We start from the raw sequence: 70,587 nt of genomic DNA, 5'->3' as shown, positions 1-70,587 counted from the left end.
GCCAGTCAGAAGTAAGAACATTATGCATCATTTAATCGAAATATGAAAAAATTGCATCCTATATTGAAATAGTGAAGTCATTTCATGTGAGGCAGAAAGAGAGAGACACATATGGTGTCAGGTATACTACCCCAACAACCCCGGTATGACCCGATTCATGCGCTTGTGGGGTTAGTATGGACCTATAGGACTAATCAGGCAAGAGGCCTAGATATCCGTCATTTAAAAAAAAAAAAAAAAAAGTTATAATACCTAAGAGGTTAGAGAACACATTTTCCATCCATGTTTTACTTAGGAAGGCTGGACTGGCCAAGGCCCTAACCGACCTGCCTCTATACACGGGAGTAGGGGTGTCAAAACCTAGCCCAAACCGATAAAACTGATAGAAACAGACCGATAAAATCGGAATGGAACCAAACCGATCCTTACTGGATTGGTTTTGGACTAAGGTATGTTGGGATTGGCTGGAAACCGACCTAAACCGAAACCAAACCAAATGAAACAAATAAAAAAATAAATTATTATGAGACTAGAAATTGGTGAATTGACTATCCATTTGTGATTTCAATATTAGTTATCTTCTTAGTAATTTGTTATTGATGGTTTCAATATTAGTTATCTTTCCCCTACAACGATAAATTATGGTTTAATCATAAATTTAAAGTAATTTTTTTCGTCAAATCTTTTCACTATAAGTTATGAATGTAAAATTTTATTATGGTTCAAGCCCAATAATAAATCGATCTAAATCGATATTAATTTGATATTAAAAAATCAAAATAAACTAAAACCAAATCTGAAAAAACTAAAGTTCATTAACAGATTAGTTTTGATTTCTCTCATTCCTAGGTTGAAACTGATTCAATCGGGCGAAAACCGAAACAAACCAACCGATTGACATTCCTACCGGAAAAGCCTTGGCCTGATCATCGTGATCGGATTCCCCGCCAGTATGAGCCCAGAGCTTAATAAGTCCCTTACCGTTGATGCGTCGCGTTTATAAAAGGCAACGAATACCCAACGAAACACGTGGCAATTTAGCATTGGATGCCATGTGTCTCTGTGCGGCTCTTGCTCGGACCCAAGAGTTATGAAAGCTAAAATCTGAGTGTCCAGTGGTTTATGAAATTATGTTCCGTTCTTCATTTGGCGGAGAGAGAGAGAGAGAGAGAGAGAGAGAATGTCTTCGTCATCTGTAACTTGGATCGCTCCTCTTATTATTTCTTCAACTCGGAGCTAATGTAGGTGCACTCTACGGGCCCTCATCTCCTGTGGTTCAACTTAATCCATCGAACTTCAAGTCCAAGGTAATCTCGATCTATCGTTTCCATTTTAAATCTTATTTGTTTTCAGATACTCCGTCAATTTTCACAATTAAAAACGCTTTCAATCCCTCGAAATCACCAATAAATACTGCCCATTGGATCGATTGCTTTGCTAGTTTGTTTACCAAATGTGTAGAGTGGGCGTCGAGATCTATCAGTTAACTGATTTCAAGCAACGAGCTTTCTTTGGTAAGATTCTAAATCTGGGTTGTGGTTTAAACTGCAAATCTTCACCTCACTCGACTTTTGTGGCTATATTGAGAAATTGGAAGTTCAATATCCTCTGGTCCCCGCCAAAACCGTTCAAAAATGAAAATGTCAATTCCTGTCGGATCATTTAGCAAATTCCATGTTTTAATAAGATCATTCAGGTTTACAGTAGGTTTAGTATTAATAATGCACCCAAGAACATTAACGAGGCTATCTTGTGGGGTTGATTAGTTGTTCACTCGATCTGGTTACAGATTTCTGTTAGTTTCAGAAAATTATAAAAGTTATCTGAGAAAAATTTAAATTACATATATAGGTACACTTTCGAGTTTCTTATCTAAAACTGCTTGTCTAGAACATTGTGACTGGTTTAATTGTGGGAATGATTCCAATTTCTTCATTCGTAGGTTGCCTTCTAATAGTGTTTGGGAATTTTCTCAGGTTTTAAATTCAAATGGACTTGTACTTGTTGAGTTCTTTGCGCCATGGTGTGGTCATTGTCAAGCTCTGACGCCTATATGGGAGAAGACAGCCACTGTGTTGAAGGGTGTTGCTACTGTGGTAGCTCTTGATGCTGATACACACAAGTCTCTTGCTCAGGTGTAATACATTGATCATTATCTTGACTTCTGTTGACTGCAAAATTTTACTTAGAAACTTCAATTTGTGATGATTCTTTCTCTTATTTGTTAAATGAGATTCTGAACTCGCTGATAATGATGGAATAACAGAGAAAAATGTTTATATGTTTCCTCCTTTTCAAATTTTATATACAAATACTTGCATAGCCCATAGTATATTGTCATTGACTTGAGTGTAATCCCTTTAGTCGAAGTGTTAGGGTGTCTTATAAGTAGGAAAAGATCTGGGAAAAAAAATAGTAGCTTATAGAGCTCATAATATATTTTTAATAATATAAGCAGGAAAAATGGGAAAAAGAATAGCAGCTTACAGAGTTCATATTATCTTTTCAACCAAAAAGCCCTGTGCACATGAGGTGGACATGTGCCACAGTGCTTGACTTGGCAACTCTGAAACCTTCAGACTAAAAAATGTCTGTATCTGTATAATAAGCATCTTTTCCTTGTAGACAATTGCTTAGTTATTACTCTAGTTAATATGCATTTGTTCTGCAGAAAATCTTGCCCTCCTCCCTCCTTCTGATGGAGGGGCTTAGGGAAGAAAGGGAAAATCAGAATAGCAGAGGGGGGGGGGGGGAGGGGAAGCACAGAAAGCACAAAGCACAAAGCACAAAGCACAAAGCACAAAGCACAAAGCACAAAGCGCAAATTGTAACAAATTCTCATTCAAATTATTTCATTCTAAGTCTTTCATTGGTTACAGCCAATTTATAGAAACGTAAAGACATGAAATTAGAAACTCTACTAACATAGTATCTAGCCTAAACTAGGAAGCAACTATAAAAGGAAACTAATGCAAGGAAATAAATCCTAAATCCTACATTCAAATCTGGAAATAAAAGGCAAAATAAGCTACTAGTTATTTCCAATCCTTGTTGAACCAAAACCTTGGATTGGACTTGTTCTTCTTGACCCTTGGTTTCCAAAGCCGGTCATGCTGGTCCAACCAGGTAAATGCAGATGTATAGTGTGCTAATGGTAGAAAAGAAGTGCGTTAGTAGAATGATCTCTTGAGGTTATGACATTGTTTGTTGTTAGGAAGTGTCATTTGTACTAGTATAACTGTACATAATGTAAACATGTTTTCTGTGTAACTTGTATTTTGGTTTTGTTGCCTTGTTTTCTAACCTTTTGTGCTCTCTCACTCTGATAGCCCATTCTTAGAAGATTTTGTATGCATGATTTATCACCTTTAGTGCTTTGTCTTTTGTTTTATGTAGGAGTATGGAATTAGAGGGTTTCCAACCATAAAGGTGTTTGCACCTGGAAAGCCTCCAGCAGATTACCAAGGAGCGAGGGATGTCAAACCCATAGCAGAATTTGCACTCCAGCAGGTTCGTTGTAGTGTATTGAAATTCAGACATTCTTGCTGAGGTGTTCTTTTTGTCTTATTCCCCCCTCTCCCATTTTTTAACCATTGGATCCTTTGCTTACTTCCAGCTATATTAGCTCCCCTTTTTGTGCATTAAAATAAAATGGTGTAAAAAATGAGAAGCATCCCTTTTTTTCTTCTATGGTGACAAATATGATGAGTAAAGAACAAAGAACTAAATGCAAATTAAACATTAGAGAAAAGGTCATTATGAAGGAGGGTCCACCATTTTAAGCCACGTGGCAGGTTCATAGGTCAAACTCACCATTGGGTCAACCATGTATTGAACTATTACCCTTGTATGTTCAATCATTAAATACGTTGCCAAAGTTGTAGCCATTTTCCAAAGCTTTATATGTTGCCATGTGAAAAATGAGTTCAGGCTAAACTTACCAGATAGATTTTGAATTAGTGATCTGGACACTTTTGCACCGACTTTCAGCAGCGATTAAGCTGCCACAGGAAGATCTATGGCAGTGAGGGGGCCTTTCTTAACAGAATATCAAGCAAAAGAATTAACCCCCAAATATTATTACAAACTAAAATTTGTATTTTTCATGTGAATCTTTACACCTTAGACTTCTACTTTTGGTATGATTCCTCTTATTGCAATAAAATTCTCAAGTCCTGAATAAAAAAGCAGTTTGTTACTGTACGGCAGTGATTGGATCTGGCTGAATTTTCAGATCCAGTGTGGATCTGCATGAATCCCAGTTTCATGCACGTGGATCCATATCCGGTGCATAATCATTATGGATCCACATATATCTGGTGCATAATCAATATGGATCCTACTTATAGATCATCTGGGGTCATTTTTATATTTATGCTTAATTTGAGCTCTGTGTGCCCCAATTTTTTTTAGTAAAGCAGGAAGGCTGTGGACTCTTTCAGTAGTGAAGGGAAGAAGGGAGGCCTAACATGGCAGATGCCGTACAATCTGCCATACACTTGACTGGCAAAGGAAAGTGAGACCTTACCTCTTTTTTCAGGCCCTTTTGGACATACTATTCCCGCGGAAGATCAAGTTGGTGAGCCGTGTGATGCGAAACTTTCCCACACCATTCAGAGAGCACTGAATTAGAATGAGAGGTTCGCTATTGTGCTCAGCAACCAGATTACTGCGCGTTAGCGTCCATGCATCCAAGCAACAGCTGAGCTATTTGAATATGATATGTTCCGACTACCTGTGCAAATCACCTTGGCAGCACCTTTGGGGCCACTCACAACAGGATTAATTTGGCTTTCCGGTTAATCCTGCTATTGACCCGGTCCAGTGATTGTGGGATTGATTGGACCCGGGGTAATTGGCCTGGAAACCCTCATTAGCACCCCCCCCCCCCAAAAAAAAAAAAAGAAAAAAGAAAAAATAATATGATATATCTGACTTTAAATATACTTGTATGTGGTAGTTATCTCCTGTTGCCTTCATAAACAAATATTTGGACCATTTCAAAAGTCCTTTTTCTTGGATCTACTAACTTTCCATTTGGGAAGTAGTTTGTGTCTTCTTTCTTGGTTGTCTATATCTCTACTTATGCATAGCCTTTTCCCTCTTAAGCTCACTATGTGCATCATCACTAAGAGGCTTTAATTGCTTGCAGATTAAGGGTCTTTTGAAAGATTAAATGGAAAGGCAGCAGGAGGATCAAGTGAGAAATCTGAACCTAGTGCATCAGTAGAACTGACTTCTCGTAATTTTGATGAAATGGTACTTAAAAGTAAAGATCTTTGGATCGTTGAGTTCTTTGCACCGTGGTAAGTGGTTATCATTGATAGTGACTTCATGTGGTTTCTCTGGGTAATAAATCTTGGGATTGCATCACGATCTGTACACTAAGGTCATTTTTGGATTTGTCTTCTCTTATACATTTCAAACATTGCATATTACGTAATAACTTCTTTGGTGCATGTAAGGTGAGAACTACTGAGCTATATCAGATTGTTGCATATTAATAACTAGCCTACAACCCACCTTTTGGCACCTTTGGGGGTGGGGAGAAAAATAAAAACTGTACAATAGAAAGTTGAATATAACCAGACTATAAACTAACCTTCAAAAAAAAAAAAAAAAAAAACCTGGTATATAGGCATGATCAAACCCTTCTACCTGATTGGTTTCTGTACCTCACTCAAGCTGCAAAGCTCACCGTATAATTGGTTTTGGGGGATTTGAACTTTCCAATAAATAAATGAATAAAGGACTGTCTTTAGGTCATACAAACCAAAGAAGAGCGTTTTTTTTTTTTCCTGCCACCTTGCAAAGTGCTTTCCAACTCAAACTTACCATATAAGTAGAAGGGAGTGTCTGTCCTTCAAAATGCACTCAAGCTATATATAATGACAGGAGATTTCAGGTGGTGGTGGACCCATTGTGTTGTGAAATATGACAGACAAAAAGAAGATCGTCTCCAAAAGGAAAGAAAGTGACTTGCATAATCATGTGATAATCAAATAGATAGAAGCACTTTGATTGTTAATGAGCTGCAAAATTAAGTAGTTCTTGTATGAGAAACACGATTGGTGTGCAAGTCTTTTAGAGGTTGAAGGGTACACCATAAAATGAAAATTTATCCAAAATGTTTTCTAGAAAGGTTCAACTTTTGATTACATGCCATCCCTGCTCTTAGATTTCTGTGGAGATGAGATGTACTGCACACTGTTCAATAGAATTCAACCATAAAACTGAAAACCATTGTTGGTATAAGTTGAAAACAGGTACAACTGTGTTTTGAGGTGCTTGTACATCCAGAGAGAACTTGGTAGAGAGCAGAAGTTAAAAATTGTTCAATATTAGACTGTAAAAGAGTTACTTATGGAGTAGACTGTAAAAGAGTTACTTATGGAGAAGGATTAAAATTAATTTTCAACTAACATTCTTTAATGTTCTATCAAAATTTTTTTTGTTCCGTCTTATTTTCTTTAACATATCACACAACTGCTTTTGGATTTGAATTTTGTTTGTAAATTTTGAAATTTTTTGTTGAGATTTTAATTCTATTGGCTTTAATTCCCCCACCCTTTCATTACCCCCACAAGGTGTGGACACTGTAAGATGCTGGCACCAGAGTTGAAGAAAGCTGCAAACAACTTGAAGGGGAAGGTGAAGCTGGGTCACGTGGATTGTGATTCAGAAAAGGTAACTTTGAGACTTAGGTGTTCATTGGGTTCTGTTTCAAGATCCCCTCCCTTGCCACCCATCCCCTCCCCCCTCCCCCTAACCCCAAACAAGGGTGTGAACTTTTAATTGGGCATGGGTTTTAGCTCTAGCTTGGAACTTGTGAAGTTATGACCTATCTGAAATTTAGCTTTATGCTTCTCTATGAAGCTGGCAAGCCTAACTGTCTATGTTGATGAGTATTAAAGTTATACTGTTGTAGTTGGTCTCATTTCTGATCATTTTACTTTCTTGGGTCTTCTGACTCGTGGAATGGTCCTGTTGGGTTGGTCCCCCTTAGATGTTGTTTAGATGCGAGTCAGCATGATTACGTCAATGTCATTGTGATCACACAGTTTTACTGTTTCTGAGAGGTGATTTAAAAAAGAAAGGAAAAAGAGAGAGAAAGTAAAGCTGCAATAAAAACCAGATGATTTGGAATTGTATGATCTTACTGATTTTTTTGCCTTCTGGATCCCGAGGTTGGACTTCATTAAGGGCAATCCTGATCCTTGGAGCATGAGGAAAGCATCATGTTATGCATGTCCCCAACCTGTTCAACTGTTCTTATGAATATTTTAGCAAGGAGGTCTATATCATTAGATGTAATGGTATGCACTATTGAGCCCAATATTAGCAAATTAGCAAGATGAAATGGGGGAAAAAATTACTGGAAAATACTAGTCTAAAAATTTATGGGATTGATGCCAGTTGCTTGTTGCGGGTGACCTTGTGGCTTATTCAGTCGTACTTGCTTTCCTTACAAGTGATTAATAAAGAGTTGTTATGTATTGTGGGGGGGGGGGGGGGGGGGGGGGGGGGACCAAGTTTAACATAATTTGGTTTGCAAAATAGATTCTAATGATCTAGTCAAAAACTGAAATGTTAACTATACTTTGCAAGCTCTCCTCTGTGTGTCTGGGCCTTGTTTCTGTGCATGTGTGAAAGCTCATAAGAGTAGTTGTTTATCGGGAGGGGAGGGAACCAAGTCTAACATATTTTGGTTTGAAAAATAGATTTTAATGATCAAGTGAAAAACTGAAATGTTAACTATGCTTTGCAAACTCTCCTCTCTCTGTCTGGGACTTATTTGTGTGCATCTGTGAAAGCTCATAAGAGTAGTTGTTAGAGGTCAAGATGAATCTCGCGTACCTGCTCATTATATGGTAGTGTATCTAATGGGGTGGCTTGCCAGTCTCTGATGAGCAGGTTTAATGTAGAAGGATTCCCCCCCATCATGGTTTTTGGGGCTGACAAAGACAGCCCCTTCCCGTATGAAGGTGCACGAGCTGCGTCAGCTATTGAAACATTTGCATTAGAACAGCTAGAGACGAATGTAGCACCTCCTGAAGTGACTGAGCTGACTGGCCCTCTAAGAAATGCTCTTTGCCACCAACGTTTATGGTAATCATGGAGTTTATGCGTTTGATGGAAGTAACACGTCCTGGTGTTGTGTAGGATGTGATGGAAGAGAGATGCAGCTCAGCTGCCATCTGTTTTGTTGCTTTTGTTCCTGACATTTTGGACTCCAAGGCAGAGGGGAGGAACAAGTACCTTGAGCTCTTGTTATCAGTTGCAGAGAAATTCAAAAGAAGTCCTTACAGGCAAGTTTCAGTGATGTTCAGATCACTTTAGTTCAAGGCCCTCTGAATCAAGTCGAGGTTTCATAACATGTCTGTCAGATACTAAAATCATGACCTGCATCAAATTCTTAAATATTTCCAGTTTATTTCCAGGAAACATGAGATATCTATAGCTTCATTGTCGGCCAGCATTTTTCTGAATTAGCTTTAACTAACTAATACTGTGTATCTTTTGCAGCTTTGTTTGGGCAGCTGCTGGTAAGCAACCAGATCTAGAGAAGCAAGTAGGTGTTGGTGGCTATGGTTTCCCAACTTTGGTAGCTCTTAATGTGAAGAAACGCGCTTTTGCCCCTCTCAGGAGTGCTTTTCAGCTTGACCAAATAACGTAATTTCACTTCACTTTATACTTTCATGTTGAATGTGGAAACTTTGTGAGAAAGAATGAAAGTAAACATAATTGGTTTGTTTTGCAGGGAGTTTGTAAGGGAAGCTGGGCATGGTGGTAAGGGAACTCTACCTCTTGAGAATGCCCCTGTGGTCGCAACGACTGAAGCTTGGGATGGTAAAGATGGTGAAATACTTGAAGAAGATGAGTTTTCACTTGAGGAGCTCATGGGGGAGGACAACGATGAAGATATGTGAACTGTACAGAGAAGATAAGGGAATGAGAGGGAAAACATGGAGAAAAAGAAAGATGTAGGCTATGTTTGATTGTACGGGAAATTAAAGTAAAGGGAAGGGAAGGGAAGGGAAGTGAAATTTTCGTACTTAAAAAAGAAATATATGTAATCATTTACCCATGTGACTTTAACATTAACTTCAAATCATTCCATATTTGGTTATAAAATTTCACTTTACTTTGCATCCAAATCCCTTTGCTATAATATGTAAAATAAAAATTACATGTAAAATATATCATTACTAAATATGGTTAAAAAAATTAAATAGTTCATACAATAATATGGGGTAATGATTATAAACCCTTCTTTTTTAAGTATAAAAATTTCACTTCACTTCCCTTTAAATTTCCATTGCAACCAAACAGAGCCATAGGAGTTACAACGGGAGCAGAGTGCAAGAGCATTTTTGGTGTTGTTGAGAGTGATGAGGCTTGTAGCATGATTCAATATCTATTAATTTAAGTAGTGCACTAATGGAGATGATTGATGTTTGTCTAGAATAATTTTCATCATGAATCAATATTTGTTATTGTAACAATGCACTAATAGAGATGATTAACGTTTGTGTAGAATAATTTGAGTGTTTCAGTGTTGGGCACAATGCAATCTCCATGTTTACGGTTTCCCTAATCAATTTAACGTCTGTGATATTCATTTTTGTCTGCAATAGATAAAACAGGAGAGAGACACAAAACCCTCACCGGTACAGTGATGAGAGGATCTTAATTCATAAATATGTGGGTCTCATATGAATGATACCTTTTTCAAGACAGCCATTCGTGTGGCGTGCAGATTCTTTCCCACATTGGCAGCGTGAAAAACCCTCTCATAAATCATAATGTATTCATGATGACACGACAACCAAATACAGAATAATAATATATAAACAAATCAAGCTGATTATAAAAGAAAACACCAATATTTTTTGTGAAAACCATTCTCAATGTGAAAGGGAAAAACCATACATACTCCTTCAAGTAGAAGCTTCAAGGACTGTTTTCTCTGTGGGGATACACAACCTCCACTAGCATCATCCATAATCTATCTCTCTCCTTTCCCCATATAGGTCATTTCACATCAGATAGAAGAGAGAGAGAATACTATTAATAAATAATAGAAATATAAAATCTTCTATCTTCAACACTCTCTTAACCGTCGCAACATGTGGGCAATGTCTCCAATGGAAGACCTGTGCAAAGAGACTGAGAGAACACTATCCAACAATGAGTACACCTTACAATTTGTATTGACTTACAACAGAAATAGTGTCACCTGCAAAGGTGCGAACGAGCAGTGGTATTTAGCAAAGGGACTCAATAAGGTTACCGGGTTAATAAATAAATAAATAAATAAAAGACATATCCAATACATGCCCATATGTGCTAGGTCTAAGGGATGAGAACTATGAAAAATTGTTTCATTTGTTTCACCAGTTGCAACATCAATGCCTTATTTGGACCAAACATACCCTTACACAGTAATTAATAATGTGCATTAACTATCTTCTAACTGTGTAAGAGCAGGTGTGCTGTGTTCATCTGTGTATGTGCGGCAGAAAATAATTGGCTCCAGTGACACTGGAGAAGAAAAAGGGAGATCCACACTTTCCACCCGTATGGCTAGAGAGAGAGAGAGAGAGAGAGAGAGGATCTCATCTTCTTCTTCTTGTGGTGGGTTAATTGGGTCTGAAACCTTAAAGATCATCTGGACAGGTTGGACTCTGAATAAAACGACAAAAATATATAATTAGATGAAGAAAGAATAGATCTGACCTATTAGGTTTCAACACACAATACCTCTGGTTGACCTCAACGTATTTTGAGAAGACAAAACAGTTACATATGATTGCATCTTTACTTGCATAACACTATTATTTTAAGCTTTGATTAGAGAGAGGGGGAAGAGAGAGACAGAAATTCAATTTCCAGAGAGAGAAAGTATGAAGGCACGTTAGGGAATAATACCCAAACCCATGTCGAGTCCCCCTGTCGCGAAGTGCCAGTTGGTTCCGACGCCGTAACCGGCGCTTCGACCTTACACGTAATTGACAAACACCTCAAGTTTAAGTCCCCAGTCCCCACCACTACCACCACCGCACTCTTGTCAGAAAAAAAAAAAAAAAAAAAAAAACACCGCCACCACACCCAACCTGCAAGGCTGTGACTAAATAACCCAAGCCATAAGACTTGCCTCCCTCTACTATTCTCTCAATCTCACTCTAGTTTTTTGCATAAGAAAAAATCTCATTAATTTTCATTTCCCCTCTAATTTTTCTAAATTTATATCAAGGGTAAGTGTTTTTTGTTACCGAGAAATCCATTGTCTATCTCAAAAAATAAAATGGAGAGAATTCAATGTGTAACTAACTATTGGGGCTCTATCGGGGTGCGTACCCATGTAGTCAGGTGTGTCATGTGTGTTTGGATGCTCTTATTCATTGAATGTGTGTTGGACACACCCTCATTTGGGAGAAGATCTAAATCTCTTAAGTATTTTACCTAGGTTGCGTTTGGTAGTCATTCAAAAAAATATTTTCTGTTTTATGAAAAAAAATGGAATAAAGCATTTGGTGTCAATTTGATGTTTTTTGTTTTTTTTTATAGAATGACAAAACATTATTCCATCATCTCAGTTTCGTTCCAAATACAAAAAAAAAGTGAACAACTAAAGTAATCGTTTCTGAAACAGGTTCACTAAACACCATTTTTTTGTTATAAATTAGTATTTTGACACAAAAACTGAAAATCCTATTTTTGGCACGAAATTTCGTTTCTGAAACTGAATGACTACCAAACGCAGCCCTAGTAATTCAAACGAAACCTAAATTGTGTGCATTAACTATATCTCTAGTTAATAAATTAAAAATTGAATCATCAATCTGGATCAAATTGATCCCAACTAATATGATATCTACAGGCTAATTCTAGGGTTCTTAAACCCTCTCTCAATGTCCTTTGTTAACATGTAAAGTTTCAACTCAATCAGACTTTTATCGAGTGACAAAATAATGTTTTAAAATCTTTTGAAGTTAAGCCTTATATGAACATGCATGGGAGAATATTGGATAGAATTAAATCATCAAAATATTGGTACATGATCAATCCACATAATTTTATAAATATCCAAAGGATATAATTGTCATATAACATTTTCACAGGGATTCTTTTCAAGCGGATTGCTTAGTTGATTATATTCCCATTTATTAATTAAAGAATTAAAGAATCAGTTGGTCGGCTGTGGGCCTTCACCTTCGACACCGTATCCCTTTTTATAAGAGGTAAAGCTTTACTCATCTCTGTTTCTAGGACACTGGTCATCATTCCTTCTTATTTATATATTTCTCTCTCATGGTTAGTGCATAAATCACGCTTCTCTCTCTCTCTCTCTCTCTCTCTCTCTCATAAGCTTGAGCTAATGACATACATACAATGGATCATTCCAGATTAACAAACTATTGGTATCTCAAGCTGTTTCTTAGTTGTTACCATACACATGGAGGGGCACATGTTGTCATTCCACATCACCCTAGGCCCACATTTTAGTTTTTGTGGATTGCCCAGTTAATTGGTGCCATGTGGAGTTTTGATTTTGACTATTCAGACATTTGGGTGGACAGAGAAGCCTGTGATTTAGCAACCGCATCTCATGATATTGTGGGTGACCAAACCCAATATACGAGTGTTAAACTATCTATAGATAATGTCTCCCTAAATATGATGTCTAGAGGCTTATTTTCTTCCTCCTTCACTAGATCCAGCTTTTTTTCCGCTAAAAAAATATATGATTTTATCTAAATCAAAAATTTCCCAAGCTCCTTTTGAGCCAAATCAGATATGCAAGCTTCTAAGTTCATGATTCACAGTTATTTTATTTATTTTGGAAAAAAAAAAATTCAACTAAAGCGCTAGGATTGAGGTCAGCTACGAAGGGTACTGATTCAATTGGTGAGGATATATCCAACAACTCAAGACCATAATAGAATCAAGGTTATTAAATTTCGAATTCGAAGCAAGATTGGTCTAACCAATTTTGATTAGATTCCATTCGAAATTAGCTAGAATCGGTCACAGGTCGTTTCAACCCTAGAAATTGAGTATGAATTGGTCGATTTGACCTACATACAGGAGTATGATTTGAACACAAAAGATTCCAATTTGATCCCTTCCGCTGCGCTATTGAATTTCTACTAGTAGGTAGATTAACTTAATTAGCTTAAATAAAAATTTACTCATACCCAAATTTTCTTTTTAAATTCAATCAAATTTGACCAATTTTGAATTTTTAACACATCTTGTTCCTTAGGACCTTAGATTCATCATAGAAGTAAAAGAAGAAAGATCCTCATAATCAATCAATACAAATATATTCCAATTATGAATGGCCACCTTTTTGTAACTTATTAAAGGCAGTAATGGAGAATTGAAAACCCTTTAGCTCGAAGAAAAGGATTTCCATTTCCTAGTCACTCCTTGTGCCAGGACCACATCAGGGCCATTCAGGTCATTCGAATACCCCGGGTTCCTCATATATATAGTCCCCTTATACTTTCTTGTCCAGAAGGAAGCTCTCTGCTTTGATCTGTCTCTGTCTCAGTCAGAGATTGAAAGAAATAGCAATCAAAATCAGTCACAGTTGCAGATTCACAGATTCGTGATGGGGGATGAAAGAGAAACCCTGATACCAAAATCTGACAACAAGGGCTTCAATCGATGTATTTCTCACGCAGGAGATGAGTTATGCAGCTTTAGGTTGTGCCTTAAATGGATGTGTGTGGATCAGTCTAGTATATGGAGAGCTAGTCTGTCCTGGTCTCTCTTCCTCCTTCTATCGATCGTCGTTCCTCTCTTGTCTTACTTCGTCCTCGCTTGCTCAGACTGCGACGCCGAACATCACCGCCCTTATGACAGTGTTGTCCAATTGTCCCTCACCATTGTCTCTGCCGTCTCCTTCTTCTGTCTCTCCCGCTTTGTCCGTAAGTATGGTCTTCGCCGATTCCTCTTTCTTGATAAGCTTCGTGAGGAAAGCGAACAGGTTGGATTTGGATATATAGAGCAACTCAATGTGAGTTCCTTCTTCTGCTATTTTCTGATTCTGATTTTCTTTTCAAATGTTTTTTGTCCTTTGGGTTTCTTCAATTCAATTGTAGTTCAATGGGTGGGAGATCTTTCACTCAAAAGAGGGATTTTTTTTTTTTTTTTTTTTTTTAAATCATCTCTTTCTCCTCTTCTTCTGGAATTTTACTTGGATTTCCAATTTGACTGAAGCTCTGTTTACTTCGAAAAAGAAATGATTTTGGAATCTGGGTTCCTTCCGTGTTGCCTGTTGAGTTTTTGATTAAAATGTTTTACCATCAAACGTTTGATGATTATGGGTCTGCGTAATATTCAAAGACAGATAGAGTTCCCGAAATCCCATCAAATGCAGAGCCCTCTATGGCTCTATCCCAGTTAAATTGAATAGGGGTTGAACTCCCACCTGTAATCCAAGATTTCATTTGGTCAGATGGGCTCAAATAGTGAATAAACGGTAGTTTTCCGTTCTTTTATGAACACTGAGACGAGAATGGCTAACATTGTGATTGCAGAGATCATGGAAGCTACTCCTAGTGTTCGTCCTTCCTTGCTTCATTGCAGAGTGTGCCTACAAGATATGGTGGTACAGTTCAGGGGCAAGTGGGATTCCTTTCCTGGGAAACCAAATTTTGAGCGATGCTGTGGCATGTACGTTGGAGCTGTGTTCATGGTTATACAGGACTTCCATCTTCTTCTTGGTGTGCGTTTTGTTCCGGTTGCTCTGTTCTCTGCAAATTCTCCGTCTGCAAGACTTTGCCTTAGTTTTCCAAATTGAATGTGATGTATCGTCGGTGTTGAAAGAGCACTTGAGGATAAGGAGACATCTTCGGATCATAAGCCACCGGTACAGAGCATTTATATTGTTTTCTCTGTTGTTCATCACTGCGAGTCAGTTCGCTTCGTTGCTTATGACCACCCGCTCCACCGCAGTCGTCGATGTCTTCACTGCTGGTGAATTAGCTGTAAGCACTCCCTCCCCATCAATCCCCAACCCCAAGAGTGATTATTGTTAGCCGCGGGTGCTGCGGTGCGGCGAGCATCAGACGGCCGAGACGATATCGGCACACGCCCCGATGTCATTCCGGTCATCGGATGCTCGCCGCACCTGCACCGAGGATGTTTTCACACCCTCCAAGTGACAATACCGGTATCGGATGGAGGGTATGGGCCGATCCATATCGGGCATACTTGCCCGATACTATATCAGTGAAATGATTCTTATTAGAACATATCTGTCCAAAAAACAAAATTTTATTGAAAATCGTATGATACGGCTCAATACAGTTGGTATTAGTATCGATATTGGCAGAGACCGATACTAATATCGAGGGTGCTATGATGAATGTGTGGCAAGAGAGAGAGAGAGAGAGAGAGTAATGAATGATTGGATTAGAGTTGTTTTGGGGGTTACCTTGATCTATGGGTGTCAACGGGTTAGTCCGGATCAGTTTTTGTGTGGGAAGGCTGAAACCGAATCAATAAGGAAATTTCGATTTTGGTTTGGTTTCGATTTTGATGCGGTTTGGTTTCGGTTTGTTTTCGATTTCTTAAATCGATTTGTAATCAGGTTGGTTTCGATTTTTGGTCTAGGTTGGATTCGACTTTCCATACAAATGTATACAAAACTATGCAAAATTTGGTTCTTTTAATGAATTTTGGAGTGTTTCGGTTTCTTACCGGTTTGATTTTGGTTCGGGTTATGAGCCGATTTCAATTTGGTTTTGGGTTCATCTGGTTTTCGGTGTGGTTCGGTTTGATTTTGGGATTGCAATACTCCAAACCTAAACCGAACCAATAAGACTTCGGTTGGTTTGGTCCGAGCTATTATCGATTGGGTTTGGCCAATTTTAACGGTTCGACACCCCTACCTTGATCCAAGACATGCTTTAAGAATGTTGCTTAAGGTCATTTAGCCATGTCTAAAGGAGGCTTTAGGATGCCTCGATAAAAAGTGATTAGATTTAAATGGAAGGAACTAGAGGTGCTAGGGGCTAGGGGTAAGGGGCAGGCTAAAAATGACCAGGAGTGAGATTATTAGGAAAGACATGTACACTTTAGGTCTCTGACTTTGAAATGAACTCAAACAAAACTGTTTAGAGGGATAAGATCCATGCAGCCGATCCATTTTAGATGGGATATCATTGAGGTGTTGCTTTGCTTTGTTACAATTGACACCCTTCAAATTTGATGTTACTAATTGTTGAAGTTTTGTTGATTGGTGACAGTTATGCTCTATCACACTGGTGACGGGGCTATTAATCTGCCTACGAAGCGCCACGAAGATCACACACAAGGCACAGTCAGTGACATGTCTTGCGGCCAAGTGGCATGTGTGTGCCACCATTGATTCTTTCGATGGCACAGATAGTGAGACACCGGTGGCACATCCGCCGGCCCGACCACACGTACGTGATTTTCCTATCAATGCCAATGGAGAGTGGGAAGATGATGAGACTGCAGATGGTGATGATGAGTTGGACAACACCAATATGTTGATGCCTATTTATGCCCGCACCATCTCTTTTCACAAGAGACAGGCACTAGGTGAGCACCACCCAACCCTCCTCCTTGTTTGAAAATTGGTATCAAAATCCAACCTGAACCGGAATAGACCAAACAAAAGTGGTTCAAACCGAACGAATCCTTATTGGGCTGTTTTCGATTAGAGATTGGTAAAAGACCGAACCAGACCAGAACCAGTATCAGAACTATAATGATCCGACAAGGGAAAATTGATGAAAACCCTGGCCCAACTAGACCAAATCTGAAATAATTGAAACCAAAATTCAGCTTGACGGTTTGATTTTGGTTTGGTGTGTAGTCAATCAGTTATTGGTTTATAATCTGGCTGATGATAATCAGGTTATAAATAGCATTTAAACGGGCTATAAATGAGCGACAATCAAGCTAAATGGGCATTAGCAAATGGTTAGTAATCAGGTCGGGCCAGGCCAGACCTTGGGCAGTTTACCAACCGATAGGTCTGTTGTCGGGCTTTAATCGGTTAGGCCTATAGGTGCAGGCCAGCATTTGTCACACCTTACTAGTAATTTTTCTTTCCCAAGAGAATATAAAAAAGCTCTTGCTACTCAGGAAGAACTAAAGAAACTTTTGCTTTAAAATTTGATTAGGTTATTAAGTTATTAAAACTAAAATGAAGAGGGATAGATATGCCGCCAATATCAAGTATACTAGCGGATAGCACCAATAGGATCTCATGATGGAATATCATTCATGAAGGATGTGAGGGTCATTTCAAAAAAAGGGAAAAGAGAGAGAAACACAATGGGTGCTAGCATACTTGATATCAGCGGCATACCCAACCTTTTCCCTAAAATATATAAGATCTACTTTTAATGACTAATTGTTTAATACTAATATGTATTTTTGGGGTTTATGGTGGTGGTGGTGGTGGTGGGCAGTGACTTATTTTGAGAACAACAGAGCAGGCGTTACGGTATTTGGGTTCATGCTGGACAGGTCTACACTCAATATGATTTTTGGAGTGGAGATGTCTTTCGTCCTCTGGTTGCTTGGCAAGACCATAGCTATTTCTTAATTATTTTCTCTTTTATGAAAATTTCTTCCTCCATAAATTTTCCCACGTAAGAGAGAGAGAGAGATCACTATCGTTTGTGTGTGATTTTTGTTTTTTTTGTTCTTTTGTTTTTTTTTTTGTTTTTTTTTTTTGGGTTGGGTTTATTCTTTTATTGTAGATTCTTTCGACTTTCCTCCTTCGTTGTAAGAAAATGGAAGTATTGAGATAAAACTATGAGTGCAGATTTAGGCCTTTGGCCACCCAGGAAGCATCTAAAGGGATACTATTTCTTCCATCAATTCCATGAAGTTGCCTCTTCACCAGCGTTTTTAGGCATTAGTATTGTATCAACTATATATAGATTGGTACCGGTGGAGACTGATATAGATATGGATATTGATACAGATTAGTTGTATTACAGAAATGGTTTTTTCTTTATCAAAAAGTGACTTTTGATCTCAAATCAGCCTGAAACAGCGGATCTGTACCGATATTGTTAGGATCCATAATCCAAGTTGAGGATTAGAAATCTTGTTTTCACAGTGGAAACTCATTATTAAAATGGGTGTCTATATGTCACCATGACTTCTTGATTTCAAATCATGATGGCCGAGGAAATGCTATAGGTTTAGAAAATCCTTTTCCACTATGTAATGTGGGCCAGTGAGTGCAACTTGGTCCACTAGAAGCTTACAAGAAAGCATTAAAAGATATGTTATTATCATTTTCCATTTCATTGGGACAAGTCAGTTATTGCCCCCATGTGTATAGGCACAAGGACCACAGTCCCTTCACATACCATTTTGTAATTGAAGTTAGTAAAACAGTTTTTGCTAAAACTAGAGCAATTTTGAAAAATTCATCTCGGATATGGAACTTTGAGTAATCTTGAGCTAGATCCACCCATGAAAACAAAAAAAATTATTTTTCCCAATTCACCGAGATGCACCATCCTAAAATCCAAAATTTATATTTCCATCTGTATTAATTCTTTCCTTGTAACAGTAATTGCTTGACGCTGTTGGCGTTGGAGTGTGCTAAGCCCACACTCACCTAAGAGGTTTCGAGTTCGAATCTCCTGACTATTACTTTCCCCCTCCCCCCTCCCCCCTCTATGGTGCACACATCCAGAAAAAAACTTTCATTGCAGACATACATGATCAAATTTTTATTGCATGAGAGAGAGAGAGAGAGAGAGAGAGAGAGAGAGAGAGAGAGAGAAGCTTGAACCTGAAACCTCAAAATATTCTTGTATTCACACATATTTAGAAAACACAAACTGACAGAAACTTAGTTTACCCAAAAAAAAAAAAAAATACACTCAACAGTACCTTTTTTAAGTTGGCATATAGTGAAGTCCCAACACTGTACCCTTAGAACCTAATAGATGAAGCCATTGACAACATAAAATAATATCAAATTATCATAGCAGCCCACTGCATGCCATCCATTCCTTATTCATTATACTAAAGGAGAAGCTCAAGTCTACTCTCTGCACCATCCAAATCATACACTGCAACAGAAAACAAAATGAAGAAATTTGTCAGATTTTGCTTCAAACGAAGCCTAAGTAGCCATACGAGAGAGAGAGAGAGAGAGAGAGATTGTAATTACTTTTTGCAGTTGGTATTTTGGTTAATGGCTAAGTTAAGCTTGAGCTTGCAGAGCGAGGGGAGTTGCTTAACTCTTGCAGGTTTCACCCCAAAAGAAGGCCCAGAAGACTTAAAGCACTCGCACACAGCAACACGGCTTGCATGAGTGGAAGCCATCTTATTGAGTGCCTGTGCACTTGAGCAACACTGATCACTGGGCTTGGGAGGTCCCTCTCCCATCAAGAATGATCCACAAGGGATCAAAGCAGACACTGCATCCCCACACGATATGCAATTCACCTCTTGGCTCACCATCATAAACGCCACAACCAAAAGGCTCAAAACCCACACAGAACCTCCACCTCCACCACTACCACCCATCTTCCTCCTTCAAACTAGCTCAACAAACTCTTATGAGAGACTGAAACTAAGTTGGATTGAAAATTGATCAAGAAGGTCTTCTTAAATAGATGAAAAACTAAGGCTTAGAGCCTGTTTGATAACATTTCAAGAAAAGTGTTTCTATGTCTAGAAACGGTAGAAACGGAACAATAAGCGTTTGATAAAACCATTTCATTTCACTTGTTTTCAGAAATAGAAATTGAAATTTCTACCTATTTATGGATCAAGAAACGACCCTCTTGTTTCGTCGTTTCTGAAAACGACTCGTGGCCATTCTTTCGCTGGTTACTATCAACTTCCAGAAACATGACTTATCAAACACCTTCAATTTTGTTTCTATTTATAAAAAAGGAAATTTATGTTTCTGCCGTTTCTTGAAACAGAAACGATAGAATCGTTATCAAACAGGCCCTTAGTGACTGCAACATTGGTGTTGCTTCTTAAATGTTTCCTCCTCCTAGGGTCCCATTCATGAACCCCCATTATCATGTATTCATATTTAACAAAGTGGAAGAGAAACCAAGGGTTAGAAATACTAAAAATATATATAGGGATCTCATTTAGCTAAATGGCAGTAGATATGAATGAATTAATGAAATTTTGGGTTTGGTGCCAATTAATGCCCTATTACTTATAGTGGCCAAGATCTTAGGTAGAAATTTAATTTCCTTGGTACTGCTACTTACGTGGCTGCATGCTCATATTAATGAGTGCGGCATTGGCATTTCTTTCCCATTTTATATTGAGAAGTGTTAGATTTTAATATAAAAGCTGGAACTATTAAATGGAGGGGCTCAACAAGTATATAGAGGTACTTAAAATCCCAAAACTTAAATTAATATAGGATTATTCTTAGTACTCTTTCTCACATGTCGCTAGACTGAGTGTACACATGAATGTAATGTTTTCATTATGTATGAGTTCACCATCCAATCATTGTATACGTATGAATTAGTGAAAAAGGTATTGATTGATGGACTTGATTGGATAGAGTCCAATACCAGAGGTGATGTCTTTAATGGGTAATAGGTTTTTTTTCTAATTAACTACCTTCAAATGTTAAGATGCATCAATTGTTCTGTATAATAGGGTTGATCTATGCTCTCAAAGTCTCAATCTATAAATTGGTAACAATGCTCATTAATTGCAACCCCTAACTACTATTAACAATAGAACAGACAAGATCTACAGAAAGATAAGATTAAAGCTTTTACAGAGGAACATCTTCTTCAAATGTAATGGATCCAAGTATGAGTGTAGGTGGAATGATTATACACGTGGAAAAATACATGATGCTTTGATATCATAGACATTCAAATCTCTTATTAAAAAAAAAAAAAAAAAAATCAAACTATTAATTAAGAGTTGGTTGGGGGGCAGGGGTATTACCCCTAAAAAAAAGTGGTTGGAATGAACGTACAGTGGAAAGTCAAAATATCTATATATATATATATATATATATAATATAATATACACATACGTATAGGTACAAGTACAAGTACATGTTTGTTGGGTTCCTCTATTTAATGGGTTTGCTACCCTAGCCTCAAATAGCATAACCTTTTCTCATCAACCATTCCACAATGGGTTTAAGTATAAGAACCATCTGTTTGGTAAATTGGCAAATTTAGCCTTATTAATTTAATTTCTTGGACCCGGACGAGACATGATCACATGAATAGAAGAAGGCCAAGAGGCCCAGTGTATCCATATGTCACTAATTAATTTGGTAGATCAAACCTCTCACTTTAGCAGTTGAAATTAAAGAGGATATATGCATAATAGAAAGAGTGGATACCAATCCCATCACATACATTTCTGGTTCATAGCTGTTTTTAGGGTCCATTTGGCTAAAAGAAGTGATATATGAATAAAAGAAAATGGAGGCTCAGAAAACAATTCCAACCAAATATGGTAATGTTCGAATTTCTATTCATTAGTGTTAATGAGGAACATCGTGGTGGGCAAGCTAGCTGAGCTGCCCATAAAAATGTGGAATATCTGCATTGATGGCCTTGTGTTTAAAGTTTAAATGCTAACCAAACAGGTAATATCTGGTTATTATGGACACTCTGCATTGCCATTAGTGTGGGGTGAAAGATTTCTCTTATATAGGCAACGAGGGGAAACTCTCTCTTTTTTATACTTCTAGATTGAGAGGAGGGAGTGGGTTTGTTGGAATTTAAATTATTATAAGATTCAAATCATCTTTTGGTTTCGTGTTTTTTCATTTCATTTGACCATCTTTCTATCTTATTGTATGATCTCTCATATGTTTATCTCTATGTATTCTTAATGACCTTTTATATATTTACAAATAACACTTAATATGGTCTCTTTATTTTTAGGACTTTGTCTCTTCATTTTTGCGACTTTTTTACAACACTTTGTGAGAGTTTTTGTCTCTTCAATTTAAGAGACCTTATCTTTTCCTTTTTTTTTGTGAGAGATTTGAGTCTTTTATCTCTTCATTTTGAGGAACTTTACCTCTTCTTCTTCTTGAGAGACTTTGTCTCTTCATGTATTTTCTTGAAGTCTATTTTTTTTATAAATAGAGGGGATTTCTAGGCATTGTGACACACCAATGACCAATCACAAAGTTCACTCAAATTATGATGTGTTGTGAGGATTAAGATCTTGTTTTACTTTCATTTTGAGTGTCTTTACTTAAATTTCTTTTGAGTGTTTTATCTTTAGTTTGAGCATAACGTTGGAGTACTCGAAGGGGTCTAGCAGTTGAGTGCACAACTACTAGGGGTACCATTGGGCTATTTCATCTTGGAAGTCGATTTGTATCTCACCCGATTGCACCATTGGAGGCGTCTGCGATCTTAAGGAGTGTTAAATGACATGACTTAGCTCGTCTATTTTGCTAACGTATTTTGTTACAGGATTCCTAAGAGTTCGTAATTTGAAGATCTCTTAAAAGCTCAACAACTAAAGATAAGTGTGCTCTTTCAATATTTTGCCACTACTTTTTTCTATAAGGTTAGATATCGTGGTCAACTTATACAATATCTTTCATGTATGGTATTAGGATGACCTAATCGTCGTCAATCTCCCATTGTGGAACCCTGAACTTATGGGAGATATTGAAAATAAAGTTAGGGAAAAGGTTCTTTGAGATGACACTAGCACCATCTCTCTCTATCTCTCTTCTCCTCACATTAAACGACCTTGTTGCAATCTATCGAATGATATTGGTGTGCTTTTTTAGGCCACTTGTTCTTTTTATTTTTTTATGCCGCTTTTTCAAATAACCATTTCCCATGAAATTACGTTTGGTTCTATTAGGGTTAAAGCAATTAATTTGCTATGCTACCACGGTGTTATCACATGTGAAAGGGTGATTGAGGAGACTCAAACCTTTAAATGGCTTGGCTGAGCTGAAAGATTACGAGCTCCAACCCCTTCCCTCAACACCCCCACCCCCACCCAACAACCCCCCACCCCCCCAAAAAAAAAAAAAAAAAAAGAAGAAAGAAAGAAAGAAAAAGAAGAAGATACTATTAAGTTATCAACATTGTACCAGTTGTGCCAGCCAAAAAAAAAAACATTCTTTGATGGATCTAAGACCTATTCCATTTACTTGAACTTGTGTTTAAAGAAGAGAAGAAATTTAACAAGAGAAAAAAAGGTGCATGAGGCACGAATTAATTATATCAAAAGTTAAGAAGTATTCCATGTCATCTAGGGATACCATCTCAACCATTTAAAAAATCTATAATTAAAATGTCTAGAAATTGTCCAAAATAAAGAAATTAATTATAAGGGTATATCATATATCTATGACTTATAACACTTCTCTCTTGATTTACAAAATTTTATCGATTTTTTTTTTTTTTTTTGTCACATTGTAGAATAATGTGACGAGTTTGACACTTGAACATGGGGTATTTATTCAGTTGTTAAATTTTATACTCAAGTCACATTTATATTCTACCATATTATTTATTTTATTTTTAGGATATGTAATTAATAGTTTCATTAATAAAAAAAGTTACAATTGAGAATACATACAATCGTTAGAATCAAAATTTTAAATATAAAAAAACTCATGTGAAAAATTAGAAGGATAAATAAATGATGATCTCCACATTTCCAAAAGGTATAGAGGCAATGTGATTCGTTGGTTGAGCTCCTCAAATATTGGATTGAACATGGGTCATTCACATATATGGTCCCTCATGTATTAGCATGCATTTTTAATGTATGTTAATGCACATTTCTAATATTTCAACCATTGCCATGCACTCTACCATAGTCGTAAATTCTTAGAGCTCTATTTTACCACTTGGCAAGCTCAAACATTATGATCAATGGGACTATCTATCCACAAAAGTTGAGTCCAACCGACATGTCATGTGCCAGATTCTTGGCCTGACAAGATAACCAACTGAACTCTTTATCATTTTGAAACTAAAATGATTGAAACAGACCAATAAGATTGACTAATAATAGGCTAATAAGGGACCACTAAAAGGAACCAATAACGGAGCTTAGCTGGCTTGACTTTTGTATATCGATCACCTTTACTGATTCGGTTTCGACCTGACCTGACTAGCCTGGTGGTTTGGCCCGGCTCGGCCCAGCCCGATATATATATATATATATATATATAAGAAAAGGGTTGGGTTCGGATCACCCACCCAATTATTATTCTGGGAAAATTACTTGATTACTCATTTTTGAGTTTCTTTTTATAAAATTACCCATACAAAAGTTTAGTTAACAAAAATACCCAAAATTAGGTTTCCCTTTACGAAATTATCCACCTAAAGTTTAAGTTAACAAAAATATCCAAAATTGAGTTTGAGTTTACAAAACTACCCACTCAAAGTTTTAATAATAAAAAAAATATAAGATTATATGTGGAAGATAAACAATCACTATTTTGGGTAGTTTTATAAACTCAAATCTGATTTTGGGTATTTTTGTTAACTGAAACTTTGAGTGGGTAGTTTTGTAAATCTAAACCTAATTTTGTGTATTTTTGTTAACCAAAACTTTTTGTGGGTAATTTTTTAAAGGAAAACCAAAAAGTGGATAATCATGTAATTTTTCGTATTATTTTTGTAGGTGATCTGTGCTCCAGTTGAAGAATCAACACCCAGGATCCGAGAGTGCTAAAAAAGTCCATGGGCCATGAGCGGATCTACCGATGGGCCCCCCTTTGTAACTCACGGGAAGGCGTTTCTCAGGTTGCTTCTAAAAGGGAAAGCATTCCATAGAATTTCAGGGAGAAAATATCCTGTCATGCACTTGACCACCAAGTTCTATACTCTTTTGTGTGCCTTAACCTTAATCATCTTATCCTGGCCATGGGCCCTTATTACAAAAGCCTGATCTTGACAGAACCGTCCCCCTGAGAAGATCGGGCGGCTGTAAATATGTTACACCATAGTTCGGTGAGTTTACTGGACAAGATATCATCGGCCTTGCCCCTCACAGACGCGCGAATACTCTTAAAAACGTCATCCCTCGAATATCCCTCTTTTTCTTTTTCCCTCTTCGAACTTCGAAGTTCGAATCAAATTTCTTGATTTCTAAATTTCAAAATCTAAGATAGAATTGCTTAGCTTAGATTATCAGTTCTTCTTCTTATGGAAATTCTTGCGAGTCCGATCGAATTTTGTTCAAAGGAGAATCAAAAGATATATCAAGAATGGTTTAATTTCGTGGACTCAGGTCTGTCCTCTCATTTCTATATTTTCCAACTTTCCTCTAATATTTCTGTAATTAATGAATCTCTTTTTTTCTCTTAGATCAAAAAATTATTAATTTCAATCTATTTTTTGTTCATTTCCTCTGCAGATAACGATGGACGCATCACGGGGAACGATGTCACCAAGTTCTTCGCCATGTCCAATTTATCTCGACCAGAACTCAAGCAGGTTTTTTTTCTTCATTTTTTAACTTATTAACTTACTCATTTTCTTCATCGAGAGGTTTCATGATTCGAAAAACTTATGAAACTCTAGATTGTAATGCTGTGGAGTATGGACCAAAAGGGTGTATTGCATTATCATATTTCCTGGGTTTATCCCTCTGAAACCCCTGAACTAACTTGGTTTTACATAACAACTATGAGTTACATTTTGTGTTACCTATGCCTCAAGGGCCATTCTTTTTCTATATTACAATTCACTAATTTATTTTCCCAGAAGTTGTAGAGTCAGTCCACATGCTTACTTATATTTAGGGAAGGGACTGGATAATAATTTACTTCATATTAACTAGCCAAATGATCTTGTTGCATTACTGCGTCTCTTTACACGTGCCTGTTTGTGTGTTAATTAATTTCTATTTAGGTGCCTAGGATGTTTATTATTTGTTTTCTGTCTAACTCATAGGGAAGTATATGATGGATTTTTTTCCTGTGGTTACCATGTCTGTCAATAATTTGGTTTTGATTGCCTTATAATTAGCTGATATTTCTTGTTTAATTACTTCATAGGTGTGGGCAATTGCTGATTCCAAACGTCAAGGATTCCTTGGGTTTAATGAATTTATTGTCGCAATGCAGGTTATGACATACTAAACTCTTTATATTTTAGCATTTTTGACAGAAGCTATTGCTTACTAACTTCCTGTTATGAACAGCTAGTTGCATTAGCACAAGCAGGGCATGAAGTTACACAAGATATTATTCGCAAAGAAGGTAAACAGAGGAGCACATTTTAGCTTTGTCCTTTTTAACAGATATTTAGCATTAAATTATCAAAAGAGGGGAAAAAGTGGATATTGGGCATTAGTGTTTGATTTGAATTGTAGACTGTTTATGAGAATGTTTTTGTGTATTCATAATAATTTCTATTTATCTTTTTAACTTGGGATTTTCTTTAAATCTTTGTTTATTACTCGGACATGGCTTATTTCATTCTTCTTCTTTTACAGTTGAACCTGAGAATATAAAACCTCCGGTTATGGAAGGGTTGGATGTTTTACTAGCTGTATGTTTGCAGTTTTATATGTTCAGAGCTTATGCCCAGTTAGGTGTTTGATTGAGCTTTCTAACTTATTTTCTCATTTTTTTCTGCCCCCAGAAAAGTAAGCGTTCACCCAAAAAAACAGAGCTTGAAGTAAATGGTAAGAAGCTTTCTTATGTTTCATAAATATAAGGGGTATTGAATTTTCAATCTTTGGTTCTAATTTTGCAAGCTGGTACTGATGCAGCAGCTCTTTCACCCCAAGCATCACAGACGGCTCAATGGTTTAATTCGAAATATTCTAAAAAGGTAAGGTTTCATTATGTCATCAATGGTCTTGATGGGGTCATTTTCCAGATTTCTCATTTTTTATTTTCTCTTTTCCCTTATTATATTCTTTAGATATCTTTCCTTGCAGTTCCTGTACTTAATTGTAGACACCCCCCCCCCCAAAAAAAAATAAAAATAAAAATAAAAATAAAAAACAGTTCCTCTCTAATTTTCTCTTAGTAGGAATTTTGAAAATCTTCTTGGATGATGCTAACTTCATGCCATTTCTTAGGGAATGTAGAGAATGTCAAAACTGGTTTCATCAGCTAACAAGAATATGCTTGATTAAAGAGTTAAATATTCTATGTGAATTGATTAATTAAATGGATCCTCATTTTAACCTGAGAGACGATAACATTTTGCTGAAATGAAAAGGGGTATGTAACCTTTCATAAACTCTTTATGATGATCAAGTTATCAACTTCAAGTATATATTTTACTGATAAGCAGTAAAATTCTTTACTCTCCTCCATGGCTCTACGCAAGTAATTTTGGTGGATTAACTGGAAAAAAAAAATTTCCCTTGAGCACCTTCATCATAAATTCATGTCATTCTCCCAATATTGTTCTATTTAACCATTTAAATAACCCAGATTCTTGGATTCCCTGCCAAATAGTGATCTATGAATCTGAGATACAGATTCCTTTTTTCAGTTGACTGACCTGTAAGCCAAGAAGAATGTCAACTCACCCACCATTGACAATTCAAACTCAGTCTTCATATTTTTTGGCAGACTTCATCTCTATAGCCACCAAAAATGATGTCGTCAGCATACACAAGCTGACTATCATCCTCTATCGTCACGTACAAGTTGTCTACAATTCCTTTGATAAAGCCTATCTTCTGAAGAGATGTGTTCAACCTAGAATACAACGCTCTTGGACCGTGTTTCAACCCATAAAGTGCTTTCTTTAATATGCACAGCATATCTGGGTTATCTCCAAGATGGAAACCATCCGGCTACTCAATATAGACCTCCTTCTCAAGAATATCGTTAAAAAATGTTGACATCAAACCCATCTGGTAAACCTTGAAACCTCTGTAGACTGCCAATGCCAGAAACATGTGAATAGATTCAAGTCTAGCCACTGATGCGAAAGTCTCATCAAAATCAATGCCTTTGACTTGAGCATAAACCTTGCATACCAGTTGTTGGAAACATCTTGGTCTTTTTAGAAGCAATATATACTCACAAATGTGTATGGCATGGCTTAGGGAGTTGGCATGATGAGATGGACAAGGGCTGGAAAGGAGGCAAAGGTTGAAGGTGTAGTGCGGTGATTGGTAGGGATATTTGCAAGGTGCTGAACCTTCATGAGAGTTTTGAGTTGTCTTCGATGCAAAATCAGTTGAAGCTTAAAACTAAAAGACTCTGGCCTTACGATTACACTTTACAATGCCTCAAGAATTGGTAAATCTGAGTTCGGATGAGGAAGTTATAATCTCGAATGAAGATGTAGCATATTGTGTCCACAATTCTGTTTATGCACATGCTATGACTTCATGAGATTTTTCAGTTGTGTTACTTGCAGATTTGTAAAACCTCGAAACATGAAAGTTGTAGATCTTTGAGTCCACTTTCCAACGGCGCCAAAATTAGATCATTCCAACATATGATATATACTCTTTGGATGTCTTTTGAGATGAAAAACTCCTAGTTTGAGCCAGAAATGGGAGAGAGACTTTGAGAGAGGAGAAAAGAGAGACCATTCCATGCTACAAGAGTGATTGATTGAAGCCAATGTCTCTCTGAGAAGTTTGGAAAGAGCGATATTTCACCATCTGATGCTGCAAGAATGGGAATCTGAGAGGAGAACAAGCACTGCAAGTTCTTTTCAGTTTGGGTTACCTCAAGAGAGGTAACTTGTGATTTTGCAAAGATCACGGCACACATTTTTTTTTGGGGGGGGGGGGTTTGAATTAGTGACCTTTAAAAAATCCTGCAATCACACTACTTGCAGTAAAACAGATTGGTTGGCGCTGACCTTTTTAAACAATCACACACAGTTGTATACAACACCTTTGACTCTCAAGTCTCAACTACATGTATTCACAAACATGTAGCAAGGTCTGGCCAGTGTGCGCAAATATCCAGCATTGAACACACTTCAAATATATTCATACAGTCACACCACATGAGATAGGATATTTACATGGTTCGGCAATGTGCCTACATCCACAGAGCAATGCCCTAAAAGGGCTTCTGTATTGCACAATATACTACCACTATTTTGATCCCTACAACGACCCTGAAGCACCTACCCTTTTTACAATCTTTTGCACCTACAGAAGAAAAGGACTACAACCCTAAAAACAACCAAGCACCTAATTGATAGTGATTACAAGAATAATCAAAGTAATAAAGAAAACCCCAATCCTCAATACCTTCAATGAACTAGGAATATTTAATCACCTATCCTTGAACAAAATAAGAAGGGTTTGTAATGTTATAAGTTACCTCCATTGAAGTAACCCTAACTGAAAAGAACTTGCAGGCCTTGTTCTCCTCTCAGATTCAGCTTCTTGCAGCATCAAATGGTGAAATCTCAGTCTCTCCGAACTTCTCAGAGAGACGGGCTTTAATCAATCACTCTTGCAGTATAAAATGGCATTTCTCTCTCTTTTCTCCTCTCTCAAGCTCTCTCTCACATTTCTGGCTCAAAATATAGGAGTTCTTCATCTCATAAGATATCCAAAGAGTTTATATAATAGGTCAAAAGGCAGTTAAAAAGGAGGATCCAATGAGATCCGTCAATTTGGAATCTTCTCTGTTTGGCCTTCTATTGCTTTGCGCATCGATTGGAAAATTTTCATCTCTCACTCTCTCGATGTTGGATTGATTTGATTCTGATGCCATTGGAAAGAGGTCTGAAAGATCTACAGCTTTTATGATTTGGGCTTCTACAAATTATACAAGTAAGACAGCTCAAAAATCTCATAAAGTCACTACATGTGCTGAAACGGAATTCTGTGCACCATGCACGTCATCTGCGTTCGAGATCATAACTTCCTCATCTGAACTCAGATTGGCCCAATTCTTGAGGCATTGTAAAGCTTACTTAAGGCTAGAGTCTTGTAATTTTGAGCTTTAACTAATTTTGTATCGAAGATAACTCAAAACTCTCATGAAGGTTCTTCACAATCACCGCACTTCGCCCTTAAGCTTTGCCTCCTTTCCAGTCTCTGTCCACCTCATATTCTTGGATTATGTAAAGGTTTCTGTTTGCATAGTAGCTGGTATAATCTGGAGGTTTATACACCTCTGGCATTTATCTACCAGAACTGAGTCTTGTCATGATTACCTGCCATAAATTGAACTTATCTCAACTGTACTAATGCCTAAATTTAATTGATTACCTGCCATAAATTGAACTTATCTCAACTGAATTAATGCCTAAATTTAATTCAGCTACTGTGCCTTCATCACTCCTTTCCTTACGGCATGACCTCAGACTTGGAAAATTACCAAAAGACTGAATTTTCTTGATGAATATGAAGTCTGGGGACTCCTAATTGTTGTAGGATTACAGTTAGAAACTCCCCAATTTCAAAACAGAACAATTTAAGATCAAATGGTTTTGCTAAGCATATAAAAGAGAAACCATAGGTTAGCCATATGCCAGTACAGTCAAGTGGTCAAACAAATCCAACATCCTCAGACTCCCAAAATAGAAGTCTGAGAGATACTTAAATTTCGCTAATTTGACTTGGCTAGCTAATTTGCATCAAGATGGAACGAGCAAGATTGATAAACACTATCGATCATGTCAGAGTCTAGGAGACTGGAACTTGGTGTAATATCTTTGTGAACAGAGGCAAATGGTTTGTGAGTCCTTACCGTAAAGGTGTAAATAGGATGGAAACCTTCCCTAGGACTATGGTATATCCCATTACTTCTGAGAAAATGAACAGAAAGTGGATCAAGCTATCAGATTTTTACAAATATGTGATTCCAAATACTCCTAATTGCTGGCTTTTGATAAATTTTGTTTATCCACTTGCGTAATAGAAAAGATTTGATTTGTTTTATCTTATATGGTTTTCCTATTCTTGGTAAGGGTGTCAATTTCAAACCTAAACTGAATTGATTCGTTTAAACCAGAACCACTAAACTGATTATTATTCGATTTGGTTTTGGTTTTTACGTATTGTAAGAGATAAACCGAATAACCAAACTGTTGAACCGAATAAAACAAACAAAACTATAGCCAAACTGATTACCATAACAGAAAAGCAGCAACAAACTGAAACAAACCATTGATAAACTGTATAATTGGAACCAGTTACAAACCAATTAACCGGAATCGGTTAATAACGGTTTCAGTTTGATAACTTGAAACCGATTAATAACTGGTTTGGTTTCAATCAAATACAACATGAACCAAATAGAACTGATCCATTTAAACCAGAACCAAACTGATCATCACCCTAAGTTCTTGGTTATTTTGAATGGTTTATGGAATTCTTCAATACCAAGGATTATCTAGGATGTGGTAACCTTACCAACATGTGTACCTGCATTAAAAAAAAAGGGGGGGGGGGCGTACTCAGTGCCCGAGGCTCCTGCCACTGTGGGGTCTGGGGAGGGTCATAATGTACGCAGCCTTACCTGCATTAAATGACCAATTTTTGTGTTATATTTTTTTGGGACCTGATTGTGGAGTGCTTTACACTAATCTATCCCTTTGAATGCACTTTGTCACTTCCCCTGTACAATGGCAATCACACACTTGACTGTAACAGTAGTCTGTCATGTAAGGAATAACCTTTGCTTTTGCAGCTGGTTGTTGACTTTATTTACATTTAGCAAACTATGTTTCCTTTATTCTTCATTCATAGCTTATGATTGGTTTTTGCCTCTAAATTGCTCATTTTTCCTATTTTTATTCTAATTGTAGTGAATTTTTCTTTCCTCTTCTCATTACCCTTATGCATGCTTAGGTTCCTTTAAGTGCAGTTACATCAATAACTGATGGCTTGAAGCGGTTGTATGTTGAAAAGCTGAAGCCAGTGGAGGTTACATATCGGTTTACTGATTTTGTATCTCCTTTGTTGGTGAGTGGACCATTATTCTTACTTTTGTTTCATAGGAAATGCTAGCCCAAGCATGTGATATTATGATGGCATGGATTGCAGCCTTACTATGGGCGCATCCCATTATTGGCACGGGACCCACTGCATGGCTGCAATCTATGCCATTGCCATTTTGCGGGCGCATTAGGATCGTGTTATCCTTGTTTTAGTTAGATGTTAGTAAATGTCCAATTTCAGTATGTTTTTATCTTTCTTTCAGGGAAGAGGTAGATGATGTTTTTCTTGCTGAGATATATATTTTATATTTTGAAGCTTTGATAAATGATAGGTATTGCTTTTGATTATCCAACTTGCAGACAAATAGTGATTTTGACGCTAAGCCCATGGTTATGCTTTTGGGTCAATATTCAACTGGGAAAACCACATTTATAAAGCATTTGCTTAAAAGTAGTTATCCAGGTGAGTTAAAACTATTCCTTTTTCCTTATTTTCTTCTTCTTACTTTTTAGTTTTTCTGTTCTTTACTTGACATTTCCTTAATTCTCACAGGAGCTCACATTGGACCTGAGCCTACAACCGACAGATTTGTTGTTGTTATGGTATCTTCAAATTTACTTCTTTATTGCTTTTATCCCTAACCTACCAAGTTTAAATTGGAGGAATCTTATTAATTTATGTTTCATTACGATTAAAAATTCACCTTATTTATTTATTTTTCTCTCTGTGTGTGATTGAGTGGGTAGCTTCCTCTAACGGAATTGAAGAGGATGCTGTTAATAAACTTAGAGCAGGGTGATTTGTGAAGTGTCATTTGCATGATCTATACTATTAAAACTAGAAGGAATTTTTGTGAGACAGCTATAATCAGATAGTAACGTTTATGGATCAGATAGTAACGTTTATGGACCTGAATGTTGGTAATAAAGGAAAAAGAGGAAAAAAAATTACAAGAATTGCTCAACTAGGGTTTTGAGCTGTTGCGTTGAAAGAAATAAGGAATGTTAAGATGGGTAATGGCAGGAATAGGAAGAATAAAATTTGAATGAAATACATTCAAGGAAACTTACAGATAATATCTATTGGTGAGAAGATGAGAGACAGCGCAAAGTAGTGAAATGGTGCAAATACATGGGAAAGGGACAAAGGCAGGGGGTAAAAATGGCATAGGTTGAAATGGTAAGAAAGACATCAGAATTTTTTAGCTAACAACAAATTGGGTGTAAATAGAGACGAATTGTGATAATTCATGCTGCCAACTCTATTTAGTTGGGGAAAGGCTTAGTGGGTTTACTTGAGAGTGAGAGTAGATTCCTCAGGGATGTGGGACTGTGAAGGGATTTATTAATAAATCATGCAGAAAAGAGTGATAATCATTAATTCTCGAAGAGTTTCTCTTCCAATGTGGTCTCCTTTAACGTCTTAGCTTATGGGGTGCAATCTCTTGGTGCAAATATGTTTGTTAGACTTGCAAAATTAATGAGTACAATTTCTGGTTTGAGTTAGAAATTTGAAATGGTGTTCAGATTTTCAATAGCCAATGTCGTAGATTTCTATTTTTTTTTTCCCCCTTTTATATATACGCCAAATTTGCTCATATCTTCATTGTTCACTAGCTTATTCTATTTGTAAACATAGTCAGGTCCTGATGAAAGAAGTATCCCGGGTAACACTGTTGCTGTTCAAGCAGATATGCCATTTAGTGGTCTCACAACATTTGGAACCACATTCTTATCAAAATTTCAATGTTCCCAAATGCCACATCCAGTGAGTAATTAATGTTATTAACTTATCATTACTTGATTATTTTCTTTATGTCGTGTTAAGAACTTACATTTCTTTTATATGTTACAAGCTACTAGATCACATTACATTTGTGGATACTCCGGGAGTTTTGTCTGGAGAAAAGCAACGAACACAACGCAGCTATGATTTTACTGGTGTTACATCATGGTTTGCTGCAAAGTGTGACCTTATTCTTCTTTTGTTTGATCCTCATAAGCTTGACATCAGTGATGAGTTCAAGCGTGTAATTGGATCTCTACGTGGCCATGATGACAAGATACGTGTGGTTCTAAACAAGGCAGATCAAGTTGATACTCAACAAGTAAGGCATCTTAGCTGTTTAGTCTCCTGTCTGTCAATCTTTTTCATATTGACCAATAGACAGTTACTTTCCGATAGTGGTCCTTGTAGAAACATTCTAACGTTATTACTGGATTGTATCATGGTACTATGTTGTAGCTGATGAGAGTTTATGGTGCGTTGATGTGGTCACTTGGTAAAGTTTTGAATACTCCTGAGGTCATGCGTGTTTATATAGGGTATGCTTTTAATCTCTCTTTAAGATTATTTTATGTTTAATAGATTCTGTAAATCTTTGTTTTACAAACCTACATCTATGTGGACATTCCCAGCTTTAGGGAAAGTATAGTTGGCTCTTGTTACAATCTATAGAGCTCTAGGATGAAGTAGGAAGAACCTGCTTAATGGGTGACACCTAACTAATTCATGGAGTCTATGCTTGACTATTTGAGAATTTGTTTCCCTTTATAGTTAATTACTAGGGGTACTTGTTTTATTATCTTATGTTTCTGTTGAAGGACCTCGATTTTATAGTTCTTAAGATCTCCTTCAAAGGATTTGGAGTTTGGTGTGAATCTATCGCTGATTACTTCTGAAATACTAACTGAAACTTCTACTAGTCTATTACCCACTTCGAATATGAGGTGTCCACCTAAACGTTGGTTTAGGAAATATTCTTTCTGGTTCACCTTAACCTGAATATTATCTAACAAAGTTATGCAAAGGTTAATTTTAGCAACTACTTCCATTGACAGCTCATTCAATGACAAACCAATTAATGAGGCAGTTGCTGGTCCAACTGGTAAGGAACTTTTCGAGAAAGAACAGGATGACCTTCTCACGGACTTGAAAGATATTCCGAAGAAGGCTTGTGATCGCCGGGTATGTTCTCTTTTTTCTTATTTTGATGTGGTTTCACCTCTAAAATGGAAGAAGCATATGATTGTTTCTTGTCACTTTGCTACATGACAATCAAACTGTGTAGTGACATCAATTAAATTTCAGATCAATGAATTTGTAAAACGTGCGAGATCTGCTAAGATTCATGCCTACATAATCAGCCATCTTAAGAAGGAAATGCCTGCAATGATGGGCAAAACCAAGGCCCAACAGAAACTAATCGATCATCTTGAAGATGAATTTGGAAAGGTCCAGAATCTCTCCTCCATCCTATCCCATATGCATGTGTTTTGTGTCCATCATGTGCATGCACTTTCAAGGCTATCATGTGCTTGGATGCATCTAAGATTTGTATTGTGCTGATTTCTTTTGTGTTTTAATTTTTTGGTTTCACTTTTTGTGTTCTATTTAAGCAGATCCAAAGAGAGTTTCATCTACCAGCTGGAGATTTCCCAAATGTTGAAGAATTCAGGGAGGTCTTGAGGGGTTATAATTTTGATAAGTTTGAGAAATTGAAGTCTAAGATGATACAAGCTGTTGACAATATGCTGGCTTATGACATCCCTGACCTCCTCAAAAACTTTAGAAACCCCTATGGCTGAGTAATTTTCATTTAAACTGATAAAAAAGGATTAGAAGAAGGAAAGAAGGTGGTAAAGCTCAAATCCTTGCCATATTAAGCTTCTATAACCCGACCCCTATCCTGTATTTTTACTGTTTTTTTGCTACCCAAATGTGTACTTTCCAAATGATTCCAAGGACCTGGTTAGAAGTCAATGTTGAGTGGAGTTGTTATGTCTATATCTTAGTGAGGGTGGTAGCAAGGAATTGGTATAAATCTCATATATTAGCTTATAGTGGCCTTGTATCTAATGCAATATTGACTATCTTTTCTTATGAGCTTCCTGCGCAAGTATTTTACCAGTGGGTGCATCTTTGTTGTAACCAAAGTTGTGAATTGAGAAGTTCTTTAAGTGCAACTGAAAAAGGGTTTTCAAACTAATTTGAAAGTTTATATATTTTTGTACATGTAAGTAACAGTAAGGGGTTTGCTGGTCAGTGGACCATGTGCTTTTAGGGGCAAAATATGGAGAGAACAAAAAATACAAGGGGTATTAGTAACCTTCGTCAAATAAGGTTGGGGGGGGGGGGTTAAATAAATGGTCTAGGGCACCAGAGTCCAGACAATGGATTTGCTTGCCTGGTCGGCAAACCAGAAAACCTTTCTCCATAACTAAGAACCCTTAATTGAACTTTACATAGGCTCGGTTAGATTAGTTGAAAAAGAACATGGAGGGGGGTGGACGAGCCTAAAAAACTGTAGCCCAATAGCTAAATAATTCTACTGGGTTTCCATTTTTTTTTTTTTCTTTTGGTGGGGTGGGGGGGGGTGGTAATAAATTTCTTTCGTTAAAAATGAAATCATTTATAAATGATGACCCCCCCCCCCAAATCTTTAGAATTACCCTATATGGCTGTTACACAAGCTGTTGACAATATGCTGGCTTATGACATCCCTGACCTCCTCAAAAACTTTAGAAACCCCTATGGCTGAGTAATTTTCATTTAAACCGATAAAAAAGGATTAGAAGAAGGAAAGAAGGATAGAACAAGCTCAAATACGCCATATTTAAGCTTCTTATAACATCCCCTCTGTATTTAACTTGTTTTTTTTGCTACCAAATGTGTATTTCAAATGATTCAGGACATGGTTAGAAGTCATGTTGAATGAGTTTTAAGTTCTATATATAGTGAGGGTGGTAGCAAGGACTTGGTATAAATTATATATTAGCTATTAGTGCCTTGTATGATAATGCAATATGACTATCTTTTTTATGAGCTTCCTGCGCAATATTCTTCCAGTGGTCATCTGTTGTAACAAAGTGTGAATGGAGAAGTTTTTAAGTGCACTCACACACGTTTCAAAACTAATTTGAGAAGTTTATATTATGTTTGTACATGTAGTAACAGTAAGAGGTTTGCGAGTCAGTGGATCCATGTCTTTAGGGGCAAAATATGGAGAGACAAATACAGGGGTAATTAGACCATTCGTCAAATAAGTTGGGTGGGGGGGGGTTAAAATAATGGGTCTAGGACCAGAGACCAGCCAATGGATTTGCTATGCCTGGCGGCAAACAGAAATTACTTTCTGTCATAACTAAAACCTTAATTTGAACTTTACATAAGGCTCGGTTTAGATAGTTGAAAAACGAACATGAGGGTGGGTGGAAGGCTAAAAACTGTACAGCCAAATAGCTAATAGTTTATGGGGTTTTCATTTTTTTTTTTTTTTTTCTTTTTGGTGGGGTGGGGGGAGGGGGATGGTAATAACCAAATTTCTTTTAAAACTGAAATCACTTTCATAAAATGAAATGACCCCCCCCCCCCCAATATATATTTGGAATAGGTGACTGAGATGTGATTTTCTGAAACGAAGCAAAATTGACAACTGGAATCCGCAGTCATGTAAATCCATGGAACATGTGCTTCTGAAGTTTGACGCAATCACAATGCATTGGAGCGAATATTCTTAAATCTTGGGTATGGCCATTATTTAGCCTCAGTTTCAGTACACAGGCAAGAGATATCACAAATATAATTTTTGGCTATGCAATTCTAGATTCAAACATTTCTGAGCATTCTCTTTCTTTGGTCACAAAAGAAACAGAACCTAACTACTGGCACAAGAGGAACACTTTTGGGCATCTATGCATCTAATTTACATAAAATCAACCCAACCAAAAGGCATGATGTTCAAATACAACAGTACCTACTCACACTTTTCCTCTTTCCTAGTCTCCATATTCTCATATTCAGTCATTGTCTAAATTGTCCTCGCTTATTCTGGTCCGTGACTTCCTCCCATGCATCTCCAGGCCATTGTACATACACTTAAAACCTGGAATGGGTGATAACAGGATGGACTGGCAGAATGGTTTTCCACCTCTTCTGATGAGATAACACTGGGCAGTGGCATAAATAGCTGAGCAATTTATTTACACAGGAATTACATCAGCATTTTGACTTTCTTCACACATCAAAATGAGACCCTCTATGTAGCTAGGTAGAAGGCAGCGAACCCATTGACATCCTGTGGAGATGGGCTCTACTGGTGGAATGATCATGAGCACATTATCGTGGCGTTGGACCACCCCCATCACACTTACAGTGTTCCCTTCTTTGATATACCTGACAAAGAACATTCTCCTGCTTTATTTCAAACATTCATACCAGCAAGGAAGCATAGATACCTCAAATGGGAGGGAAAATAATACTAGAAAAGCAATTTGATGGTTTTCGTAAACTTTATGTTCTTATTGTTGGCAAGACCCTGCAACCCTGCAAATGCAAGAGAAAGAACCATCCATGAGTTGCACAAACTCGTAAAAGCAACTAGTAATTTACCCTTCTTTGAGACGCATGATGCGGTCATCACTAGAGAGGTTACGCTCAGCCAGCCATTGCAGAAAATTTGGAGACATCTCTCGACTTTCCTTCTTTATATCAACCACAGTGGCAGGTTTAACAAACGGAGCAACCTTTGCCCCATAACCAGCTTTCACAAGCGCTCTTAACCCCGATTGGAAGTCTGATATATAGAAATCAGCCACATGTTTCTGTTCACAGAGAATTAGAAACTGATCAAGATAAGTAGTAGCAACAACATATACATGACTAGAAAAGAATTGTTCCATGGTTCAAAAAAACAGATTTACACACAACAACCATTTTATACCTGGTAGATGTTATCCCAATAGGCAAGTATAATTAAGTATTTCACACAGGATTATATATTATTACATATTTTTTTCTTGTTTTTTCCCCCTTTACCATACCATCTGTCACGTGATAGAAACACGTTCTACATACAAAACACATCTGGACACGTTGAAAAAATGGTGACAAGGAGCCTCTTTGTTTCATTGGCATACAAGATTCTACATGCAATCATCCTACCGAAATCAATCTTCAAGTGCTTGATGAGTAATCTGCCAAAAATATTAAAATAAAAGTCAATAAAAAAAGACCTCCACAGTAACAGCATTAGGTTAACAGGGATTCCTTGTATGTAGGACTTATCAAATAGCAAAGAATTTTGAATGTAAGGTTGGCTTCGGCTTTTCTTCTTGTTCTATACGTTCGCTGTTATCCATCCAAAATGAAGAGGGGAAAAAAAAGTAACATGTTTATATGATTATAGTTCTGAAGCTCACATTTTCCACCTAAACCTGTGAAATATGTTGGTTTTTGTCAAAACGAAACCAGGTGCAATACCTAGGTCTTGACATGTTTTGGTAAAAATTTCATAGTTTTGGCAAAATTTCGACCAAGTTTAGGATTTCAATATCTTCTCGGTCAAACCCTTTGTATAAAAAGCAAGTTTCAATCGAAATTTCGATCATGATATAAGTTTCAATATCGTTTTGCTAGTTTTGACTCCAAAGAGGGAAACCTCCTAGAGAACCTCTTTTTTTTTTTGTGATTTTAGCCAATCAATCCCATATAATACAGCATCGTACAACGTACACTACCAACCCAGCCACCCAGGGTCCAAAGCCAAACTACCATTGTGGTGTGATTTTTATAATCTAAAGGTTCCGGTACGATTAATGGCCCTAAAATAGGGTTTGCTACAAGTTTTGGGAACTAATTTGGCCATTTGGGGCCTAGAAGCCATCAATCGAAACCAGCAACCGAAAACTTCCAAGTTTTTACCAAAATTTTGCAGTTTCGTAAAATATTTCACTTTTGAGCCTTGTTCGACCTTGGCTTTAAATCCAAACCTTGAACTTTCCCCAACAAATAACTGCTCGCGAAAAATAGAAACTCAATAGAGGCCTATTAACCTAGAAACTCATTGGTCACATCATTTGCCTCCCTCCTGATCTTGGATTAAAAATATCTCCACGGACAAATTCAAACTTTTCGAGGCTTAAAGCATATTCTTCCTTCTCATTAAGGGGACATATGGATTGACTTGTAATATTAGACATATACCTTAAACAATTTTCTTTTCTTTTTTCCTTTATTTATGAGTCAAATATATTTTGTTGAAGGAAGGAGGGAGCACCTGGGGAAGGAAAAGAACATTCATGGGTGAGCCTTACTATTTATACATGGGAATGTCACTTGCTGTGATGGCAAGAGCTTGGGCTGGCAGGTGTTATGAGTCTGAGGCTTTTTATGAAGGAACTCAAACCAGGGAAATCCAGTTGGAATTTAGCGCAAACAGGATCACAAGGTAGGTTAGGACAATAGAAAGGAGATAAGTAAATAACTTAAGCAAGGCAAATCAGGCAGGTCTAAAATTGAGACTGATGGTTAGCTCAGCAAGTAGAAGGGGCCTGCAAAGTTTGATGAAAATTTTGATGGCTAGATCTTGAGTTTTGGAGTAAACGCCACTAGGAAAGAATGAAAGAAAGAACACCAGAGCAGCAAATCAACTACCAAAACCAGAAATCAATACAAAGGTTCAGCAGCTATCAGTATGAAGAATAACAGATCAGAATAGGTTCTATAAGTAACAAAAGAAACTGATATAAATAGAAAAATATATCTGAAAATGAGGAATCAACAGATAAGTATAGCTGCAGGGTTTAAGGGTTAGGAAAATCTGACCAGCAACTTTTTTTTTTTGGTAGAAACCAGCAACTTTGATAGATAGAAAGAACACAGAGAAGGATAAAACAGGTTAAGAATCAGCCTAAACCTCAGGCTAGGAATCTACTAAAGCCTGTGTAGAGAATTTACTCCTCCACTAAGGAATCCATCTTAGTCTTCACTTGGAATCCTCCAAGTATACCCAGAATCCACCAGGTAAAAACACTAAATCCACAGAAGTACAGAACCAAAATTCCGAAGCTGAAAATAGTTATTTCTTCAACTCAATGTGTGTGTGTGTGTGTGTATCCATTCCAAAAGCTTGTGATCGGCATAGGAGAGATCTTATATCATTCACCCAGTAGGAAATAAGAGCTTCCATCATCTAACCAGTAGGAAAGCTCCAAATTAACCCAATACAATAACAAATAACAAGAAAAGAGGAGCTAACTCAGCTTGGAATAAAATAATCCTAAGCCAAGATAGGCTTTACAATAAAAAATAAAAAAAAGAGAGCGGATATAACTTCTAAAAAACCAACAGCTTGAGTAATTAATAAACCCCATATTTTAGGCCCATAAAAATGGCATCTTACAATGAAAAACCCTTGGACCAAAGGCTCAACTTATATGTAATCCAATCCAAGGCTTATTTTAACTAAATAAGCTCACTTCTGTGATTAGTCAGCATCAGTCTTCTTGCTAAAGACGAGAGCGGACCTTGGTGCAACAGTAAGGTTGCTTCATTGTGACCAAGTGGTCACGGGTTCAAGTCAGCAAACAACCGCTCCGCAAAGCGTGGGTAAGGCTGCATACATTATAATCCTCCCCAGACCCTACAGTGGCAGGAGCCTCGTGCACTGAGTACACCCTTTTTAGTTATCTTGAAAAAGACATTGAAAGTAAGGACCAACCCCCAAATCCACCCTTCCCAAGAGCCTGCGAAAGCAAGACTTGCACTGTGTTACAGCCTTCTTTCAGCCTTACTCTTTACAAATGATTTGCAATGAATACACAAAAGTGCTCCAAAATTTCAAGGGATAGTCCTGTCCATCAGTCAAAACCTCTAGATGCTGGGCATCAATGACCCCACAATAATTAAGCCAGAAAGAGGTGATCTCTAGCTTTTGATGAATCCAAAAAGTGTGCCAAAATCCAAGCAACTATGCCAAAAACAGTCACACAAATATATATATATATATATAATATAATGTGTGTGATGTATTAAGAATAACTGAGTCACAGCCTAACTAATTATTATATAATCTCAATGGAAAATCTGAAAAAAAACCAGCCCAGAGAGACTACAAGATTGCTTCAATAAGAGATGCAAACCATGAAATTCCGTAACTGTACTGATTTAGGCTGCCATTAGATCTTTCACTCAGTGGGGGGTTTTTTTTTTGGGGGGGGGGGGGTGGTGGAGAGGGGGGAGTGTTGTGTGGAAGCTCTTTAGTGTCTTTACCATGCAACAAAAACCACAGACGTCATGTGCTATCAGTAAGAATTCCATAGGCAAAAGAAACAATTAAATGCATGTTTCAACTGCTAATATGTGGGTACATTCACAAGCTAAGAACTTGTCACTTGTGAGACGCTTGTGATGGCTAACAAGCCATACATCAAAACCAATTCTGGCATGGTTGATCAGTTCAATAACTCTTCCACAAAAGCACAACTTCCTTTATAAACATTTTATTTATTGTATGGTTAAATTCACACAGTTGTGTTTTTCAGCAATCAAATCTCAGCTTAATACAATAACTCAACATTGTTCCAATCCCAAACAAGATGTTATAATTAAATAAACAGAAAAAGGTATTTGACAAAAGAAATCACCAGAACTAACCTCTAAATGCCTCACTCCCCATGAGAAGGGACAGTGTTTTGATCCTGCAGACTTTCCACCCCATCCTCTATATTCACACAATTCTGTGGAAACATATACACACCTAGACTCCTTTTGATAAGAAGACTCCAATGGAATACTGCCACAAGTAACAACCTACAAAAAGAAATACAATTCATTACTAGGGCCAGAAGGTATGCAAGCAATATGAAAGAAATACAAAACTACAAAGCAACTATGGCAAATTGACCTCCTTGCCTAGATACTGGTTTTAGAATGACCCTGTAAAGGTGGTTCAATGTTTTCTTCCAGATTTTAATTCCTGCATAAATATGAGAATGAACTTCAAAAGCAACTGATTGGTCATCATTGAAGCATTCCTTTCAATCCTCTTCCACCTCTCTTGATAAGTTCCTTCAAATCCAAATTGACCTCAAACTTACCTCCATAGTTTACTAATGAAATTCAAACTCTTCCGTCACACCCTTCCCACAAAAAAAATTACTACTTCTCTCCAAACCTTGTCTCAAAATATGACTTCAAATCTAATGTGCATGCTTGGGTTTATTTGAACCTTGGTAGTCCCAAGATGAATGCACTGATCTCTAAGGTGATGAAAACAGTAGAAGGCCAACAACACATTGGAATTTTCAATATCATCCTACCCTCGAGTTTTCAGGACAAATATCTTCTCATCTGAGGTTAAAGTTGTATATAAATTACTTCCCAAGGAAAACCAAAATCTCATGATGAAACTGATATTGTTTGGAAGAGTGGCCCAATATTGGCAGTATCGTTCTTCTTGAGAATTAATATAATTTTAGAGTCCTGGGTTATCATAATCTAATCACCAGCCTTTTCATTTATAAACCCATCAATCAAGAACCTTCACCCTAGCCAAAGAGGAGGTCCCAAAACCCAATATCACAGATCCCTTAAAGAAAAAAAGACTTAAGCAAAAGATGGGCATACTTGTCGAAGAAGAAAATTGGTCTCTCTCCCAAGCAACTGGAAGAAGGGTAAGGACGTAAGGTACAGAGGTTTTCATCACAAAGGGAATGGGGAATTGTGGCTGTGCAGTATAGTTTACCAATTCACTTCCTAATCGTCATCCAAACATCTGATGCTGATAATTTGAAACCATAATTTCTTGAAAAGATTTGATGAACCATATTAAAAAAAAAAAAAATCAAATCATTCCTCAAACAAATCTAAATGCATCAGGATATTAAAGTTCAGGCCTTTGGAGAAACAAGTTTTCTCCTGCAACAGTATATGTTCTGCAAATTTGAAACAAAATCTTTTACGCTTTCTAGTAACCGTAACTAAACATATAACTAAACCAAACATAACATTTGAGGCAATAAAACTTTAAAGCATCAATATAGAATGAAGATAATTAATTGAAGAATCCCAGGTATTCCACATTGACACCCTTCAATGGTTTTAATGCTCACACAAGACCAAATATGGTTTGAACATTAAGCATACTCAAGGCCCACCCAAAACCTGCATTTAGCGGAATCCATAAATCAGTTTCATTCTAATTGTGATGGATTGGTTACTGGTTTACTGCTGCACAAAATGGGTATGGAGGTACTGCCATGCTGGGACATGCACAGATGATTCTATGCTACTTGTGGACTGTTAGTGATTCAGGAAAGATTATTATTCCATAGAGCTAAGCTTATGTCAGAGGTGGCAGTTTTGTCAGATTCATGGATAGCTATCATCATCACCAAACCAAAGCTATCCATCCTAAAGAAGTACAGCAGTAGGATTCATGCCTTATTGCCTCATTTTTAAGCCATGTAATTTCATCATTTGTCTGAATATACAAATCAGCATGTGGATCTCTCAGCAAGGCAATGCATAAGCAAACCTGATCTCTTTCTTAGGCCTCCTTAGAGACAAAAATATTTGTCCTTAAGAAGCACAGCAGTAGGATTTGTGCTCTATTGCCTCATTTTCAAGGTATGGAATTGCACCATTTGTTTGGATACCAAACCAGTATTAGGATCTTCTAGCCAGACAATGCATAAACAAACTGGATTATTTTTCTTTGGCCTCAGTTTCCTAGTGCCTCCTTCTGCATATTCAGCAGGATCTAGAGTGTTGTATATACATAAGAATGTATTGTTTAATGAATTAATTAAAAAATTAGTTTAGTTATTAAAATATATAAAAACCACCAAAGTGCCCTAGATTTCTCAATTCCAAGATCCCACACAATCATAGATTGTTAAGGTACCTTGAGAATTATCACCCTCAAATTAAGTTAGCAATAGATGGACAGTGGTTTATGCAAAAAGAAGGAAAAGTCAAGGATGCACTCAAGATACAATCAATTTGCATGCACGATTAATTACAATTTATAATCATTCCCATCTAGGGATTATTAACTATGATAACATCCAGGGTTAGCATTAGGGATTAGACAATTGAAAGGGCATTTCATGTACAAATGCCAACTCGGAGCCATTTATTCCCCTGATCAATAACTCCAAATAATATTTTTAAAACAGACAGGTTGCTGGATCATTTAGACCATTAGTCACGATCTAAATGATCCAATTGTCCGCCATGGGGTTGAAATGGAATCTGTTTTGAAGGGGGGGGGAAGACTCAATCATTTGGCAGTCCGAATGATCTGAGGCTGATCCAATTGCTCAGATCACCAGTCTTACGAAACAAGTACTGTATGTTGACAAATGCATCCAAGAAGGGTCCTATGCAGGCATAAGTCTATGTGCCGGCAGGCATGGATAACCTCTTGATTGCCTAGGGCTCCAAAGCTAATTTATCATTGGAACCCAAACCTACACTGTGATTAGTAACAAACAAGCCAAATATCACCAAATTGATGTGGGTAAGTGCAGGAGATGAAGAAAGAATATGAAAATAGTCCAACCAGTGCCAGTTCTGCTTCCAAGTTCAAAACTAACACCTATCCAGTTTTCAATCTAAATCCATAGCAATAACTAAACCTCTTAAGCAACTTTTCTATAAAAGTATTTGGGTCACACATTGAGACCTTATTTACCCAAATCTTTTTACAACATGTTATTTTAGGTTTGGGGTGTAACTCAGTCCAGATTAGTATTTTCCAAATTGAAGAAGGATGGAATCAAACATTCCATGAAATGTAAGCATTAGGCGACACCTTAAAATGGAACAATATAACAGAATGAGACAATCGCAGATAATGTTGAACTAGCAAAAATAATATCCGTTGTATCCGAGCCATACTATATCATATCAATATTACCACGATTAATAGCAAAACCAATGAGTACAACTAATATACTCTACAAGCAATGACAAGAACGTCAATGACGATGATGACTGAAATCAGTCTAGAACATTCCACCATGCACCTGGAAAAAAATCCATCCTAGAACAGCAAAACAATAAAGATCCGAACCAGGGGGCGTAGGAATAAGATTAAAATCAGTTTGAAGAGGGAGTTGTTTTGGGACCGAAGGAAATAAATCTGAAGGGGGATGGGGGGAAAGAATTTACCCCAGTAACCTTGACATACTGTCCATCTTTAGCACCTCTAAGCTCTGCATCAGGGTAACTGTTCAAGAACCTCAAGAGGCATCTCTTTCCCCGAACATAATTCCACACAAGCAGGAGCAGAATTGGTGCCACAATGGCGGCAACCACCAGCAAAATCACAGGCTTCCTGACGGTAACCCACATAAAGCCACCCACTAAAAGCCCCATGGCAATCACCACCGCAAAAACCCACATTACGGCCTTGGACACCTTAAATCCAAACTTCACATCGTCGGTGAGATTGGTGACAGCCGCACCGTAGACAGCCTTGGTCATGGAAGCGGAGGGCTCCAACTGTCCGGAGCGACGAGCGGCGGCAGCGCTGCCACCGGAAGAACCAAGGGGACCGGAGGTGATGAGTCCTGTGGGAGGCAAAGGCATAGGACCTGACGACTTCTTCTGCGGGTGGTGCAAGGGCCCTGAACCAGTGGAGGATTTGGAGAGAGGACCCGAATTGGAGGCGGATCGGAGGGATCCACTGTTGTGTTGGAAGGAGGAGTGACGGGAAGGCCTTGATGGAGGTAACCCAGCCGAAGTAGCGGCGTTGGAAGAGGAATCCACCACTGCTATGTCAAACATTTTTCCGAGTTCGCCTGATTTCTTGACGTCGCCGCCGGTGTACGGCACGGCTCGTGACCCCATTGTGGGTTGGCGTTCCTTCAATTGTTCTGGTGGACCTGAAACGTACAAGCCACTGCTCAACTGGTGAGATGGGATTCGAGTTCCCATTAGAAATTTTGGAAAACACAGTCGTTGCAGAGAGTGACTAAAAGAGAGGGAAGTGAAGGAGAGTGTCAAGGGTGAGTGAGTGAAGTGTGGGCGGGAGTGACTGTGATGGTGAAGCAGGAGAGGTGAGGAGGTGGTGATGGTAAAGACTCTAGAGAGAGAAAGCTGAAATGACGCAAACGGGCTTTAGATTGTGTGATAATGGCTTTTGTCTCGTAACGATGGAACAGTAACAGTTTTTGTCACTCGATGCTCATTTGTGTGTTTTCTCCCTGTAACGAACCACGATTTGGACTGAGAGGCGGTGTTAACATCGAGAGCAGATTCTGTAGATTACCAGATTTACCCTTACCCTTTCCCAATTTTTTTCCTTTTTAATATATATATAAATGATTTCTGATGTGGACTAGTGTTTTTTCTTCATCAGTAGAGTCATGGTTTAAGTTGCCCAAAAAAAAAAAAAAAAAAAACCACTTATATGGGTATTTTGAGAGGCAAAACTGTCCAATCAGGCTTGATACGGTCATCGACATTGGTATCAATCATGGATGACAACCATTATTTCATCTTAACTCTCACTTCTAATGGTTAGAAACTTAGTGCACGAGACTTCTGACACTATAGGATTTGGTCACACATAATTTACTCTTGCTTTAGAAAGAGATTGTTTCCTACTCTCTTGATTTAAATTTACAACCACTAGGTTGTAATGTAGCAACCTTGCCATTGCGCAAAGGTTTGCCCTCTTAACCCCTATGGTACATGTAATAAATTAATATGGTCTTTTTCTTATTGTTTCATTGTTCATTTTCTAACACATTCATTATAGTCTTAAACGTTAGATGTGCCTGGGATTATATGCATGGGCAACATCTTAAATTTAATGGCTTTTCTTAAGATGGTTTATTCTTTAATAAGTTATATAGATTGTTAACAATTAAAAAAAAATTAATGTATTATTATATCATGATTAATTTTTGTTATTAAAAAAAAAATGTATTATAATATCATGCATAACATACTCACAGAATTGAGTATCAACCAAACTATCATGTCACAATCAATTATTATAGTTGTGCCAGATTGGAAGCCATTTCAACCTTGTTGGTACCAGAAGCCAACTTTCCTCCCTGTTTTTTATTTTTTAAATTCTTTTAAACCTTCTTCATAAAAAAGCTAGGCTTTTAAAGCACTAATCAAATGATTTGAATGCTTAATAAAAACAAAAAGAATCAAATCACTTGGACAATACTTGGGTTCGAATTTCAAAAAAAAAAAAAAAAAAATTTTATATAGATGAAATTTATTTTATGAAAATAACCCTAAAGAGGGAGTAAATATATATTAGGTCATAGGGCGAAAACAAGTTTACAAACTTTACTTAGAGGGTAAAAACATGTTTATATATAGGCTTTAGAATATCGTTTGTTTGAAAAGACGAAAGGGCAACTCAATGCATGAGACTACTGTGGGATTTAAGAGAGACAAATTTATCCAGCTTTAAATGGATTTAATATAAAAGATGTGTGAAAATTCCATATATGGGTTTGGATTTAACTGAAGCGGAATGGTAAAAAGAAACTATAGAAAAAAGTGGGAAGAGAGGGGTGTGGGACCCATTCGAAGGACAAACCACCCCCCCCCCCCTTTGGTTGCCAAAAAATGTTGTCCAACCTGTCTTCTTCAATGACAAGAGAAGAGCCATACCCTTAAAATGTTAGGTAAATACAGTATCATCAAGATAGGCCCCTTAGTTACATATGGTTGGGATCTTAAAATGATAGCACTTTTCCTTAGCCACATATCAAGTGTCAAGTCTGATAACTATGTGATAACTAGCTAAGTGCCTAAAGGTCCTAAACCATTTATGTCCTTATGTGATGTGCTTATATTGATTTTCCATAAAAGAAATTTATCCTTCAAAGCTCTATCAACTATATAGTCATAAAAAAAAAAATTCACAGTGAATGGATCAACACCGTACAATAGAGGGAATCATATCATGACTCTCTCCTCGTTCACCAAATAGTGAAGGAAAACTTTTTATATTAATGTTGAAATTTACAAATTTTTGATACCTAAGTTGGCACTACTGTAGTAATGATGATATCGATATAAAATTTGCTAGCAATTGACAATGTTGATAACAATGAAATTTTCTTAGATCTATAGTCCCAAACTAGACTAGATTAGTGTGGACTCTTATACTGTAAACTCCCAATTAGCCTAGGTGAGAGTGGGACAACCCCATAAACGACTTGGTTGCATCTATTATTAATAGGAAGGTGTGATGAAAAATTTAGATTGCAAGTTGGTGATGAAAAAGAGGTTAGAACCTTTAAATAAGGTGGACTAGGGGCCACAAAAGGATGAAGGTATCCTTGTATCCGCAAAACTATGTTTTAATGAGAATAAAAAAAAAAAAAAAAAAAAAAAAAAAAAAAAAAAGAGTCCCTTGGTCGTGTGTCCTGCACCAGCGCAGGCCCATGGAAACACCCCAAACATTGGAGGTGATGTGGTCACTTTGCACCTCTTATGATTGGGCGTAGGGGCAGGTGATCAGGTAGCATTATCTCACTAAAAAAAAAACCATGGGAAAATATTCTCTGCACCACCAGGGGAGGATACACTAGCATCTTACACTAAGTATTTTAAACTTGAAATTGGGTGCAAAATCGATCCCTGCCAATTCTGATATGGATCAAATAAAAATCGGTCTCAAAAACCCTAGATTTGGTTACTTTGTACATCCAAGATTGGGATTAGTTGTATGGCCAACTAAATCGATTCAATTTTATTCCAAGTTTTTAAACAGTGCTCCTCGAATGAAATGACATCGGTACATTTCTATGAATGAAATCATTCCATTCATCATTGGTGTGAGACTCTATGCCATTTTCTCAGAGAACCCTCTCCTAAATAATCAAATAATATGGTTCAATATGTTGGTGGTATGATATCCAATCCCCCAAGTCAAACCAATGGGAGCACAAGAGGAAGTTGTGTCACGATTTATATAGGGGACCAAATGTTAGGGAAGAAAGAGTATGTAAAAGGACGAATGATACCCCTAGCATGGCCATATTTTTCTTAAACAATTTTACCATGTTACGAGTTGAAAGATATAGGAGCAGCTTCATGGGACTTGACCTTCATCATTATGGGTTCATCACCGGAGACGGTTCTCTAAGCAAGCAGGGTAATTAAGATACACAAGTTGATCGAGAGGGTTGATTACACATGCTTTGTAATGATCGAGATCATAAAGCATCTATGCAGCCCTCCTCCTCCCATGTTGTTCGTTGGTCTTCTGCTCCTCCTGTAGTGTGGCTTTCCATCTGGCATTCCAATCACTTCCAAAAATCCAAGTTTTCCTATGGAGGCCGTGTGCGGAAGGCCTTGCAAGGGTGATGGGTTTGCACGTCGCCGGCTCCCATTCGAAAGCCATTGCCTGAGATGCGGGGAACCTTTGGAGACTGCGGATCACATTATTCTCCATTGCCCATTTGCTCAAAATGTTGGTTTGGGTCATCTTTATCTTTCAAACCCCCTGAAGTGTGGGTGGATAGTGGCAAGGCCTTAATAAAGCTCAAAGTAGGGAATCCATTGGTCTATGCTCTTTCATCTCTTGGTTCTTGTGGTTGGCTTGTAATGACTATGTCTTTGGCTGGAAGCAATGGTCCCCCACAGATGTCATTGAAGCAGTGCACCAGGCCCAATCGGAATTCCTTCAAGTATTGCAACCATCCAAATCATCTCAAAGAGTGAACACTAGCAAGGCAGATCGGAATCCTTCTCAATGGGCTCCCCTTTGCCCATCTTTTCATAAACTGAACTGTGATGCCTCCAAAAGACCAGGCTAACATGAGGGTGGCATTGGTGTCCTTATCTGAGACCATAAGGGAGCCCCTCTCTTCGCTAAATCTGAGCAGTGTGCTTTTGAGAATATCCAATTGGGTGTAGCCATTGCCATCCGGAGTAGGCTTCTTGAGGCCATCTCTTATGGTGCAGAATTCTTAGAAGTTGAATCTGATTGTGCTGAGGTCATTTCCCGTCTAAAGGAGCCGTATAAAACACCCTCCCTTGCTGTTCAACTGATTATATCTGATATCCTCCACATCTCTATGTATTTTTCGGTTTGTAAATTTTCTTTTATTTCTAGAGGAATCAAAGCTGTTGCAGATTCCCTAACAAGGAAGGCCATGTCTACATCATGTATGACAATTTAATTGTCAACCACTCAGTGGTTATGGGAGATTCAAACTCTAACCTCCATGTGTAACTCCTAGTTAATAATTCAGCCGAATAATTCACGAATTATTCGGCCGAACAGAATTTTTATGAATTAAATAAAAAATTATAACCGAATCCGAATTAAAAATAAAATTTGGTAAAAAACGCTTTTTTTACTGATTTGATTTTAAGACGCGAATAATTCGGGCCGAATCGAATTATTCGGTTCACTTAAACAGTAAAAAATTAAAAAATTAAAAAAAAAAAAAAAAAAAAAAAAAAAAACGTCATATTTGAAACCCACGGTACCCACCACCGAAATAGTTTTTTTCTTTTTTTTTCATCTTCTTCTCCCCCAAATTTCCGCCTCCTTATTATCATATTTTTTCTCCACCTAATTCTTCTGTGACAATCATACGAATCTACTCTTTATTTCATTTATTTCTCATAACTTCATCAGTTCATCGTAAGATAAGGGAGATATCAAGCCTTGATGGATAATTTGAAGTTCCGGGGGACCAGGACAGATTCATATCGTCGTATCGATCAATCTTATTTTATATTGTTGCTTTAATTGTGAAAAATTAGTGCATCTTAGTGTAATATGGGTCTTGTGAACCCAAGCAAAAGGATAGTGAAATTTTTTTGTCGTCAATTTATTTATTTGTTTTATTGTAGTTGTAATCTTGTTTTCATTGTTTTGGGGCCTAATCTATTTCATGAGTAGAAATTGGATTCCAATAACCATTGCTTCCATTGCTCAATGACAGTTTTTTCATAGTTTTTTTACTTTATGGTATAAAATAATTTGCTCTTTCTAAGTATACAAATCAAGTTAATAACTTGATAAATAAAAAATATACAATAAACTATAAAAATAATATCCGAATTTTTTACCCAATTTTTATTTTTTTAATTGAATAATTCTTGAATCCAAATCCAATTCTAATTTTTATTTTGTCCGCTATTTTGATCAAATCCTAAATTAATCAATCGAATTATTTTAAATAATTCTCCGTCTGAATAATTTTTAAATCCAAATTTGCAAACAATAATTGTGTAACTCACGGTTTTCTCAATAGATTTCTGTTACCAAGAAAGGACCACGATGGTACATATAGGCGGCGGAGACTGAAGAGATAGAGATAATAGAGCATCTATATATCCCACACCTTTTGCTCAAGAACCTTTTTTCCTTAGTTTGTTATTACTTGTCATCCTCTCACTCTCTCTCTCTCTCTATAAAAGGTGAAAATATCCTCTACGTTACAAATGCATTCACATGCCCATCACTCCCCACTCTCTTGAAGACCGTCCAGTCATCCATTGCATCTCTCATGACACGTGTTTTTAACGTATATTGTTGATTTAATCAGGATTGAAGATTAATGGTATTATTCTAGCAAAAAAAAGAAAAGATTAATGGTATTAAATTTTAAGAAGCGTATTCTATGCAAACATCATAAAGCACATTGACAAGGAATGACCGAACGGTCTTATATCAATGAGGTTGGTAGCCTAATGATGAAAATGCTCTCAATTTATCACCATTCGAGTCGGCTGATTGTGAATTCGAGTCTTGGTATACTCACTATCGCCCATCGATCTTACCACTTGTTCTGAAAACTATGATCATACGACCATGTATGTACATAGTAATGACGTCAACCGCACCCAACCCCTCATCTAAATGATTGAAAAGCACGATCATATAATATGTACGTACATAAAAACTGGATCCATTTATTTATAATAAATACGTGCTTGAGCTAATTTATAACTCTCAAATGTATAAGTTTAGAGAGGCTGCTTTCTAGTGTTGCCTCGTGGGTGTCTATGACTGAGTGGTTAACTATTTATCATTATTATCATCACCATCATCATTCCTCTTTGTTCATTCAAAACCCAAAAAGGGCCCACATGACTATATGAGTAACTTGTTAACATCCATAATCTATTTATGAGAGGATTCCCATTTGCCATCACTTTCATAAGCTTTTGTAGAAGTAATGGTTGTTGAGTGTCTATTTTATTATTGTAGTTTCATTCTTCGAAGGGCCAAGTAATTTTCCTTCACCTCATGGTAAAGAGATAATTTTTTTTAGTCATGGGATCTAATTGATTGAAAATAATGAACTGATTGATTAAAACTAATGAAGATCATTTAGGACCTTTGTCGATAAGAGACAAAAATTAATGATGAAACTCGTTTTAAAAGTTCAATTGTATCGTCAAATCAAAATGGATGATCATCATTTCCACTTTGGGTGACTTAAAACTTTTGCCAAGTCGACAATGGAAAAAAGATCCTCAAGACAACAAAGTGGGGATATTTTCTCACATCTACTCACATAGTGAGTTGTGGACCTATTTGACAACTTCTATCCTTTATCAAAATTGTGGTTCCCTATGAATGAACTCTCTTATAGTCTCTCATTAGTGCAATTTTACACAATGTTATCATAGGAAACCCTTGCGGCCATGCTCAATGAAAAATGTATTATTTTTTTGAGTAGCGATGGGAAGTAGATAACAACCAAAGGGCTCAAACTCAAGACATCTGATGAACATGAAATTTTTGCACACCACAGCTCACCAATTACGTTAAGCAGTTGTTATGTAATGCTAATTGGACAATGAGTCACAATGTCTAAATAATACTATGACTATTTGTATAATATATTTAAGGAAGAGGGTCTTTTAAGCAAACGGCATTGATTTGCATGCCAATGAGTTGCTACAAAGTAATTTTGTACATTGGAGGACAATATTATTTCACGAGGAGAGAGATAGACATATACTTAGTATACCTTGTCCCAACAACTCAGAAACTTTTATTTGAAAGGATAATATACTACAAACACAGGGGTGCATAGTGACCACCGTGCCCCTCTTAGGGGTGCACCCTTGTGTGTGGATGCAAGAGCCTCTTGTGGACAGATAGCACTAGCTCACATTTAAAATATGGGGGGCATAGGATACTAATTAACAGGAACATAAGGATTATCCCTTCAATTAAACACAGATCAATTAGTTAATTGATGTTTCTAACAAAGGTTTGCATAAATCTATTAATAAATTGGACACACACACACAATGTCTTAATGAACAGTAGCTAATCCCTTATTTAAGTTTTACTAACACCAAACTCCTGGTCGCTGGTTTGACCAAACTTCACCTGAATTATGTCATGCTGATGGCCTGATGTTAAGCTCTTTCTGAATTCAAATGGACCCACACACACACACACAACAATGGAATCGGGTGATTTGACTCAATACATAGTGAGTTCAACTGAGTTAGGTCGATTCCGGATGAATCCAACCAAATCAATTCAATCCAATTATGAGATGATGATTTCATACTTAATTTCGAGTTTTCAAACCATTGTTGTAGAAGTGTGAAAAATTATCTACAACCATTGCACCGATGCAATGAGCAAAGAACCCCTTGAGGTGTGTGTTTGGATGTTCTTAACCGCCAAATACTTACTGCATCTCACTATTCACTACAAACAATTTGAACCCGTCATAAAACTTCTAATGCCATGCGCTACGTCTAAGGTTTTAAAAATATTAAAATAAAATGGATTTTTTTAGTAAAAAAAATATAATTGTTGAAAAGTATCTTTTTAATTGAATTATTTTATAATATTTCTTAAATAAGAATATCTTATTGTATTTGTCATGATTTAACTATTAGGTAATTGACCATGATCCATTAAAATTTCAAAGATACTAAATATACTGATTGACTTGTATAATTCTCAGTTGAAATATTGAAATATGTAGAAGTTGAAGATAATTAGTTTTAATCATTTCATTTTTTATTGTTCTAGAACATAAGGTATTCAACAATAAAGTATTTTATGTGAAGTGAAAAGATTTTCCCTCCTTGAGAAAAAAAAAGTATGTTATCTTAAAAGAAAAATTAAGAGTACAATTTTTTGGTTCACCATTTTTATTATAATAAGATTTTTCCCAACAATAATATAAAAGAAATAAGCTTATCGTGACTTGGATGGTTACCATGCTTTAACTTTAAGTTAATATATGTTTACTCGTAATCAATCACAAACCTTTAAACACGTAGCTTTACAATTGGAAAACTCAGATCATGAGATAAGATGGGGACTGAATCGTTCAACTATACCTTTGCATTAAGGTTATATGAATCAATCTTCAAGATGAAGCAGCCTCATAGGCAATTTTCTGTAATTGTTGCACTCAATGTCTCAATTATCGGAATGTGAAAGAGCATGCATAAGAATATGCATACAGCTCGCATTGTGTTATTTTTTCCTTCTTGATATTTTAAAATTATTTTTTTATAAAGTCTTTTTTTGGTAAAGTTTTTATAAAGTCATTTAATACAACAAATACTCTTGATGTGAGAAACTTTACCCTTCACCTCTCCCCAATGCGGTTCTGAGAATTGGAATCGGATCTGATTTTTACCCGATTAAAAAAATTAAAAAAGATACACCTGGGTTTCAAATTTCCGAATCGGTAATTGAATCATCTAGTGCCAATTCGAATGATTCTTAATCCGCTTCAGATACCATTTGACCGATCCGACTTCGATTTTTCAAACCCTGCACACAACACAGCCTGGTGGCCCATGGCGTTGATGCGCATCCGAGTCTGGGGATGTAAACGGATCGGGTTATTTCTAGGCCAGATAAGGATACCCCTAAATAAATATGGATGCGGATTGAATTCGGATTTTTAACTATCCATTTACTCTCTGACTTGTGCAATTCGAATCTTCCTCCCTCTAATGAATATAATTTATTCTTAGTCCATCTTTCTAAGTTGTTTTAACTATTTTCTTCATTCTCTAGAACCTATTTAAACTTCTAGAACTCTCAAAATCATTAATTGATTATTTGATAACTATTTTTTAGATAATTTGGATTTTCATTCGGATACTCTTTAATCGGATACAAACACCTCTAGACGAATATGAATGCGAATTTGAATTCAAATTTCGACTATCCATTTACATTTATACACCAACAACGACAAAATGCTCAGGCACGAAACCCAAGATATTTGTACACAACCCAAGGTGGTTGTGATCATTAGATGCACGCTAAACACTCTATCAAGCTTTGCGCCACGAAGGATCCAAATCCGCAGCCCCCACACGTTCAGTGGGTTGAATTCCTCTATGACACAATAGGTTATGTGGCACGCATTCGATCAGAAATGTTTAGCCATGGAACCTAAGGCGGTCAAACACTAAGGGTGTTAATCGGTTCGGTTTCGGTTTAAACGGTGCGGATCAGTTTGGTTCATATTTATTTGACTAAAACCATAACCGCACCGTTTACTAAACGGTTCCACTTTCTGAAACCGTAACCGTTTAGTAAACGGTTTCGGTTTCCACAGTTTATAAACGGTGTCGATTTCACGGTTTTAAACGGTTTCGATTTCGATTTATTCCATACGATTTGTAAAACGGTTCACAACAGTTTGTTATAACTTGCAACCATCTCTAAACTGAAGATCATAAACTTATCAAAAAATAATTAGCAACCACAAATAAGAGATTCTATATTAATGATGGTATGTCTTAATTTGATAATCTAGTGTTATTTCTTTGCATGGTCATTCTCCAACATTTAGAACTAATATCATACAATATTTAAATCTAGCCTTCTACAGCATAAAGTATTAAAATGACAGGTGGTTCAGCCAAAACACCCCATCTATGATAACATAATAACATATTAACATAAATGAATTATAAGTTAATGATCTAAAGCCTAAACTTGAACTGAATTGCAATAAATCACACCAAAGCATGATGGACACTTAATTTAATTGTTAATTGTTATACAGATTAATCAGATCGATTTAAACGGTTTTAAATGGTTCGATTTAAACGGTTTCAATTCGGTTTGAAACCAACGGGTTCCGCGGTTAAAATCAATCCAACCCGTTTAACTAATCGGCTTGAAACTTGAAACCATAACCGCCCCATTTACTAAACGGTTTTGTGGTTTCGATGTAAACGGATCAATTCGGTTTGGATAAATGGTTTCGATTACAAATTCACATCCTTATCAAACACAACCTTTCCGCGCCACAGAGGATCCAAAGTCCCACGTCCAGGGCTGAGGGCTGGCACTTTTGTAGGTTTAGCTTGTAGAGAAGAGAGGAGACAAACAAAATAACCCAAAGGGGGAGAACGTTCTCCGACGCAAATTGCAGAAAGCCGAAGGGAGGAGAGAGATGCTGCCGCAGCGCGCCAAATTTGCCCTTTCAGCGAACCCGAAGAAGCTGGGGAATCTCATTGACTTGGTTAATCTACCTTCCACACTTCGAGAGTTCGTGGGTCAATCTCAGATTTCCCGTTTGGGTTGTTTCATGCGTGTCTGGTCCTACATCAAAGCCAACCATCTCCAGGTTCCTCTCTCCCTCAATCTATCTGTCTATCTGTTTTCTGTCCACCTTTGATATCTCTGCTCTTATGCATGACGTTATCGCGTATTCAACTCTCACCTGAACTATAAAAGGCCGGGTTGCAGGTTCAAAAGTTATTGGGACTTTATGTTGTTCTATGTGTTTTGGCTCTCATGTTTTTAACATAACTGCCATGAAGTAATTTTTGATAATGGAATTTGCAATTTAAGCTTCTTCGTCCAAATTTGAAATAGTGTGGAACTTCCATTCATTGCTGCCTGTGAAATCCCCTCAAGGGATCAAGCTCTCCCTTAGGGAGATCATTGCCCATGAAAGCTTAACTCGTTTCATTAAGCTTTAGCTCAACTATTTGGGATTGACCGTAGGAATCCTGCTTTTTTTTTTTCGTTCCTCTATTATTGTACAGGAATGTTGAGTTAAAAGATTAATCCAGTAGGTTAATTTTGAAACCATTGGTAATCTCTAGCATGACATTGATTTTCTAATTGTAGCATTGGGCATTTTAACATCTTTTTCAAAATTGGGGGAAGGCATTTGTGGTGGAGGGACTACGAGGAGGATGGTTCAATGTGGACTCTTTGTGGCCCCAATCATTAACTGTTTTCCCAGGCAATTGGTAATTTAATCCACCAACACCCCTCTCATAAAAAAAAAGAAAGGAAAAGACAACTTGAATATTGAATCTCCTGAAGAGCAAAGACAACTTGCAAAAGAGTTCTTAAGTAAATTGTTTAAGAAACAGTTTTCTGGTTTTTATACCTTTTATGTTCCTCAGATTAAACAATTGATGACAAAATTATATATGAAGTGGTACAAAATTCATGGGGCTTGGTGGTTGTAATAATCGCTCGACATTTAGAGGTGTGGAGAAAAGAAAATGGATGTTGAGATTTTGTGTAACTGTATTAGCTCCAACGACCTTGTGTAACTGTATTAGCTCCAACGACCTTCAACTCAACTCAGCATTATCCCAACTAAATGGGTTCGGCTACATGGATCCTATTTCTCCAACCAGTCTTATTCAAAGCCATACAAGATTCCATTCCTAAGCTATACATGTCCCTCCTTACCACTTTTTCTATGGTTTTTTAGGCCTACTTCTAGATCTTTTAGCTCCTTCAATTTGTAATAAATCACTTCTACATGTTGGAGCATTCAAAGGCCTCCGTTGCACATCTCCATACCACATTAGATGAGTTTCTCGCAACTTATCATCAAGTGGGAAACACCGAGGTTCACTCTAATTCATTCTTTATTTTACCTTTTCTAGTTTTGCCACTCATCCATCGCAACATCCTCAATTCTACCACATTAAGTTTGTTTAAATGTTTTTCTTACTGCCCAACATTCAGCCTCATACGTCATTGCTGGTCGTCATTACTGGTCATATAACTTGTACAAATCTTTTATGGCCTTTATAGTTTATATAGCCTTGGCCAAAATTTCAAAATAGAAAATCCTATTGTTAACTAAACTGGAAAACAGAAAGTCCAACAAAAAAGAGAGTTTTGGAATAGAAACTCCTACCTAAGGAAATAGTGGACTTCCTAAATTACAATGCTTGCTTGTTAAGACTTAAACAAAGGAATCTGATTAGAAACAAAGCCTTCTCCATTGCTGAAAGAGAAAATACTGCCTTGTTGAAGAAATCAATAGGACCAACTGGAGGCTTCTAGAAGGCTGCAAGTACTCCCATTGATGGCTGCTGACTAGGCTTCATAACAGGCAAAATAACTAACCCAATGGCTGCTGGAACTGGATAAAAAATCTGGCCCAAAGGCTGCTGTGGTCCAATTGGAGCAAAACTGAACCAGAACTGAAAACTGAAACTAACCTTGTTTCTTCTTCCTCCTTCGATTGTTAAGCCATACATGGGGTCTTCACCTACATCTGTTCAACAATATGTTAGGATTATCATCTAAATCCCACCTTCCATGTGATACTAATTTATCAGTAAACGTCTTCAAGTTTTTACCCTTTAAGTTCCACCATCTTATCCTAGGGAAAATGTTCTCACCTCTCCTACAATTCGACATTCTAAAACACATATCTAAGGTCATTAATCTATGTTGCATGGCTAAGCTCTCCCTTGGTATAATCTTACAATATTTACATGATAACCTATCAATTTGTTTAGTCAGAAAGAAATCTATTTGGCTATTATGTTGTCCACTCTTGAGGGTGATTGGATGCTCTTGTCTCTTTTCGCAGCATGTGTTTATTATTGATATATCATAGGCAACCACAAAATCCAACTGAATTGGTGTACCCTTCAATAGGCAACAGCCCAAGTGTTAGTTTTGCCTCCTAAATCCACCCCTGCTATGAGAATCAAAACCTGCAATCATGTCAGCCTCTGAATTACCCCCCCCCCAGACCAGTGTCAGGAAATTCTGATTAGCTACCATGAATTGGTGTAATCTGAAATTCGGAACATAAGTTACCCTTCCATAGGCAACAATCCAAATTTTAGTTTTGCCTTCTAAATCCACCCCTGCTATGAGAATCAAAACCTGCAATCATGGCAGCCTCTGAGTTTCCACCTGGACCAGTTTTGAGTTCAAACAAAAACAAGCCTAATAAGAGTCAGAGACTTATTACAATAAAATTAAAGTAAAAGTAAAACACTAACAAAGCCTAATTAGTCTAATTACAATAGGAAAGAAAAATAACAACTGAGCTATTTGACATGATCCCACAGTATGCTCGTCTATGGAACGCAACCCCCACGACACACACTTGGCTAGAAGGCATAGAGCGTTGAAATACAAAAAAGTCCTTTCTATCTGAAGTTGTTGCTGTTACTCTTTTTTCTTTTCTTGAAATTCCAGATTCATCATTCCTTTTAAATTTAATTACTTTTACAGCCCAGATTTCGTTTCTTACGCAAAAGAGGTCCTAAACTATTCTGAATATTTATGAAATTGTCACTAATTACATTATTCTGAGTTTTATTCACTTTGATGGGTCCATAGCGACCTAATTAGGTATTTTGACACCCAAGGTTGCATTATCCTCTCTATCTAATGGTTAGAATTGCCACATCATTGGTCCACATGGCACAGAAGGGTTGGTCATGTATGAAGCTCTTCCAAAACGGGGCTGTGTGAAGGCAATTTTACCTTTAATTTTGTCAAATAAACTCAACTATGCCTGATCCCAACTTTTGGAAGTACGAATATATTTTAGGTATATTGTCATAGCTTTAATGCTTCATTTCACCCCCCCTGGTGCTGCAGCTTGACTGTGAGCTCCTGTTGTGGCTTCATGGCTTTAGCATGACTGCCATTTTCTCCAGATGTGATTCCATGGTAGGTAATGGCAAGAATCATCATACATACTTGACCGAAAAAAACTTCGGTTAAATTGATCTTTGATGGATCAAACTCATTAAATTATGGGTCACATTGAGTTTGGCTTGATCAATTCTGTGTGTTGCATGTATTCATTTTTCTCTGTAACCAACCCTTGATGATTCATGTTAATATGACTAATCCTTAATGATACATGGCAATCTTGATTTGATACACTCTTCAACATGGCCCACGATATTTGGACTACAATGTAATTTTTAGGAGCCGGATTCAGTTTCTCTTTGCATTCCATAGCCTATAAATGTAAAAATTCAGTTTTTTTTTCTATAGCTGCATCCTGCTTAAAACTTGCTGAAGCCTTAACAAGGAATGTGGATGGTCATTGCAGGATCCAAACAACAGGAATGTGGTTAATTGTGATGAAAAGTTGGGCAGTATTTTGTTGGGTAAGGCTCAGGTGGAATTAGCTGAACTCCCCATGCTGATCAAGCTCCACTTTCCTAAAGAACCCAAATGAGTGTATTTAATATAATGTTTAAGCAGAGCTCATTTTCCATGGTCATATCATTAGTGAATCATCTCTAGAAACTTTGTTGCTTCCTTTCGGTGTGTTTTGGTAGGAATCACTGCAAAAAGAACTGTACCAACTGGTAGTCTGCTATAGGAAAATTTTCTTCTGGTCTGACAAACAAGAAAAGAGGTTGTATAATTTAAGTGTGTTTTGCTGAAGATATATCTTTGAAATGATCAATAATTACCAACACAGTCGAACTTAGACATTAAAACCTACCTTCTAATCTGATGAAGGTGGTTTAGTCTTCACTATATTAACTGCAAATTTCGTTTTTTTGTTTTGGAAAAAAAAGAGGAAATCTCTTTGCTCTCCCCATCTTTGGGGCCAACATGAATTCATTGAAGTTTTTTCCAGTTTCAGTTCACTTTAGTTGTCTCAGATGGTTCTGGTGATTCTGAATAAAATGAATTGTTTCGGTTGAAATCTGCTATAGCATGCATTTCTGTTGTTAACTTTGCTACCTTTTAGGCTGGATTGGGTGTAAAAAACATCTATTGGCCTAATAACCATGCTCAATTTATGCATTGTGCATAAAAGAGTGAAAGGCATGTTGCAGTTAAATTTCTTTGCTGTTGGCATCAAAGTTGTAATGAAAAGATCAGGTAAAGTAAAACAACCACCAGATGATTTTTCCTTTCCTCCATCCTGGTTGGAGCCTAGGAAGGAGGAATGCCTGGGGTGGTTCATTCCCTCTGACGCCCTTGCCATGGTGACTCACAGTGCAGTGCTCCAACCCAGAAACAAGATCTTCAGTCCTTCAATCTCTGATGGCTAAGCACGGCTGGAGAGGATCTGAAGCCTCAGGACCCACATCCCCAATGTCTTGGGGTCTTGTTTTGATATCAAAGTGATATGGTCTACTCCAACCACACCAAAAGAAGTATCTCTTTGGGGGAAAAGACCATCTCGTTTATAGCCCAAGATCCTCCCCAGAATTCATCGATGTGGGATTGGGAAGGAAGGAGTTTGAGTCGGTGACACTATGCTACTCTAAGGGTGTCAATATATAACCGAAACTGTTTACCAGAATCGAAACCGACTGGTTATAATCGAACCAAACCATACCGTAGTAAATTGATCCGGTTTTGGTTTTATAGGCCATAATTTTGATTTGGAATCAAACCAAAACAGAAAACCAATGGTTAACCAGCGTCTAGTATTAAAGACTTAAAGTGTTTTGAAATTCGATGGGCCTCTATGAAAAAAGTAGAGAAAAAAAAAGAAGCAAAGTACTAACCGAGAAGGGAACTTCACTTTCACACAATCACACTTCTTGATTTTCTAATTTCTAGGATAATAGTTAATTAGTTATAATATGTGTAGTCTTTTACATATAAAGTATATTGTCCTTGGCAAAATAAATGTATATTGTTTTAACTCTTTAGGAAATTTAATATATGTGGGATTCACACTAGTTGTAAGAAGCAAACCATTTTCTAAAACGACATTATTAATCCCATGTAAACCAGTTGTGAACCAAATAACAAAAATCGATTAAAATTTGCTAAAATCGAAACCAGATAAAAACGATTTTGATTTCACCTTATTCCTATCCGGTGCGATTTTGGTTTCACATTATCAAAATGTAAACCAAACCAAATAACCAAAACCACACCTTTTGACACCCCTATGCTACTCTGGATGATAAAGATAACTCAAGCAAAAGTCTGTGAGGTTTGAAGGCAGATTTGAAACATATACTTAAGCTTGGAGGCCGGTTAGCACTTAGCTCCTATGAGAAGGCTGGCTCCAAGGTAATAAGGGGAGTTGGACTCAGGATACCTATTGATTTAGGGATGTTTCCTTGCCAACTGAGCTACCCTGGCTTTGCGTTTTCCTCCAACCCAAGAAACAAATCAAGCTAAACTGAACATAAACCAACCTGGAACTTGATCAGAACCAGGGATCAAGGTATCGATATTGTATCAGTCATATCAATATCGTTGGTACCCGATACCACAAAAACTGGTTTGTATAGAAGCTAATATGGTTTACTTCCGACCTGTATTGTAGCGGAACACAACCCGGTTGGATCATTCTGGATCAGGTTAGCCTGGCCAGTAAGCTTATCTACAATAAGTTGTGGGCCTGGTGATCCAACGACTCTGTTTCTACCGACTAGAACAGGGATGTTGTGTCTTGACCCATTAGATCACCGCCCAGATAAGATCCCGACCCGTAGCCTTGGGAGTGAGGGAGTCACACTCACAGTAGTGCGTGCCACGTGGGTTTACCGTTGAGGAAGACCGTTGGGAGAAAACAACGGGAAATTGGCAGTTAATTTGTAAGGGATAGTGTGAGAATATATATAAAGAGTGCAACTGCAAAAGAATAAGAAATTGCAGGTCCATTCCCGTCCCTTACTCAAACCTTCTTTCCTTGCTTGACGGATCTTCATATGCCGATGAAGACAAAAGGGGCATCAATCGGAATCAGCTGCAGCAGAAGCAAGCCGGCAACGGCAAATGTAACAGCTCAGATTGTAATGCTTAAGATCCCACCTCCCTTTGCTACTCTACCCACGAAAAAAATTTCGATGGACGAATCAATCAACGAATGCAGAAGTTACCCAAAGATTCAGTCACAAGAAATACTAGAAAGTGCTTCACGTCTCTCTCTCTCTCTTTCTCTCAGTCCCTTTCTAAGCTTCTCTCTGTAATAGAGGCAATCACGAGAGATCACTGAACCGAGATGCTTTCAATTCATTACCTACCCCTCTATCTTCTCAATCCTTATGGATGGATGGAGCATTGGAAATCACTTCTTCCCAAAACTGCTAACACCTCTCATGAGAAAGTAAGGATGTTGAAGGAAGAACTTCCACACCTCTTCTTCTCCCTTTCCTTTTTTTAATTTTAAAAATAATTACCACTTCTTCTGCTCAAAACCCATATAGATTTTCTCTACTTACCTGTTTTTTTTCTGAGAAGCCATGAATACCCATCTTCCACTTCTCTTTCCCTTCAAAACCCATGGTTCTAGATCGGCTAGAAATAATTCAATCTCTCGGAGGAGGTGGAGCTCCAATTAATTCTCCAGGAGCATCCCAGGTACTCAATAGAAGTCCCTCTGGAAAAATGCCAACTTCTTTTTTCCGGGCACTTCGGCTGAGGAGGGAGAGGAGTAAACCCCTCCCATCTCTTACCTCATCAAAGACTCTGACTTCGGAAACAGAAGAATTGGAAAGAAAAAGATTTGATAGTCTGGAATCATGGTCCATGCTATTGGATCCCGAAAATCTGGAGAACTTAGAGACATCAAAGCAGGACCACGAAGAATGGACTGCCGATCTTTCTCAGCTCTTTATTGGCAACAAATTTGCTTCCGGTGCTCACAGTCGGATCTACCGGGGAATTTACAAACAGAGTGCAGTTGCAGTGAAGATGGTGAGAATTCCAACTCAGGATGAGGAGACCCGGGATTTGCTTGAGAAGCAGTTCAAGTCTGAAGTTGCCCTGCTTTCTCGTCTTTTCCATCCCAATATTGTGCAGGTTAGAATTCACCTCCAACTCCAGATATATGCGAAATTTTTTATTTTTTATTTTTATTTATTTATTTATTGGTGCTTCAGTTCTGTATCTTTTTTTGAAAATTCTTATGTTACAGTGTTTGTCTTCGTTAGAATGTGTTTTTTAACATAAAAATGGAAAATACACAACATTGTCCTGCTTCTAATCATTGCTTCTTTCATCTATACAAAATGACTAACCTGAGAATGCTTAATGATTTCTACATGGACTGGTCTCAGTATGTATCGCATATGCCTTGGGTAACAAGATATGGGAGTGTAGGTTGCCATGTAACTAATTTTATTGTCAGAATTCCTTCTTGTATGTGTGTGCATGTGCATGGGGAAGGGTTATGTACTAATTATCCATTGAAGAATGGTAGTTGTTTTTCTGTAGAAACGCAACCCTGAAACGATGCAGAAAAGTAAAGATAAAGACGTCCTATCCCCAACAGTTTTCTGTTTTTTATTTTTCTGTACTTTCATTAGGTTGTTGTGTTGGCCCAATGTTGCTTTCCGAAGATATTAGTTATATTCATCTAAATGAAGCATTTTGATGACAGGATAAAGCTATTTATTTATTGTCTTGGCTTGACCAACTAGTGATCTCTGTTACTCACCAATAACTGGTCTAGTTTTGTCAAGAACATCTCATTCTGAAGTTCAATTCCTTTCAAACTTTGAAACTCTCAAACCTAGTGATATTCGTAAAAATGAATTTTACAGTTTAGTCATTTTTTTGATAAACCAATGAAAGAGTTATGTATTTCTCTACTTATTCCCCCCTCCCCATAAAAGAAAGAAAAAAGGAAAATCAATTTTCTCTACTATGATCAACAAGTGATCTTTTTTCTTCTTGCTAATTTGAAAGCTTAACATGGCAACTAGAAATTATAAGCACAGATACTGTCTTGGATATTTTTGGTGAGAAATTTTTAGTATCTGGAAGAATCTTAGCAATTCGGAAGACATAATACATAATAGGTATAATTATTATAAAATACAAAATTCAGATATTTTATCCTGTAGCTGGACTGCATCTTAGGACATGTCCTGTTTTTTGAGAGTGCACTTATCTCAAATCATCACCAAAATATGAAAAAAATAATAGAACTGAGTTCATTGGGTGAAATTTTTAAGTTGTATTTGAGGAATTTCGAAGATGACATTATTTCTCTCTCCATTATCATATAAGTCATGACTCAAAATGTACCCAAATTGAAGCGACAACTAATGTGTCAAAGGCTATTGAATTCCAAAATAAATGATCTAATTGTAGTGGGCAAATATAATCCAGCCTTAATTACTTGAGCTATTGACCAGAAGTTTCTTGAAAAAGTAAACATTTGTAACATCGATTGAAAAGCCTTATATAAATTATGTATTTATTATTTAACCAATATTTCTACGGGAAATATCTTAATAGCTCATCAGTAAAAGAATCATATCTAAAAAATCAAGATCTAATTTTTGTATCTGCTAATTCCAGAAGAAGTAGAACCTATCTGATAGCCCCTTCTAAAGCAATTCAGTTGTTGGAATTTGTAAAAGGACAAAAGAATCATTAAAAATACTACTAAAGATATCAAAATACATTAAAAATACAACTAAAGATATCAAAATACCCTTAAAAAATCATGTTCTTATGCCATGTTATTACGTTTTTTTGCTTGTTTCAGAATTTTATTGGAAAAAAATATGTCAAAAAATTATAAGTTTAGAGGTATTTCTTATGGGTGATTTGGTCATTCAATATACTTTGACAACCAACATATGTAACAGAGAAATTGAACAATGATTTTTTGGGATTGGGTTACTTCTATAGGGTCATCTTCATATATTTTACCCAAAATATTTTTAGATGGTGGTGAGTCATTCACTTATTGATAGTTTGCTTCTAAAGTGATACATTGATGACAAGAGGTAATTCCACTTTTCTTAACAGTTCATTGCAGCTTGGAAAAAGCCTCCTGTATTCTGCATCATCACAGAGTACATGTCACAAGGAACTCTTAGGATGTATCTCAACAAGAAATTGCCTTACTCACTTTCAACTGAAACAATTTTGAGATTAGCTCTTGACATTTCCAGAGGAATGGAGTATCTTCATTCCCAAGGGGTGATCCACAGGGACCTCAAATCCAATAACTTGCTCCTCAATGATGAGATGAGGGTCAAAGTGGCAGATTTTGGTACCTCATGTCTGGAAACACAGTGCCAAGATTCAAAAGGAAACATGGGGACTTACCGTTGGATGGCCCCGGAGATGATTAAGGAGAAACCATATACCAGGAAAGTAGATGTCTATAGCTTCGGCATCGTTCTTTGGGAACTCACAACTGCTCTGCTTCCATTTCAAGGAATGACACCGGTGCAAGCAGCATTTGCTGTGTCAGAGAAGGTAACCATATTTTTTTTTTAATAAAATTCAAACCTTGCTTGTGCCTCTTTGCTTGTTGGTTTGATTTTCCTCATCTTGTCACCAATTGGTGCTTCACCAAAGTTCCCCTGACTCCATTAATTTCTCACTGAGCCTTGCCACTGATACATATCAACTTCCTTTTCTCAGCTACTATGTATATTAAGCTCCATAAAGCAATGCCAGTCTTTTCAAAACACCAAAAGCTCCTTTCCCTTTTAATCCACCCAGTTATAATTCTATGCAAAAAATCCTCTTCAATCTGTTCCTCTTCTATTTCCATTTACCCCCCAGTAGTCTAATCAATCAACCCTCTTATCATCCGCAAAATCATCTAACAGCATACACAGCTGGGACCTCACCCTGTACACATATTCTGAGCCAAGTAGTACAGGCTCATTTTGACATGTATGTAGATCTTCTCCTATATAACATACTTTCAGTTGGGATAAACTTTAGGAGAGTGAAGGTGAAATGTTTGTGATATTTTCCTAGCTATGTTTCACTTTTGATTAAGCCAATAAGCCATGGTATTTGAATAATTCAACTGGAAACCTTACAGCTTGGATGGGCCATAACCAATGAAAATACAAAAAAATATGCAATGTCACCCATCTGAGCAAGGGCATGTTTTGGATGGTGTGAAGTACAACAAGCAGGGCAGAAGCATGTTTCTTACAATGTTTCAAAAAATGTTGGACTTTGCCCCGACAGAAATGCATAAACAAATCATATAACATAATAACAATCCATACAAGATAGAAATTATTTGAAATAGAGAAAAGCAGAAGTTTATGTTTTATTTGTTTTTAGAGTGCATGCCATTTTCTAAATAGCATATGGTATCCTCACACATCAAAAGGAACTCAATATTTACAGAGATTATGCGTCTCAAAAGGGGGAAAAGAGTACTCATTTTCTGTTTCTTCCTTTTAGATTTTATGGATGTTATCTTAGAATTTGATGCATGTATTTGTGCTTCCATTGAATAGAAACTCTGTACTGCCTCCATCAGGTTGCACTACACTGCTTTTCAATTCCAAGCTCAATGCCAAAACTCTTTATGTGTCACAACTTGAAGATTGCAATATTATTATTATTATTATCATCATCATCATCATCATTATTGAAGTGTGCGTTAGAGGCTTAATAAGGGCCAGAATTTTTCATCTAATCTTTTTTTTCTTGTTCCTTTTTTTGTTTTAAATGAATGGAATTCATCATCAACCCTGACCCTGTGACAAGAATACATGATCATTTACCAAGTAAAAAAATGGAACACAAAATACTCCAGTAACAAAGAAACACTAAATATGCATTACTCAACATAATTTTGTGCCATATTTACCCCCATATTCCCAAGAGAAAAATATGTAAGCCATCCAGCAAAAAATTTTTAGAAAGAAATTTAAAAACATTTAGTGATGTGCTGTGGCATGATTCACATCTCCATGTCTCTCTCACTCTGAGAGCAAGGTTCAGAAGTTGCGTGGATTAGAAGATGTGGGAGCGACTTTACCATGGAAAATTTTCATCTTGAATGAATCAAGATAGAAGAGTCCATTTATAATTCTTCAGCTCCGATTGGTCCTAGACCGGAAGCTTTGGTATCTACCTAGCACGTTACTTTGGTAGATGGCACACTTCTACAGACTAACCACATACACAGGAATCCATTATATGGTCTTCCCTCATGTATTGAGAAATCTTGCCTGGTTTTGGGTTTTATATCCATTTGGATACTTAAAAAGCTTTATTTTGGCTCTTCTTCATCTTGTGCAGAATGATAGGCCCCCCTTGCCTGGTAGTTGTCAGCCTGCACTAGCAAACCTCATAAAGCGGTGCTGGTCATCAAACCCTTCGAAGCGACCAGATTTCAGCTACATTGTTGCAGCTTTGGAAAAATATGATGAGTGTGTCAAGGATGGCCTGCCACTTCCTTCCCATTCAGGGTTGGTAAGCCAGAATGTGATTCTTGATCGTTTCAGAAGCTGTATCTCATCCATGAACTCTTCCATAACTGTACATGCCTGAACTTTTTTCTTCTTTTTTCTTTTATTTTTTTTGGGGGGGGGTGGTGGGGGGTGTGGGGTGAGTGTGGAAGGTTGCCTTTTGTATCCTGTAGTTTATCATGTTGATAGATTAAGCTATAACTGTAAATATTTGACAATTCTTTCCTTTTGTATCCTGTAGTTTATTATCATGTTGATAAATGAAGCTGTTACTGTAAATATTTGACAATTCTTTGACCCACCCTATTCTAATTGCTGTAGTTGTTCAGACCCACATTTTCTGGTCTTTCTTTGATACTTAATGGATCTTATCAGATAGTCTATTTGGAATGCTTTGGACCTTATTTTAGGCAGAATGACCTGTCGTTAATATAACTTATATGTAATGTTAATGCCATCTCCTAGATGTTAACAGAAGATGGTTATGGGGGAATGAATTCATCTTTGATCTCACATTCTGTGATCTCAGGTGTTTGTGGATGTGCATGTGAGAACATAATAAGCCTCCTACTTTTAAAACTGTGCCCAATGTTTTAGCTTATCATTCCAATTCATTCAAGTTTCCTGATGAGTTTAGAGGAACAATGTGTACTTTTAGGATGATGCCTAGCATCGGATTATTATTATTCTTGGAATCGGGGTTTAGATCAGGTTGAGCCAAGATCCGGATCTGCTGGAATTTGTCATGAATCACCCTGAATCGGCCAAATTTCTGCCCTAACCCTCGTTTTGGAATGTGGATCGGCTGCTCCAGCTTGGCTAGAATCAGGATCAGCCAATGCGGTTCCGATTCTTGAAACCCTATAAGGGAGGTGATACACTATGAAATAGTCTCACCGATAGGCATAGGACACGTGACACTCAATCACAAACCAAGGGATTCCTCACAACTCAAAGTACCTATCTACAAGGGCAAACAAAGCATTTCACCCCTTATGGGGACTTGGGTTTCACTACATCTACCCTATAAAGGAAAAAAGAGGTCAATCTCTCACCCTCTCCCCATTGCTCCAATAAACTATTTGTTCTTTGAAACTGACTTAGGGATTGGAGTCTCTTGATCGGAGCACCCCTCTGCCCCCCTATTTTGTAGGTTTCTCTCCCGGATCCGATGGTCAGATTTCTGCATCAACAGAAGGGATTTGATTGAATTTGACATGTGACTAATCCAAATAATTTAATCATTATTTATTTATTCATATTTCACCAAATCATTCAGGTAGGATGTTTATCCACAGATGCTACATGATTTTACATTAGTGAAGATCACTCAATGGACTATTTCCAAGACTTGATTCATGACCATTAGAGCAACTAGTCTGTGTCATGGTAGTTATCAAAACATTATGATTTGGTCTGGCTGGAAAAATTGAACCAGTTGAACCGTGGACTGGCCATAGATCTGGTCCAATTCACCCATCAGCCCGCTTTCTATCAAATAACAATGGTTTCTTTAGAATATAGGAGTTCAACTTTATCCTAATTAATATCCACGGTAGCCATTCTTCAGTC

The 70,587-nt window shown here is 37.2% G+C and overlaps 7 protein-coding genes across 8 annotated transcripts in view; 5 read left to right on the top strand and 2 right to left on the bottom strand.

The window, feature by feature from the left end:
- The window catches only part of LOC122069646 (protein disulfide isomerase-like 2-3), a 12,694-nt gene extending 3,673 nt beyond the window's left edge, over positions 1–9,021 (top strand). Inside the window, exons 3-11 of the mRNA XM_042633698.1 lie at positions 1,200–1,307; positions 1,977–2,135; positions 3,397–3,520; positions 5,159–5,306; positions 6,588–6,687; positions 7,901–8,086; positions 8,164–8,309; positions 8,527–8,673; positions 8,762–9,021. Of these exons, the coding sequence (XP_042489632.1) occupies positions 1,200–1,307; positions 1,977–2,135; positions 3,397–3,520; positions 5,159–5,306; positions 6,588–6,687; positions 7,901–8,086; positions 8,164–8,309; positions 8,527–8,673; positions 8,762–8,930 (1,287 nt within the window). The 3' untranslated portion in view covers positions 8,931–9,021. The remainder of the gene's footprint in view (positions 1–1,199; positions 1,308–1,976; positions 2,136–3,396; positions 3,521–5,158; positions 5,307–6,587; positions 6,688–7,900; positions 8,087–8,163; positions 8,310–8,526; positions 8,674–8,761) is intronic.
- Positions 9,022–13,512: 4,491 nt separating this feature from the next.
- Positions 13,513–17,914, top strand: LOC122069647. Its single transcript, XM_042633699.1, has 4 exons — positions 13,513–14,029; positions 14,553–15,002; positions 16,266–16,584; positions 17,463–17,914. Exons 1-4 carry the CDS (start codon positions 13,622–13,624, stop codon positions 17,597–17,599), a joined length of 1,314 nt encoding a protein of 437 aa, XP_042489633.1. The 5' UTR covers positions 13,513–13,621; the 3' UTR covers positions 17,600–17,914.
- An 888-nt stretch (positions 17,915–18,802) lies between these two features.
- LOC122069648 (non-specific lipid-transfer protein A-like) lies at positions 18,803–19,620 on the bottom strand. Its single transcript, XM_042633702.1, has 2 exons — positions 19,193–19,620; positions 18,803–19,091 (listed from the first exon to the last, which is right to left on the bottom strand). The coding sequence occupies exons 1-2, from the start codon at positions 19,549–19,551 to the stop codon at positions 19,085–19,087; spliced, it is 366 nt and encodes a 121-aa protein (XP_042489636.1). The 5' UTR covers positions 19,552–19,620; the 3' UTR covers positions 18,803–19,084.
- A 5,430-nt stretch (positions 19,621–25,050) lies between these two features.
- On the top strand, positions 25,051–35,745 carry LOC122069645 (EH domain-containing protein 1-like). Of its 2 annotated transcripts, none has more exons than XM_042633697.1 (16): positions 25,051–25,260; positions 25,387–25,466; positions 26,030–26,098; positions 26,176–26,233; positions 26,470–26,525; positions 26,619–26,661; positions 26,752–26,810; positions 31,774–31,887; positions 32,223–32,325; positions 32,416–32,465; positions 33,502–33,630; positions 33,719–33,970; positions 34,108–34,187; positions 34,704–34,830; positions 34,954–35,097; positions 35,265–35,745. In XM_042633697.1, exons 1-16 carry the CDS (start codon positions 25,176–25,178, stop codon positions 35,448–35,450), a joined length of 1,635 nt encoding a protein of 544 aa, XP_042489631.1. In that variant the 5' UTR covers positions 25,051–25,175; the 3' UTR covers positions 35,451–35,745. The 2 variants fall into 2 exon arrangements, with proteins under 2 accessions (XP_042489631.1, XP_042489630.1); XM_042633696.1 differs by having other exon boundaries at positions 26,749–26,810.
- Positions 35,746–37,343: 1,598 nt separating this feature from the next.
- Positions 37,344–46,769, bottom strand: LOC122069666 (uncharacterized membrane protein At1g16860). Its single transcript, XM_042633731.1, has 4 exons — positions 45,820–46,769; positions 42,298–42,453; positions 38,254–38,465; positions 37,344–38,037 (listed from the first exon to the last, which is right to left on the bottom strand). Exons 1-4 carry the CDS (start codon positions 46,585–46,587, stop codon positions 37,845–37,847), a joined length of 1,329 nt encoding a protein of 442 aa, XP_042489665.1. The 5' UTR covers positions 46,588–46,769; the 3' UTR covers positions 37,344–37,844.
- A 10,125-nt stretch (positions 46,770–56,894) lies between these two features.
- LOC122069653 (upstream activation factor subunit UAF30) lies at positions 56,895–61,291 on the top strand. Its single transcript, XM_042633707.1, has 2 exons — positions 56,895–57,230; positions 60,951–61,291. The coding sequence occupies exons 1-2, from the start codon at positions 57,057–57,059 to the stop codon at positions 61,077–61,079; spliced, it is 303 nt and encodes a 100-aa protein (XP_042489641.1). The 5' UTR covers positions 56,895–57,056; the 3' UTR covers positions 61,080–61,291.
- A 2,177-nt stretch (positions 61,292–63,468) lies between these two features.
- Positions 63,469–69,132, top strand: LOC122069651 (serine/threonine/tyrosine-protein kinase HT1). The gene is made up of 3 exons (XM_042633705.1): positions 63,469–64,627; positions 66,590–67,045; positions 68,846–69,132. Exons 1-3 carry the CDS (start codon positions 64,109–64,111, stop codon positions 69,095–69,097), a joined length of 1,227 nt encoding a protein of 408 aa, XP_042489639.1. The 5' UTR covers positions 63,469–64,108; the 3' UTR covers positions 69,098–69,132.
- The last annotated feature ends 1,455 nt before the right edge of the window (positions 69,133–70,587 follow it).

This window comes from Macadamia integrifolia, unplaced genomic scaffold, assembly GCF_013358625.1.
Source record: "Macadamia integrifolia cultivar HAES 741 unplaced genomic scaffold, SCU_Mint_v3 scaffold688, whole genome shotgun sequence".
Taxonomy (NCBI): domain Eukaryota; kingdom Viridiplantae; phylum Streptophyta; class Magnoliopsida; order Proteales; family Proteaceae; genus Macadamia; species Macadamia integrifolia.
This window is presented reverse-complemented; position numbering and strand designations above follow the sequence as displayed.

Excerpts from the sequence above, each read along its gene's own strand:
- LOC122069653 (XM_042633707.1), top strand. The coding sequence starts at position 57,057 with ATGCTGCCGCAGCGCGCCAAATTTGCCCTTTCAGCGAACCCGAAGAAG. Across the intron at positions 57,231-60,950 it reads TCAAAGCCAACCATCTCCAG|GATCCAAACAACAGGAATGT; the intron begins GTTCCTCTCTCC and ends TGGTCATTGCAG.
- LOC122069647 (XM_042633699.1), top strand. The coding sequence starts at position 13,622 with ATGGGGGATGAAAGAGAAACCCTGATACCAAAATCTGACAACAAGGGC. Across the intron at positions 14,030-14,552 it reads GATATATAGAGCAACTCAAT|AGATCATGGAAGCTACTCCT; the intron begins GTGAGTTCCTTC and ends TTGTGATTGCAG. Across the intron at positions 16,585-17,462 it reads TCACAAGAGACAGGCACTAG|TGACTTATTTTGAGAACAAC; the intron begins GTGAGCACCACC and ends GGTGGTGGGCAG.
- LOC122069648 (XM_042633702.1), bottom strand. The coding sequence starts at position 19,551 with ATGGGTGGTAGTGGTGGAGGTGGAGGTTCTGTGTGGGTTTTGAGCCTT.
- LOC122069645 (XM_042633696.1), top strand. The coding sequence starts at position 25,176 with ATGGAAATTCTTGCGAGTCCGATCGAATTTTGTTCAAAGGAGAATCAA. Across the intron at positions 26,662-26,748 it reads AACAGAGCTTGAAGTAAATG|CAGCTCTTTCACCCCAAGCA; the intron begins GTAAGAAGCTTT and ends GTACTGATGCAG. Across the intron at positions 33,971-34,107 it reads ATCAAGTTGATACTCAACAA|CTGATGAGAGTTTATGGTGC; the intron begins GTAAGGCATCTT and ends ACTATGTTGTAG.
- LOC122069666 (XM_042633731.1), bottom strand. The coding sequence starts at position 46,587 with ATGGGAACTCGAATCCCATCTCACCAGTTGAGCAGTGGCTTGTACGTT. Across the intron at positions 38,466-42,297 it reads GGGGAGTGAGGCATTTAGAG|AAACATGTGGCTGATTTCTA; the intron begins GTTAGTTCTGGT and ends CTCTGTGAACAG. Across the intron at positions 38,038-38,253 it reads ATCATGCGTCTCAAAGAAGG|GTATATCAAAGAAGGGAACA; the intron begins GTAAATTACTAG and ends GTTCTTTGTCAG.
- LOC122069651 (XM_042633705.1), top strand. The coding sequence starts at position 64,109 with ATGGTTCTAGATCGGCTAGAAATAATTCAATCTCTCGGAGGAGGTGGA. Across the intron at positions 64,628-66,589 it reads TCCATCCCAATATTGTGCAG|TTCATTGCAGCTTGGAAAAA; the intron begins GTTAGAATTCAC and ends TTTTCTTAACAG. Across the intron at positions 67,046-68,845 it reads CATTTGCTGTGTCAGAGAAG|AATGATAGGCCCCCCTTGCC; the intron begins GTAACCATATTT and ends CATCTTGTGCAG.